At 42.8% G+C, this 70958-nt stretch overlaps 5 protein-coding genes across 6 annotated transcripts in view; 1 reads left to right on the forward strand and 4 right to left on the reverse strand.

The window, feature by feature from the left end:
• Positions 1-5599: 5599 nt before the first annotated feature.
• LOC306894364 (zona pellucida sperm-binding protein 4-like) lies at positions 5600-25021 on the reverse strand. Of its 2 annotated transcripts, XM_079456854.1 has the most exons (9): positions 25010-25021; positions 7541-7900; positions 7281-7468; positions 7115-7212; positions 6887-7044; positions 6604-6796; positions 6385-6532; positions 6237-6312; positions 5600-6170 (listed from the first exon to the last, which is right to left on the reverse strand). In XM_079456854.1, the coding sequence occupies exons 2-9, from the start codon at positions 7872-7874 to the stop codon at positions 6100-6102; spliced, it is 1266 nt and encodes a 421-aa protein (XP_079312980.1). In that variant the 5' UTR covers positions 7875-7900; positions 25010-25021; the 3' UTR covers positions 5600-6099. The 2 variants fall into 2 exon arrangements, with proteins under 2 accessions (XP_079312980.1, XP_079312979.1); XM_079456853.1 differs by lacking the exon at positions 25010-25021 and having other exon boundaries at positions 7541-7999.
• On the reverse strand, positions 23020-25067 carry LOC306894368 (zona pellucida sperm-binding protein 4-like). The gene is made up of 8 exons (XM_079456858.1): positions 24656-25067; positions 24396-24583; positions 24239-24336; positions 24014-24171; positions 23752-23944; positions 23533-23680; positions 23383-23458; positions 23020-23314 (listed from the first exon to the last, which is right to left on the reverse strand). Exons 1-8 carry the CDS (start codon positions 24984-24986, stop codon positions 23247-23249), a joined length of 1260 nt encoding a protein of 419 aa, XP_079312984.1. The 5' UTR covers positions 24987-25067; the 3' UTR covers positions 23020-23246.
• A 9909-nt stretch (positions 25068-34976) lies between these two features.
• Positions 34977-37215, reverse strand: LOC306894365 (zona pellucida sperm-binding protein 4-like). The gene is made up of 8 exons (XM_079456855.1): positions 36833-37215; positions 36573-36760; positions 36408-36505; positions 36184-36341; positions 35924-36116; positions 35709-35856; positions 35551-35626; positions 34977-35485 (listed from the first exon to the last, which is right to left on the reverse strand). Exons 1-8 carry the CDS (start codon positions 37164-37166, stop codon positions 35415-35417), a joined length of 1266 nt encoding a protein of 421 aa, XP_079312981.1. The 5' UTR covers positions 37167-37215; the 3' UTR covers positions 34977-35414.
• Positions 37216-53872: 16657 nt separating this feature from the next.
• On the reverse strand, positions 53873-56057 carry LOC306894366 (zona pellucida sperm-binding protein 4-like). Its single transcript, XM_079456856.1, has 8 exons — positions 55681-56057; positions 55422-55609; positions 55259-55356; positions 55033-55190; positions 54738-54930; positions 54523-54670; positions 54375-54450; positions 53873-54304 (listed from the first exon to the last, which is right to left on the reverse strand). The coding sequence occupies exons 1-8, from the start codon at positions 56012-56014 to the stop codon at positions 54234-54236; spliced, it is 1266 nt and encodes a 421-aa protein (XP_079312982.1). The 5' UTR covers positions 56015-56057; the 3' UTR covers positions 53873-54233.
• A 13351-nt stretch (positions 56058-69408) lies between these two features.
• The window catches only part of LOC306894169 (zona pellucida sperm-binding protein 4-like), a 2208-nt gene continuing 658 nt past the window's right edge, over positions 69409-70958 (forward strand). The window contains exons 1-6 of the mRNA XM_079456468.1: positions 69409-69820; positions 69895-70082; positions 70150-70247; positions 70316-70473; positions 70578-70770; positions 70838-70958. The exon at positions 70838-70958 is cut by the window's right edge and continues 27 nt beyond it. Of these exons, the coding sequence (XP_079312594.1) occupies positions 69487-69820; positions 69895-70082; positions 70150-70247; positions 70316-70473; positions 70578-70770; positions 70838-70958 (1092 nt within the window). The 5' untranslated portion in view covers positions 69409-69486. The remainder of the gene's footprint in view (positions 69821-69894; positions 70083-70149; positions 70248-70315; positions 70474-70577; positions 70771-70837) is intronic.

The raw sequence follows: 70958 nt of genomic DNA on the forward strand, positions 1-70958 counted from the left end.
GGTACGTTTGGTGCTCGTGGCTGTACTGCGGCATTAACTGCTTGCAAATCTTGTACGAACCGCCATTCAACGGGTGCTCCCTTTTCTCTGATCTTTTTAACTGGAAACAAAGGTGTGTGCACAGGTGAATTTGGGCATGGCACAACTATGCCTTTATTTTTTTAATCTTTTTAAACTCATTAAATATTGGCCTTATGCCATTGAGGGCTTCTGGTTTGAGGCTTCTGTTTTGAGGGGGAATTGCTGTTTGCGTGGACGAAAATTACCCTTGGGCGTTATCACACAACAGGTTCACAGTTCCTAATCAACCAAACATAATATTTTCCTGTTATCAACAGTTGTACGGGCACCTTTCCCAAAATTTCTGGTATGTAAATACTCTTCATTAATCTTTTTGTGTGTGAAAACACTTCAAGTCCCCTTGTTGCTGACAGACAGGCATGATTCTCACGATGGGCGTGCAACAAATTTGAATATTGCACGTCATCCCTTTTAACCCATTCTATGGCGTGCGCACATTTGTCAGCAAAACACCCACAGCTCCCCACACCATTGTAATCAACGTCATGAGGCTCTGTGAGGCAATACATTCTACATCGTACTTACGTAATTCAATATTACATCGTACAGCTTTACGAGCGCTGCACTCGGGTCGTGTTGGTATCATGCTCAATCTGTCATCATACACTTTATGACTCTGCCCAGCAAATGAATCGGGCAGCAGTCAGACATGAGAAACCTGTGTTGAAATTTGTCACTCCCCAACTCACATTGCACCCTTTTGACATCAATTATTTTACATTAGAGCCACTAGCATTTAGGGAAAACACAGCTAGTTTAGACTCTGGTAAATTTAAACACTTCTTGTGAATCACAGTAGGCTATTTGTTGCCCCTGAATCTATCAAAAATTCGAGCAGTTTGTTGCACACGAGCATTGTGCATTTTAGCAGAGTTCAGAAAGCGTTTTCATTCATCATGGAATGTGAGCTAAGCAGATCTTCATTGCATACAGTAGGAAAAAGCATTTCTTCATTGCATATTCTAAGGGAAATCATACTCACCACCCTCGGAATGATGCCTCACCTCCTCACTTCCATCTACCTTTTCTTTGACCCCATTGGTCTCAGAGGCTTCGGACAGTCGTTCCGCCAGTGCCCCGTTCTTCCACAATTGAAACATTTCTCTGGATCATAGGTGCTAGAGGGTTTAAAACCTCCTCTCCCTCGCCATCTTCCTATTCTTCCGTGTTCTCCTCCGATATTCATTAGAGCCATGTGGAGTTCTTTATCTTGGGTGTTTTTCTTCTGAAGCTCTTTCTTGCCTGTTTGTCTTTCGGCGTGTACAGCATGACGGATGATCTCACGATCTGGCTCGATGCACGATTTTTCCACTTCTCGTCTCAGCTCTCCCCTTAGGTTTCGCAGAAAAGCGGATCTGAAATGTCCTTCGAAGGGACCAATGTCTGGTCCGTCTGCATCAGGTTGAAGTTCAGAATGTTCTTTAAATACTTCCTCCACAGGCCATTTACACTGTAGCTTTCTCAGGTCAGATGGTTTCAGTTTGACTTTCAACAGTCTCTCTAATTCTTTCATTGAGGGTGAGAATTCTTTGCAAAATGTCAAAAGTTCTTTATCTGTCGGTGCTGGTTGCGCTCTTTCTTGCTTTTGACGCACCACGGGCTGTGGTGGAGACGGCACTTGTGCTGGTGGAGACACTGGTGGGGGCACTGGAGCTGCCTCGATCGGGTTCAGATGTCGGTGAGGAGGGACACAATCATCCTCCGGTTGGTGTTTGTACTCAATCATAGATGGGGGTAAAGAAGACAGAGGGGTTAAATCATTATATTCAAGCAAAACAGGGTACAGTGGAGTTTTCGGTGGTGGCAGTTCTTCAAATGCCATTTCTTTAAAAACATAGTCACGTCTATTTGCTTCCTTTTCCCATAATTCTAAACATTTACACGCTTCGTCATATTTTTTCCCTTTCTTTTGTAGACATTTTAAATATGTCCTTTTTCCCCATGTGTTCTCTTATTTTCTCTAATTTTGTGGTACTAAATGTACCGTTTTCTGGAAAGTTAGCTTTTTCTATTAAATAGGGTACACCTTGTAAACTTCCCGTTCCCCACCTTTTCCTCATTTCTCTGTATGTTGGTTTATCCATATCATTTCTTAATAGTCCCCCAGACTGTTTAGAATCTCTCTCGATTCTGAGTAGTCTCCCCTCTTTAACCAGACTGTTTTAAGCAGTCCCCCATACTGTTTAGAATCTCTCGATTCTGAGTAGTATCCCCTCTTTAACCAGACTGTTTTAAGCAGTCCCCCAGACTGTTTAGCGCTAAGTAGTCTCCCCTTTTGTTCCAGACTGTTCAGAAATCTATCTGACTCACCACTTTTCCTTTTTGTGCCTTGCACTGAGTTCTTTTGGGATCACGTCAGCTTGGAGTCCGGAGTAGAGTTCTCTCGTCCCTGTATGGGGTTAGAGCTGGATTTGCTATGTCCAGGATGATCAGTCAACTCTAGTCCGTTCTCCGTCAGCCTTGTGATCCCATACCTCGTCGCCAAATTGTTGTGGAATTTTCTTATTCCTTAATCAAGGTGAGTCAATTTTGACAAACGCAACATACAGAGACATCAGGTACTTTGCAAAGTATTTTATTGTCGTTTAATCTGCATCATAAGCAATGAGCATGGTGCAGAGCAAAGGCACCCTTTCCTTCTGCACCCAGAGTTTATATATTAAAACGTGAAAACCCCCTCCCTTTGCCCCCTAGCCAGAATCCCGAGCTGGTTTCCGAGAAGTGATGCCCGTTATTCCAAACAGAACATCTTGGCCTCTGCTCGAGGGCAAAGGCAGAGTGGTATGACGCGTATAGAGAAAAACATGATAACATAGAGAAGAAAACATAGATAAAAACTTCATAAACATATAGATAGACACATCAAGAAGCTAGACTAGAAAATTTCCATTACAGCTTCATAGTCGGGTTCCCTGGAGAGCGTGGTACACCGGCACAAGGCATGTTCCCATCATGTGGGTGGTGTCCCTGTGGGCCATTCATATCCCGGATAATCTCGATCAGACAGACGACTTGTTCTATCGACAGGTTGCTCCGCAGAAGTTGGCGACTCCATCGCCGTGGTCCAGCTCATTGGGAGCAGTGCGGGCAGGCACAGGTGTTCCTGTTTGCCCCACTGCACACCTCCCATTACCCACTTGGACACTCCCTCACCAAGATCTCCTCGGTATAGATGCCTCTGTGCACAGCTGGCTGCGGGACAAGCAGGAATACATCTTCCCCCCAGTGAGCCTCCCTGCACAGGCACTGTGCGGAGCCAGGGTAGAAGAGCATCCAAGTCTGCTAGTTGCGCCAGATTGGCCCAACCAGACTAGGCTCTCAGAGCACACACTCTGAAGGCCACTCCTCCCTGGCGAGAAGGGCACAGTCTGGCACCCGAAATGGGACGAGGAGATCCGAAGTGACCTGTCTTCAGCTCTCGTGAACATGGTCACCCGGGCAAGAGCACCACCACTAGGCGAATGCCTCCTCGTGGGCACTGGCTCAGGGCGCCTCTCTGGCAGACATCTGCAGAGCAGCCTTGTCAGACCGGGTCTTGAGTGAGTCCGACGGCAGCTGGGCGTACGCCTGCGAAGCGCCCTCTCCCCTCTTCAGGCAAGTAGGCATGCTATTCCAGCCTTCCTATTTCCTCCACTGGACGAAGTATAGGCATTCCATCCATCACTAAGCAATTGGGGGGTACGAGCCTGGCGGAGCAGCTTGTTATCACACCCAGTATATGTGAGTTTCCCTCACGAGGTGAACCCTTGCTAGTGCTCCACACGAAGTGACTCCCCTCCTTGGGTAGTCCCGTCTGACGCCTTCCCACTCTTGGTTCCCCTGTCGGCTAACCTGTGACCTCCCCTCGGTGGACTCCACCCGCTTCTGTGCATCCCTGGTTTGGGCCCCGCACTACTACTCCCATGAGTTCTCCCCACTGGTGAGACCATGTAGGTATTCCACATATTATCTCCCTTCGGCAGATCTGGTCTCCGTAGCGTCCCCCCCTCACTCAATGGCTGAATCTGAAATCGAATACTCAATGAGTAGGTACTTGATTTCATTAAGTATGTACCTAACGGGGCTAAATGGGTACATACTGTTTTCCCTGAATGGGTGTAGTATTAATGCGATCTGTAGGTCAGCTGTGGCCTAATGGTTAGAGCGTTGGGCTTGTGATCAGAAGGTTGCCGGTTCTAATCTCAGTGCCAGCAGGTCATGACTGAAGGGCCCTTGAGCAAGGCACCTTACCCCTGCTTGCTCTGCAGTAATGTGCCACTGTATAAAACTACTTGTAAGTCGCTTTGGATAAAAGCGTCTGCCAAATGAATAAATGTAAATGTAAATGTAAATACGCTATATTGACGTGAACACGAGACGTAATTATTCTTCTGTTCCTTTTCAACCTTGCCTTGCCACCTACTGTACTGGAGTGTGGGCCAGAGATTAGCCATGTGATGTAATGACAAGTGCAACAACTGAAGTTATGAAAGACAGGTTGCATTAACACAGTAACATGGGTTTTTTACAGGTAAACAACTCAAGTACAGCAGATTCAGAGCTTTTCATTTTTATGTATTTTCATTTTTATTTTGTAGGGCTATATACTTTTGATAAAAGTAAACAAAGCAATACAGGAGCTTAGTGATATTGTGTTGCAATAACACTTCCTATTGTGAAGAATGATTATGCCAATGGAATGTTATTTTTGCAACAGAAAAATGCACATTGACTATAAACTGCTGCTAATTATTATTTTGTGTGTATGGTTGATATCTCACACATAGATACGTTGTTCTAATATGCATCTATTGGAGTATTAAAAACAACCTGAGAAAATCTCTTCTGTGGCGTTTTTTATGTGCCAACCATGCGCTCGTTTATCTTTTCCTTCCTTGTCCATAAAACACATTTTTTACACGTCTCTTAATTTTTCTATTGGATAATTTAATTTTGGCAATTATTTGTTTATGAAAGGTTATCAGAAAGTTGAATTGCGCCAAAGTGTATCAGTTAAAGCACCTGATTAAAATGTTTTGTAAACAATATCATGTTATGTCTGTGAGTTAAAAACCATTTAAGCAACATAATATTGTAAGGGCAAATATAAAAATAAAAATCAAATAAAATGCTAAAAATAATATCAATGCTTTGTATATATATTCTATGAATTATATCTATGCACCATATAAATCAGTCAATTTAAGAACAAAGCAAGGTCAATGTTAATGGTACACTAGTTTTACAATAATTGACATGTTTCATTGTACATGAAAGTCGGCTGAGACTGTTTTGCGGGCTGTGTGTGGTGTTCTGTCCCGTTGACTCATGTGAAACAGAAGCATCTCACATACATCACTGAGTATTTCGGAATCTGGGCGTAACCAGTACACTATCTGCAAATCTCACCAGTTCTATGAATACTGATGATTAGGACATAATATTTGTTCACCTACTATATAGTATGCAATTTCGGATTCAGCCAATGGCCTTGCTCCTCCCTCTCTGTATGGGCTCTCCAGTTCTGACCTTCTGTGTGCATAGGTTCAGTTTGTTTTCAATGGGCAGCCGGTCATGGCACCAACATTGAAAGTCACTCACCTTAGCACTCAGAAAAAATTACAACTTACTGAATTTAAACCAAAGCACTTGTTCACGCAATTATGTCCATTTCTCCTTTGGCAGCCTTTCTAACCTGTATATTACTTGGACACTAGCAGTTACATTTTGTAATTGTCCGACCTCTTACGTCGCCTATATTTTCAGTTTGTGATTTCTCGATTATGTCCATTTCCCAAATGGCAATTTACTTATTTTGCAGTGATTGTTTAATTGGTGTCCCTTGTAGGCTGGGAGAGGCGCCATACATTAAACTTACGACACAAGCAGTTTGAAAGTACAGTTCTTATTTAACCTTACACCACTTTTAGTTGCAGTTTATACCATAACAACCCCCCCCCCCCAAAGACTCATTGTGGAGAAAGCTAAGCATTTGTGATGCTGCATTTCTAACGACTTTATTAAAAAGGACAATTCAGATTACATTGTAAAGACAATCCCATCACTGGAAACCACGGTTTCTTCACGCCCCTTGTCAGCAACTTCTCTCCCTGGAACACAAGAACGTGTCAGAACGACAAAACTAAAAGCAAATCAAACCAAAGTGAAACACGTACGGCTTTTCCTGACACAGCTCGGATCACAGGAGCCAGAAGCAGGGTAGCACACCGCTGTACTACAGTGAATGTAGATCTGACAAACAAAGATCAGCTTTAGCAACAAATACAAAAAGTAAAGACTCAGAAGGCTGTAAGGAAATCATACGGTCTCCTGCAGAGGTGCCAGTGACGCTGGATCCACAAACGTGAACATCTTCACAACAAAGCGCTTGTAGTGGGTTGGGAACTGAAGACCAGACGAGCCAACTGTAGGAACCAATGCGGTCAGGTAACGATCATCCTGGTAAGGGCATCTAAAACAGAAGTGACAGTCAGGACTATTTTACAGTGCACAATCTGGACAAATGCTTTAGATTCTACTCACCCATCAACTAAAAGATCCCACTGAGGTAGACTGAGAGGACTAGGGGTTGATGTCGCCCAACAGTGCTCCAACATCAGGACAAGATTGGGGTCAGTTCTCTCCAAAATGCGCACCTCAACATACACAGGCTCTCGCAGGACTTTTGTGACTGGATACTCATCCTCACTGTAGTAAGACATGTATGCCTCATCTCCTGAGAATTAACACTTGCGTTACGGTCTCAATCTAGAGTGTGACATGCATGTCTGCTTTGGAGGCATTTTGAAGACTAGCAAGTCACTACCTTCTGCACAGCCTTTAGTGACACATTGGCCATTCGCCAGTCTAAGTTCCACCCTGATGGGTCCAGGAGCAGCTACAGGTGGAGGTGGAGGAACAGTGTTGACCTCCACAACCAGAGCTTCCACAGCAGTGGCAGAATATCTACACTGGAAGAGAAGTCTACACAAACAAATAGTGAGCTTCTGACATCGGCTCAAGACTCACTCATGAGAAAGTGCAGATAACCTACTCAAAATGACTGTCCCTTGTGATGGAGCCAAGAGGTCCAATCCCCACTTCATAGGATGATGTCATTCTGTTCTCATACACCACATAACCATTTTCCTCCTGCAAGCAGAAACACGATTGAAAAAAATGTCTGTTCTAGACAGCCAAATCACAAACAGTACACTCACAATCATGCTGGTGCCACAGGCAGTGACTGGAAACTGGTATATGGCAAACGAAGGTGTGGAACCAACAGGACCACAAGAGGCTTCATTTCCACCCAGCAGACGGACAGTGTCCAGACTCAGACGAGGCAGCGTGACATCTCTAGCCACCACTAACACAAACTGACCATCTCTTATACACTGGACGGTCACTGTAATGAGAAACAGGAAGTTATCAGAGGATCAGCTTGGCAAGAAACATTTAACTGGTCAAACAGCCTTACCTGACATCCCATAATAACACTGCTGTCCATTGAAGCAGCAGTTGATAGCTTCACACTCAGCACCACTGATACCAGGTTCTCCACACAGGATCTGCTCATAATCAGCTACAGCACAATTGTCAAGAGGTTCTGACTGCACCACCGGCTTCTGAAGTGGGAACTTTTGAGAAAACTGTTGTTCAGTTTGCTGATCGAGTCCAAATCTCTGTTCATTTTGCTGGAACCCAAGAGCTTGTGGACTATTAACTGGAATCCCTCTCTGTGGAACCGCTCTGCAAACAGAGCTCAGGAAAAGAAAAAGTAAGTGACTCAGTAAATTTCTGTTTCCAGCCATTTCTCTTCAACAGAATAATACACTCACTGATAATCTGAGATACTGTTTCTTGTCTTTTTTGTATTCTGTAGATTCATTAGTGATAACGAGAACCCCTCCTCTGTAATTAACATCTATCACAGTCCAGCTCTGCACAATCAATAAGTTAAACAATATCTTCTTTTGGATTGGCTCTTTCCAAACAAAAAACAGGAAATGCAGTGGACATATTTAAATATTTTCCAACACTGGAGCTTCTCCACAGACTAATTCCCGCACATAAAATCTAAATGCAGGGCGGCGTCTGAAATATAATACTGTGGTAGTACATACTGAATTACATGACGAACACACCTATTAACTAATATGTTCCATGTAGTTTGTGTGGGTGCGGTATGAATATATACAACATCTGTTATGTTTTTATTGTCATTTGACCTAAATTCTCTTTGACCTGTGATGTATTAACAATAATAATCTACTTAGCCATTGTTAAACAAGCATTCTTCAAAAGTTATTTAAAAGTCAATTTAGATAGCAGACACACTTAAATGTGAATGTTATCCTGCATGTTCATGATATGTGGAAGATGAGTGCAATCAGAAAGAATGTGAAATATGTGTGATGGTTAACATTTCAGTGTTTAAGTTACCTATATACAAAACTATAGAAAGACAAACAGACCATTCCAAATGTTCATGTAATCACTATTTCTAGATGTATTGTGATCATTTCAGTCCAGTGCATCAAACCTTAGGAGTGACATAAAGTCATCCAATAGAAATGTGAAATACTGACAGCACGACACGACACATGAAAAATCGAGGTTATCACATAAAAAATATTTTTGAACTTTGCACAAATAAATGTAGAAATATGACTGTTGTTACTTAAAAGGGAAAATTAACTCGATTCCTTGGCAATATTTCAGTTATGAAAGATTACAGAGCATCTCTTCTGTTATTTTGGCCTGTTTCTCCAGTTCACATTTTCTGCAAATAAATGCAAATAAATATAATTGGATTTGAAATTTGGAAGAATTATTGTTAGTAGTCCAAAGTAGATAACAAAAATTATCATTGTGTCTAAACACAAACCTATTAATACCAAAAAACTGAACATTAATTTGAAATGGTCGCTTCATTGTTTCTGGAGTTAAATATGTAAAGCCAAGTTTAGCTGTTACATGTTTGCCAATGGTAGATAGCAAAGTTTGCTTTTTTCTAATACTTAAATACAAGACACAAGGTTTTACTATTTCTTCTATTTTCCACCTTTTTTGTACAGTCATTACTAATAGGTGAGTCAATGGATTTTTATTTTACATGCCAGTCTATTATTATGACATAATATAATCTTAACCAGCCCTAAAAATACATGAATTAAAACAATTTATCAATTTGTTTACGAGAAAGCAAAAAGCATCAGACCTACAATATGAGACATGTAAAACACTCACATGACACATAATAGTTTTTTTTTGACCAGGTAGATGTACGTATGTAACCTTGGTTTCCTGATGGAGGGAACGAGACGTTGTGTTTAGACTGACAGAATGGGGTTTGACTTGAGAACCAATCATCTCAGAGTCTTTGAAAAGGCCAATGAACTTGGGAAAAGGGGGCGGCACAACAGACTATGCCCCATACATACGGGTATAAAAGGGAAAAATTGCCCATTAATTCACCTTTTTGGGCTCAGGAACTTGAACAGCACTCTTGTTCGCAGCAGCGTGCCGGCACAGCGCTCGTGGCATGATGGACACAACGTCTCGTTCCCTCCATCAGGGAACCGAGGTTACATACATAACCAAGACGTTCCCTTTCTGCCGGTCTCTCAACGTTGTGTCGAGACTGACAGAATGGGGTTCCTTTCGAAAACGTGTCACTATTTCCAGCGGAATGACACTGACCGGCCTGGGTGAGTCACGAATGAGCGTCCTTGCGAATCATAACCATCCAGTGGTGTAGTAAGACATCAATTCGTGTGACCACGACGAGAGGTTCTTACTTGCTACCTTGCTTCTCTAGACTCGAGTAGGCCGCCTGATACCGTAAGGAGCACTGGGAACGCGCTACCCCCTCGCCTGCGGTGGGGCGTTATGGAGACCACATCTCTAGGAGGTCTCGGTTAGGAGTACCCAAGCGGCCAATGGGAGGTGTGCAGGGGGGGCGAACAGGACTCCCTGTGCCTGCCCGCACTGCTCCCAATGCGCTGAACCGCAGGGATGGAGTCACCAACTTCCTCGGAGCGACCTGCTAAGAGCACATCGGCTGTCTGATCCTGGTCGTCCGGGATATGAATGGCCGGCAGGAACACCACCCACTGCTGACTCCAGAGGAGGCATCGGGCGAGTTGCGACATCTCCCATGAACGAACGCCACCTGACGGTTGAGGCAGCTATGCTGTCTGCAGCATGTGCTTGCGCCAAATGAGAGGCAGGGGCCTCTACATCGCAAGGAAAGCTGTCAGCAACTCCAGGAAATTGGATTGCCACTGCAGGCGGGGGACGCTATATGCCCTAGGAGCCTCTGAGTGTTTCAGGGCGACCACTGACTGTTGCCTGACCAGTGCCAGGCAGCACTGCATTGACTGGGCACGCTCTCATGAGGCATGCTGTATGGTAACAGAGTCTAGTACCATACCGGGATTGGAGGTGCTCATGAGGCATGCTGTATGGTAACAGAGGCTAGTACCATACCGGGATAAGAGGTGCTCCGACAGGGGAGAGCATGCTCTTGTCCAGGTTGACCCGTAAGCTCAATCGGTCGAGTTGATGTCAGACAGACTGCTGACTTACCTGCCTTAAGTTTTCGCTGGGAGAGTGCAAAGGGCTGCGGAAGTGGCATGTCACAACGTCAAATTGAGTATGTTGCATGCTGTGGGCACCCAGGGAGAAGGACGCTCTCCTGGAGACCAAGAGGGCACCAGGCCCTGAGAAGGGCCCGGCTTGATGTGGGACGTGGCAAGGACCAGTCGTTTCCTGGCAGGATGGGTGCATCAAGAAAGCGGACTCTCTCGACGCCTCCCATCTGCGCAGAATTGAGCCAGAGGTGTCTCTCTTGGACCACAAGAGTGTACATTGTCAGACCCAGTGTGCGCGCTGTCACTTCGGTCGCCCGGAGAGCGAGGTCTGTGGTGGTGCGCAGGCCCTGCATAACCACTGGGTCCTGCTTTCCCTCATCTAACCACCCCAACACCTTAGCCTGCCTCCAGGTATCACCTCTGTGGACACAAGTGCACTTGTGCCACGAGAGCATGCTCTTCCTGGGATATCGACGTAGCCCTCAGCTGCTCCCGAGTCGAGGGAAGCCGAAAGGGGCATTCCCGGTTTTCGTGAGCTTGTCGTGCACTGCCGGGAAACTGGCACCGGGGCGGAACGTGGCTCACCTGTGTTCCGCGTCCAGGTACCAGGATTCCGGCCGCGAACTGCGGGGAAGGCAGTGCAGTGAGAGTCGAGAGACCGACAGAAAGGGAACTGATTTGATGATGAGGTGTATTGGGAGGAGAGTTCCTTGATGTCGCCACCAGGTGGCACCTAAGAGCACCAATGCGAAATAATGAGAAATTAACCAATGTGTGAATGACACATCAATACAAGTTTGGGGTAAGAGCACTAGAAACTTCCAGGCAGGTGTGTTAAGGCATTGTCACCACACAGACTCACGAGTGACTGGGCCATCAGTTGGCCCAGTTCATCCTAAACAGCCTTTGAGGTGATCAGATTTGAGCACTTCAATTGTGAACAGCCCTTCAGTTTCGTAGATGTGGTGGTTTCCACTTTAACAAGCACCTCTGATGTGGTTTTACTCCATTTGGAACACACCCCTTGACCTGTTCACTATAGAACTGCTGTTTAAAGGTCCAGTCTGTAATTTTTGGAATGATCTATTGATAGAAATGCAATATAAAATAAATAGCTATGTCTTCAAAGGTGTACAAAGAGCTTTCACAATGAAGCGTTACGTTTTTATTACCTTAGAATAAGCTGGAGTGGAGTGAGTGGTTCCCTTTCGAGGGAACTCTACACTGCGTCAATGTTGACACTTTGGGGAACGCCAGCAGCGTGACGCATCTGAATACATTGTGTGAAACTAATCTCACTATGACGTCACGAGTGACGCGCGGCACCGGAAGGTATAAATAGGAAGCGGACGCAATGCAAATCAGCTTCTGCCATTTCAGCAAAGCGCTCTGTGTGTGTGAAGTTTATTGTCTGTTTGTTTACGAAGTTGTCTAGATTGTTTATTGTAAACATTATTAGAAATGAGTAGACAAAAGACCTTTAAGCCATGTGTTTCCCCTTGTTCTCGTTTTATTACGGGTGGGGATACACACGAACTCTGTGTTGAGTGTTTGGGATTTGAGCATGCTAAGGCTGCTCTTAAGGGGGATCCCTGTGAACATTGTTTGTGGCTATCACTGAGAACACTCAACTCTCGTGCTGCTTTGTTTGATGAGTCAGGCAAAATTCGCCAGCCTCACGGATCGGGACCCGCTACTGCCGAGGCAGCACGGCGTCTCCGTTCGTGGGGCTCGCAGATGGATGTAAATGAGGGTGCTGAGACGGCTTCGGCCTTTTCTCAACCCCCCCAGTTCCATTGCCTCTGGAAGGGATACGGGAGCCCGCATGGCGGCTTCTCCCGCCCCATCCAGAAGCCCAATGCACTGCTCTAGCTCTGAGGAGTTAGAGAGTGTTGGTTTTCATACACGAGATATAGATGAGCCCAATGAAACTCCCCTTTCCCCTGGGTATGAGGAGCTGTTAGAGGTTGTTGACCGAGCGGTAGCCAGACTTGGCATTGACTGGCCCACAGAGCAACAAGAAGTTTTGTCTGTCAGTAAATTGGATGAAAGATTCTTGAAAAAACGGGTACAACCTCAGCGTCGGGGGTTGCCATTTTTCCCCGATTTACATTCAGAGGTGTCCAAATCATGGAAAAAGCCATACTCATCTCGCATATCTTCCACATCCACAAATTTCTCGAATGTGTTAGGGGCTAGAGATAAGGGGTATGGCATGATGCCAAAGGTAGAAGATACGCTGGCCGTTTATCTTTCACCAGATTCGGCATCATCTTTGAAATCCCCGACATTGCCCTCCAAACCATGTAGAGTGACGTCTAATTTGGTAGGCAAGGCGTATATGGCTTCAGGTCGGGCTGGATCATGCCTGCACACCATGGGTCTCTTGCAGGCATACCAGGCTGACTTGCTGGGGGATATTAAAGAGGGCGAGGTAGTAGATCCAAGTCTGCTCAACGAGTTGAGAACAGCAGCAGATCTTACTCTTCGGGCCACTAAGGAGACAGCCCAAGCTGTTGGGCGCTCCATGTCAGCGCTGGTAGCCACAGAGAGACACCTGTGGGTAAATCTATCAGGCATTAAAGAGAAGGATAAAACCGTGCTGCTTGATGCACCTCTCTCCTCCGAAGGCCTCTTTGGTGGTGCGGTTGAGATAGTCGTTGACCGTTTCCAGGAGTCAAAACGACAGGCAGCGGCTTTTCACAAATATTTACCTCGCCGCTCTTACCCCCAAGGGGCTGCAGTCCAAGGACACCCCCAGCCATCTACAAGCTCCTCATATAGGCAGCAGCAGAAGCAGAGTGTAGCTACTCGAACCCCCCCTCAGAGAGCTTGGGGGTCGAGGCAGCAACCTCCTAAACCTGCTAGGCAGGCAAAGCCGGATTTGAGGACAGTCATCGTCTCAAACCGGAAGGCTGCTGCAAAGAGGTCCTGACGGTTTGTCAGCGCATCAGAGGGTGCCCCCTCCTGGAGGACTGGAAAGTTCGGTCCTGCCAAGAAGTCCTCAAGAAATCTGCACGTTAACCCCGCCGTCTATGACGCTTCGGGGCACGTTAGATTTTGTAGCACCGAATCAACAGAGTCTACCCGAAGACACTGTAGACCTAGTAAAGGTGCCAATAAAGTCAACAGTTCGACCATCCCCTGCCGGTCAGCCCCTTCAGGGCATCGGGCTTCACACAACCGACATCAATGTCGAGAAGTTGAGCCCCTTAGAACACTTTCTCCACGAGTGGAGAAAGCTTCCAAATCTCACTCCATGGCTCCTCTCGGTGATAGAAAAGGGTTACAGGATTCAGTTCGCTGTCCGCCCTCCAAAATTCAAGGGGGTGCTCTCCACCGAGGTGGACACCGAAAAGGAGGGGGTGTTAGGGGAAGGAAGTTTTGTCTCTCTTGGAGAAAGGGGCCATAGAGTATGTTCCCCCCACGAGAGCCAGTCAGGCTTTTACAGCCGGTACTTCATAGTTCCGAAGAAGGATGGAGGGCTGAGGCCCATTTTAGATCTGAGACATCTCAACAAATCTCTAAGGAGATACAAGTTCAAGATGCTCACTCTTCCTATTATTGTGGCCGGAATCAGATCAGAAGACTGGTTCACCACAATAGATCTGAAAGATGCATACTTCCACATCTCTATCCTTTCTCAACATCGGAAGTTTCTCAGGTTCGCTTTCGGGGGCAAGGCTTACCAATATCGAGTTCTTCCATTCGGCCTTGCTCTTTCCCCACGCACCTTCACGAAATGCATGGATTCAGCCCTTGCCCCATTGAGGCTTCAAGGGATCCGCATACTAAATTACATAGACGACTGGTTAATATTAGCCCAGTCTCACGAGATGGCGATTCGACATCGAGATATCGTTCTCGACCATATGAAGCGTCTGGGGTTACGGCTCAATACCAAAAAGAGCAACTTAATTCCTTACCAGAGAATTACATTTCTTGGGGTAGTGTGGGATTCGGTCACGATGCAGGCGCGGTTGTCCCCTGCACGTGTCGAATCGATCCTGACAGCGGTGTTCAGGATCAAGTTAGGTCATGCCTACACTGTAAAACATTTTCAAAAAGTATTGGGTCTAATGGCAGCAGCGTCCAACGTGATTCCTTTTGGCCTCCTGCATATGAGACCTTTACAGTGGTGGCTAAAAGGCAAAGGGTTTTCCCCGAGAGGCAACCCGTTCCGTCTAATCAGGGTTACGCGCAGATGCCTTCGTTCCCTGGTTATATGGAGGAAGCCTTGGTTTCTCAATCAAGGACTGAAATTGGGGGTACAATGTCACAGGAGGATAGTGACGACGGATGCGTCCCTTACAGGCTGGGGGGCAATAGTGGAAGGTCGCTCAGCCAGTGGACTTTGGAGAGAGCAGCATCACCAATTGCACATAAATTGCCTGGAGATGCTAGCTGTACTAAAAGCACTGAGGTACTTTCTCCCAGTCCTCAGAGGTCATCATGTTCTGATCAGAACAGACAATACGACAGTGGTCTCTTATATAAATCATCAAGGAGGCCTGAGATCACGCCCTCTCTGCAGACTGACTCACCAGGTTCTCCTATGGGCCCAGGAGAAGTTTACATCGCTGAGGGCAATGTACATCCCTGGAGTCCAGAATGTGGGAGCAGACTTGCTGTCAAGACAGGGGCTGAGGCCCGGGGAATGGAGACTCCACCCCGAAGTGGTGGAGCAGATCTGGGAAAGGTTTGGTCGAGCCGAAATCAATCTATTTGCGTCCCAAGAGACGTCTCATTGCCCTCTGTGGTTTTCCCTTACTCGTCCAGCTCCATTGGGACTGGACGCCATGGTACAGACATGGCCACGACGGCGTCTGTATGCCTTTCCCCCGATCGCTCTGCTCCCAGGAGTTCTAGAGAGAGTTCGCCAAGAAGAGATCAGTCTCTTACTAATAGCCCCTTTGTGGCCAGCTCGGGTATGGTTTTCAGACGTTCTAACTCTCCTGGCAGGCCAGCCATGGGAGATTCCCTTCAGACGGGACCTTCTGACTCAAGCGGGGGGCACTATATATCATCCCCGCCCAGAACTTTGGAAACTGTGGGCTTGGCCACTGAGGGGGGTGAGCTGTTAACTCGGGGTCTCTCAACTGAGGTTGTTGAGACGATCCTTAATTCTAGAGCTCCCTCTACAAGGAAACTTTATGCCCTTAAGTGGAGATTGTTCACCTTGTGGTGTAATTAAAGGCATCTAGATTCAGTTAACTGCCCGGTGGCTTCAGTACTGGACTTTTTGCAGGACCGGTTTTCTACAGGTCTTGCATCATCTACCATTAAGGTATATGTGGCTGCTATCTCTGCCTTTCACTCCCCTCTGCCCGAGGGGTCTCTAGGGAGACATCCCTTAGTTGTTCGGTTCCTGCGTGGAACCTTGAGGATGAGGCCTCCATCTCAGGTGAGAGTTCCTGCATGGGACCTGACTGTGGTTCTGGAAGGGCTTTCCCAGATGCCTTTTGAGCCCATTGAGTCTAGCTCGGACAAACTTTTATCCATCAAGCTAGCCTTCTTGGTAGCCATTACCTCTCTTAGAAGGGTAGGCGACCTTCAAGCTTTATCAGCTTCTCCATCTTGTCTGGAGTTCGCTCCAGGCAGAATTAAGGCTATCCTTCACCCTAGACCAGGATATGTCCCTAAGGTACCTACGAATGTGGCCAGGACCTTAGTTCTGCAGGCTTTTCATCCTCCACCTCACGAGACAGCGGATCACCGAAGGTTACATTTGTCATGCCCTGTTAGGGCGTTGGAAGAATATGTACATAGATCTTCTTTATGGCGAAAATCTGATCAATTTTTGGTCTGTTTTGGACCTCGTAACAGAGGTCAACCAGCCTCTAAGCAGACAATCAGTAAATGGATTGTAGAAGCAATTTCTTTGGCTTACGAGGTGCGTGGAATACCTTCACCTCTGCTGGTTAGGGCACATTCGACTCGGAGTATGGCCTCCTCGCGGGCCCTTCTGTCGGGGGCGTCTATGCAGGATGTTTGTGATGCTGCGGGATGGTCTTCCCCACATACATTTATACGGTACTACAAACTGGACCTCTCTTCTTTGCCTGGAACCCAGGCTCTTTTGTCCTGAGATGTGCGTGGACACCTTCACACTTGGACAGACACAATTTATTATGGCGTAGTGGGCATTTCGTTCCCCAAAGTGTCAACATTGACGCAGTGTAGAGTTCCCTCGAAAGGGAACGTCTCAGGTTACGACTGTAACCGTAGTTCCCTGAGACAGGGAACGAGACACTGCGTCGTTGTGCCATAACTCCCTGTGCCTGGAGCATTTGCTTCAATAATTTTTGCAGAAGCTGATTTGCATTGCGTCCGCTTCCTATTTATACCTTCCGGTGCCGCGCGTCACTCGTGACGTCATCACGGCGCGCCGATAAGTCGCGAGATTAGTTTCACACAACGTATTCAGATGCGTCACGCTGCTGGCGTTCCCCAAAGTGTCAACATTGACGCAGTGTCTCGTTCCCTGTCTCAGGGAACTACGGTTACAGTCGTAACCTGAGACGTTGGTTGCAATTCATAACCTTGCCGCTAAGTATTACTGACTGGACCTTTAAATGTGTACTCGCCGACATGGTTTAAATTACCACTGTTATGCGGATGAAATCCAGATATAGATTTGCTTAAGAGGACTAGGTGTTATAATTCCACTATTTCAGCAAAGTTGAATTGCCAAATAGGACATTTCCCATGCCTTATGCATGACAGAGGGAGCAGTCAAGAATATTAATATAGGAAAAGGAGGTCTGAGGTTTTACTGGTTTCGTCGGGTAGACATCTTCTGTGTTTGGGGATTTATGATTATAGAAATACATACTTACCTTTCCTTGCCATTATCAGATAAACACCACATGAGTTGTGATCCCACTTTCATCACATCCATTATCCTGAAAGATGCGTTTGGTGAGGTGCTGCTGATAATGCCCTTTGTATAGGCCCGCCGCAGGTTGATCACACCTGGATGTGTGTTGCATTGTTGCAAGGTCATCTGGCAGACGTTGCTTTGTCCATCCGCCTGAACCAATCAAACCGGCAGTCTTCTGGTCATGAGTCGGTCTCTCCAGCCATTTGGCCAGACTGCCTACATCAAAATGCATGCTCAGTGCCCCGGTCCCGTATGGCATAACATTACAACTCATTACCAAACTCAAAACAACCATATGCGCCAACCTGTTGGCTAAGGCTGTTATAGCCCCTCTGGCACCGTTAATGCATGCTCAGTGTCCAACACCATTTCATTACATGGTAATTTGGCAGCACATATTGAGTCTGTTTCAACCACAGCCAGTGGCTGCTTCTGTCAGCAACAGTCAAGTTCTTTGACTACCGTCGGTTGAGCCTGATCGCCACTTCCTTAAGCAGTCTTGTAGTGGAATTAGAAATAAAGCCCCTGCAGCCCACTTCCACCGGGAACACTTTCGCTGTCCATCCCTGCTCTTTAGCCTCCGTTGCCAAGTTGGCACACCAGATATTATTTCTTACAAATGTTTTGTTTATAGCCTCTTCCCGAGGTATAGTCAACTCAACTGTGAGGACTATCCTAATGGAGCAGGACCACAGAACCATGTCTGGCCGTAGGTTGTTTGCTGCGAAAGTAAGTCTATGGTTTAAATCAACTTGAATTTCCCAATCCCTGGGCTATACTAACCAGGCCCGAATCTAGGGGTTAAGGGCTTGTTTTCTGCCCCTCCCGAATAAAGGGTTGCCTTTTTAGCGAGCTAGTCTTGTGGTGGATTTAAGTTGTTATTTTATTCGTTTAAATGTTTTGGAGCAGTATGAATGTGTTTATGATCAGCATGGCCTTGGCGCTGGTTGGATTGGTGCTGGCGGACGAAGCCTTTGAAGATCTACTGGCTTCTACGGTGTCGAGCCAGATTTTTTCAAGAGACTTCTTGCTATCTTTACGATATGATAATCACGCCGTCGATTGAAAGATTCCAATAAGTGGATTTTTGCACAACTGAAGGAGATCAAAAATTAAGAAGAAGGGTCGAGAGGAGGAATTTGCAACAGATCGCGGAGGCGAGGAAGCCGTCACCCCCTTCCAGTGATCACGCTGTCTAACGTGAGATCTCTTAACAACAAGATGGTTGTGCTTCGGGTGTCAAACAAGAGGAGGAATTTAGAAGCAGTAATCTCATCTGTTTCACGGAAACATGGTTAAATGAAGACCACAGTGTGAACATCGAGGGATTTACCACTATACGAGCCGACAGAGACAAATTGCTGTTCAGAGAAAAGCTTTGATTATAACTAGAGACACAACACACCCCTTGAATCATGTTTTTGAATTATTACCATCACGTCGTCGTTAAAGAACACCAAAAGCAATTAAAGCCATTTATAAACAAACTTTCGTACAATATGCAATAAGTCTTTTGAATAAGAGGTAGGAAATGTGAATATTTCAATTTTGTTATTATGGATGTTGTGTATTGTTAATTGTTCTGTGTTTGTATGACGAGACCAAAGATACATTTTCAGCTTAGGCAAAACAATAAAGTACTACTACTACTACTACTACTAGTCTGGCCGTTTTTGGCTAGCTCTTTGTAAATCTTAGCCTGTTTGTTTCCATACTCCTCAGAGCACTCCAAGTGATTTTGCACCATTCAATGCCTTTCCACCTCATCCAACGTCCTTGATGGGCTTGAGAGCCCGCTCTGGCACTTCTGCATCCTTCCTCTTGATGCCGAACCTTCTCAACTACCAGGTGACGTTTTTTACTTTGGTGTCGCTTTTCACCATGTGGGTTTGGTTGATGCCAAACCAAGTCCCCCTCTTCATGTTGAACTTGTCCTATGATGTCCTTATGTCTGAGGGCTGCCTTTGCTGTTGATAGGTTCCATTTCCTCCCTGTCGCTACTGTTTGAACAGCATCTCTTACACAGGGATCACAGGATTCTTTAAGCATCATCTCTAACCTTGTCTTGGTCCATTCCCATACAGCCCTATGTTGCCATTTCCTCACTTGTGTACTCGCCAATCTCTCCAGGTTCTTGGTGTGAGACACTGTGAGCTCATACATTGAAATTGGCCACATCAGGCATGGCAAAAAGCCAAATTGGGAGCACCAGAGTTTCTCATTCCCCTCCACCCCATGTGGGCTGGAACCCATAAGAAGGATACTTTTAATCCCTCCTTTTGCAATCCACTCGCTAACTGTAACACCTCAAGAAGAATGTCTTTCCTGGACCCTGAGTATGAATTCTGGATACTTATAATAGCAGAACTAGAGTCAGAAGTTATGACCGAATTTCTATCACTCCCATTGCTTTCTACCCATATCAGGGCAAACCATATAGCTACAAGCTCTGCCATATAAACTGCCAAATCATAATTTAGCCTCTTACCTACAGCCAACCCCATCTGGCACCACATAAGCCACTCCCATCCTTTTATCAGTGTTTTTAGATGCCTCTGTAAAAATAATCCTGTCATGTCTGTAGTTTTCTATTATATATCTATTAACTCTTCCCTTATCCACTTCACTATCCTGCTTTTCTTCCAGCAGCCCTGGATCCACTTTTAATTCCTCAAAAGACCAAGGGGGAATTGTAGAATATGGTACTGTGTATAGTACATATTAAGAGCACTTAACCCCATATCCTCAACTTTTTGTTTAATATTCCACCCAAAGCTTTTTACTCCCTTATTTAATCGCTCTTGACAATTTTTTAAGATTGGTTGTGCAATATGATGCCCAAAACACTATAGCCACCTGATCTCTTCTCAAATGCAAGGCACTCTCCCCCACCTCCACTTAGATCGCTTCTTTTGGAGAGGATTTAACAGCTCCACGACAAATTCTCAGGGCTTGGTTTTTCATTACATCAAGTTTATTTAATAATAACTTAGAGGCTGATCCATATGCCACACTCCCATAATCGAATACTGACCTCATTATGCCAATGTAAATTGTTCTCAACGCTGCATCAGACGCACCCCACTCAACCATACACAAGCACCTCGTCACATTTAGACTTTTTTTTACATTTATAAACCATCTTCTGGACACTGAAGGCACATGTCAACTTCTTGTCAAACCCTATACCCAAGTACTTAAAAAACCTCTACTCTTTCCAGCTCTCTACCTGACAGGTGAATTTTATATTCAGGATTTATACTCCCCCTAGAAATGACTTTAGTTTTTTCTACTGAAATCCTAAATCCCCATTGAACTGCCCATTTCTGGACTTCATTTACCGCCTTCTGCATTTTCCTTTCTATGAAGTCCACAGTCCTCCCTTTCTTCCACATTGCTCAATCATCAGCAAACAAAGCTACTCCATCAGGCCCCTGCTATTTTTTGAGAATTGATCTATCATTATATCAAACAATATAGGGCTAACAATGCTCCCCTGCGGAGTACCATTCTCAGCTATTTATTCAGTACTTTATTCCCCGTTAATTTTAATCCTTAGACTTCTTTCAGACAAAAAAGCTTTTATCCACTGTGACATTCTACCACCAATCCCCATCTGCTGCAACCTGATCAACAAGCAATTCGTCCACAACATATCGTACGATTTTTGAATATCAAAAAATACTGCCACCACCAATTCTCTATTTACTTGAGCTCTTCTTATAACATCCTCCATGCATACTTTGGGGTCCATAGTACCCCTACCTCTTCTAGAACCTGTTGTGGAATTTTCTTATTCCTTAATCAAGGTGAGTTTGATACACTTTAGACAAATGCAACACACAGAGAGCATGAGTTACCTTGCAAGGTATTTTATATTTATTGACATTCAGGCTGCATCACAAGCATGGTGCAGAGAGAATGTGCCCTCCTTCTCACTTACAGGGCTTTTATATTATTTCAACTTGACACCCCTTCCCCTCCCCTCCCTTGAGCAAGAACGCATCTTTGGTAACAAAAATGTGTCACCACCTCTTATCTTCACCAGAACCTCTTGGTCTTTGCTCAAGGGCAAAGGAGCTGAGTGGTCTGCCACATAGCAAAACTTTTCTAAGGAATTTAAGAACAACAAGATAGACAGTCTTGAATCAATTTTCACAGAGATTAGCGTGAAGAAACCCACGTCATGAAAATTTCCACCACAAACCTCTCTGTTAGCTCTGCAATAGTCCCTTAAACTCAACCCAATAATTTAACCTATCATTTACCATTTTCTCCATAGTCTTACCCACCTGAGAAGTTAAGGCTATAGGCCTGTAACTACTTGGATTATGAGGATCTTTACCAGTTTTGCTAATTGGAATAATTATGGGCTCTTTCCATTCCTTAGGAATCCTTCCTTCCCTCCTTCCATATCTTTTTAAATAGCAGCAACAGCTTATCTTTCCCTATATCACTCAAATTGTTCAACATATCATAACAGATTGAGTCCCTCCATGGCGCAGATTTTCGTAATTTTCTCAGGGCGATCTTTAGTTCTACTTTAGTGAAAATTGCATTTATTCTACCTCCTTCCCCATTCACACTCTTATTTAATTAACACTGCATATAGGAATTTATGGTCTGTCTGATATTTGACCTGTGTGTTGACTTGAATAACCTTTTATGTTTTTCTTATAGTCAATGTTTTCTTGTACAGCTGCGTTGTAACAATGAAAATTGTAAAAAGCACTATATAAATAAAGCTGACTTGACACTCATCCACATTTTACATAGGTATGTGCAATCCCCTGGGATCGAACCCACAACCTTGCGTTGTTAACGCAATGCTCTTACCTCTGAGCATTCAAGAGGCTAATTTGGCAAAACTGGTCAATAGTTGAGTTTTTCTCTTTGGGCATCAGCATGTCTCCTGCCCTTCTTTAGATCTTTGGTATCACCTGCTATTTCCACATCACAGTGATTTATCTGCAAAGGTCCCTCAACCCCCCAGGGGCTTTTTTATAGCCTGTATAGCATACAGCTGGGTCCAGGAGCTGCAGATGATCCTGCCTGTTTTACTGCACTCAACTTCCCTCCATTTAAGGGGCCTGGTTAATTTAGTCCCCTGGGAAGTTGGCTCATGCCGCTGTCAGTGTAGGTGTTAAAAATCTGTTATAGGTACTTTAAGGGTCTCAGTTTTCTCCTTGCTAAAGATGGTGATGAAAGCAAAGCGATGTCCGTTTCTTTACAGCAAACCTGCATATCAGAACCATATGTAAACAAATGTGTCTTACTGGGAAAAGTGTTCTTTTGGTCGCAAACAAAAAAACATCTTTGCTCTGTATACTGTGGCAAGCTTTATGAGACCAGTTATTGCACTTATGCTTTTTGTCCTTATGTTGCAATTGCTTTCATTGTTTACCCCATCTGCAAGACCCTTTGGAGAAGTGTCTGCACAAATATTCATCTTCACTTGCGTCTTACTTCTTGAGTGGGCAAATATCCAAATACCAATTTTTTAATTTTGCAGTGATTGTTGCAGCAGTGTCCCTTGTAAAGCATCCATGAGCCTTGGAAAAGCACATAATTGCAATGCTGTTTGCAAGTTCTCAGGTCTTATTTAACCGTACAGCACTTGGTGAACAACCCCAAGTCTCAGTTGCAAGAAAATACAGCTACACAAATGCTTAGTCCAATGCCTTTATTAAACAGGGCAATTCAGTTTACATTGTAAAGATGATCCCGTCACTGGATACCACGGTTTCGTCACGCTTTTCAGAAACAGCTCTCCCTGGAACAAAAGAAAGTGTCAGCACGACCAAACTAAAAGAGCAAATCAAACCAAAGTGAAACACATACGGCTTTTCCTGGCACAGCTCGGTTCACAAGAGCCAGAAGCAGGGTGGCACACCGCTGTACTACAGTGAATGTAGATCTGAAAAACAGATCAGCTTTAGCAACAAATACAAAAAGGCAACATGGATGATAAAGGCTGCAAGGAAATCATACGGTCTCCTGCAGAGGGGCCAGTGATGCTGGATCCACAAACGTGAACATCTTCACAACAAAGCGCATGTAGTGGGTTGGGAACTGAAGACCAGGCGAGCCAACTGTAGGAACCAGTGTAGTCAGGTAACGATCATCCTGGTAAGGGCATCTAAAACAGAATAGACAGTCAGGACTCGTTTACAGTGAACGATCTGGACAAATGCTTTAGATTATACTCACCCATCAACTAGAAGATCCCACTGGGGTAGACTGAGAGGACTAGGGGTTGATGTCGCCCAACAGTGCTCCAACATCAGGACAAGATTGGGGTCAGTTCTCTCCAAAATGCGTACCTCAACATACACAGGCTCTCGCAGGACTTTTGTGACTGGATACTCATCCTCACCGTAGTAGGACGTGTACACCTCATCTCCTGAGTAGTAACACCTGTGTTTTAGACCAGTGCTAAAAGTACAACTCCTTTGGAGTAGCAAATCACTACCTTCTGCACAGCCTTTAGTGACACATTGGCCATTCGCCAGTCTAAGTTCCACCCGGAGGGGTCCAGGAGCAGCTACAGGTGGAGGTGGTGGAACAGTGTTGACCTCCACAACCAGAGCTTCCACAGCAGTGGCAGAATATCTACACTGGAAGAGAAGTCTACACAAACAATGAGCTTGACATCGTTTCAAGAGTCACTCATGAAAAAAAAGTGCAGATAACCTACTCAAAATGACTGTCCCTTGTGATGGAGCCAAGAGGTCCAATCCCCACTTCATAGGATGAAGTCATTCTGTTCTCATACACCACATTACCATTTTCCTCCTGCAAGCAGAAACACGATTGACATCAAGTCTGTTCAAGACAGCAAACAGCAAACTCACCATCATGCTTGTGCCACAGGCAGTGACTGGAAACTGGTATATGGCAAAGGAAGGTGTGGAACCAACAGGACCACAAGGTGCTTCATTTCCACCCAGCAGACGGACCGTGTCCAGACTCAGACGAGGCAGCGTGACATCTCTAGCCACCACCAACACAAACTGACCATCTCTTATACACTGGACAGTCACTGTAATGAGAAACATGAAGTTATCAGAGGATCAGCTTGGCAAGAAATATTTAACTAGTCAAACAGCCTTACCTGACATCCCATAATAACACTGCTGTCCATTGAAGCAACAGTTGATAGCTTCACACTCCGCACCACTGATACCAGGTTCTCCACACTGGATCTGCTCATAATCAGCTACAGCACACTTGTCAAGAGGTTCTGACTGCACCACCGGCTTCTGAAGTGGAAACCTCTGAGAAAACTGTTGTTCAGTTTGCTGATCGAGTCCAAATCTCTGTTCATTTTGCTGGAACCCAAGAGCTTGTGGACTATTAACTGGAATCCCTCTCTGTGGAACAGCTCTGCAAACAGAGCTCAGGAAAAGAAAAAGTAAGTGACGTAAATTTCTGTTCCCAGCCATTTCTCTTCAACAGAAGAATACACTCACTGATAGTCTGAGACACTGTTTCTTGTCTTTTTTGTACTCTGTAGATTCATTAGCGATAACGAGAACCCCTCCTCTGTAGTTAACATCTATCACAGTCCAGCTCTGCACAATCAATAAGTTAAACAATTTCTTCTTTTGGATTGGCTCTTTCCAAACAAAAACACGAAATATAGTGAACATCTGTAAATATTTTCCAACACTGGGGCTTCTCCACAGACTAATTCCTGCACATAAAAGAAAAATGCAGGGCGGCGTCTGAAATATAATACTTTGATAGTACATACTGAATTTGCTGAACACTCCTTTCAACTAATATTCCATGTAGTTTGTGTGGGTGCGGTATGAACATATACAACATCTGTCATGTTTCCATTGTCATGTGACCTTAATTTCTTTGACCTGTGATGTATTAACAGCCATAAAAATAATCAGTGTCAGGGAGGAGCTAACTACAACTACCGACGTTACAAGCTTAACTACATGTTTCAGTAGATTGATGGTAGCTCAACTACTTTTAACACAGTTTAGTTTATCCAGTTTATCTTGTTTTTTAGGTAGTGGTCTAGCGCGACCAAAAGCGAACTACTTTTTCGGATGGGTAGCTAAGCTGTAACTTAACTACTTTTATCGATAAGTAGCTTGTAGCTTATCTAACTACAATTTCAAAGTAGCTTCCCCAACACTGAAAATAATCTACTTAGCCATTGTTAAACAAGCATACTTCAACAGGTCATTTAAAAGTTGATTGAGATAGCAGATACACTTAAATATGAATGTTATCCTGCATGTGCATGAAATACAAATATTTTTATTTGAAATTTGAAAGAAGTATTGTTAGTAGTTCACAGAAGAAAATAAAAAATATTATTGTATCTAAACACATACCTATAAATAGTCAATTCCAAGAAACATGAAAATGAATTATAAATGGTCTCTTTATTCTTTCTGCAGTTATGTAGTTAAATATGTAAAGCCAAGTTTAGCTGTTACATGTTTGCCAATGGTAGATAGCAAAGTTAGCTTTTTTCTAATACTTAAATACAAGACTCTTTTTTACTCTTACTCTAAAGGTTTTACTCTTTCTTTTATTTTCCACCTTTTTTTGTACAGTCATTGCTATTAGGTGAGGCAATGGATTTTTATTTTACATGCCAGTCTATTATTGTCACATAATATAAAAAAAATCTTTAATAAACTAGCTCTAAAAATATATCAAATTAAAACAACTTATCAATTTGTCCACGAGACCATCAGACCTACAGTATGAGACCTGTAAAACACTCACATGACAATAATAGTTTATTTTGACCAGTCAGATAATAACTGATTTGATGATGAGGTGTGTTGGGAGGTGAGTTTCATGATGTCGCCACCAGGTGGCACCTTAGAGCACAAATGTGAAATAATGAGAAATGAACCAATGTGTGAATGACACATCAGGACAAGATTGGGGTAAGACCCCTACAAACTTCCAGGCAGGTGTGTTTAAGGCACTGCCACCACACAGACTCATGAGTGAATGGTCCATCAGTTGTACACTTCAAAATCCATCATCCTAAACAGCCTTTGAGGTTATGTGAACAGTTATTTGCTTTTCGCAACCTTGCTGCTAGGTATCACTGACTGGACCTTTAAATGTGTCCTCCCCGACAGGGATTTAATTTCACTGTTATACGGATGACATCCAGATATATAATGATGGTCAGCCAGATTCTATCCTCTTGATGATCCTCATTATCTTCATGTGTCAGTGAGTTAAAAGTCTAGCTACAGTCTCATCTTTTTAGCACCAATCACTGCCCCAAACACTCAAACAAGCTCACCCACGAACATACAGCGATTGTCTAAATCGTTGTTATACAAGAGTCTTAGAGCAATACTCGCAGATGACCACTGGGTGTCACCGTGGAAACTGGTGTCAGAATCTTTCGAAGCCTTGACACTTTACGGCACATTTGATTCAAATGTTTAATTGTTTCAGGAAGCCTCCTCTGCCCCTCACAAGCAGCCAGAATGCTAACTTTCACAAAACAGAAGTTTGTGTTAACGCATTAAGAGCTTATATTTTTTAAACGATGTGAAGCGGAAGCCACAAAATTCACGAGTGAATGATAAGGAGAATAATGATTAGGGGGAAAAAATTCAAAACTTGTCCTCCATGTTGTTACGATTAAACACGTTAAACACAAGGCAGGTCGCACCGGTCCATAATTATGACGCGGGTCGATGTAGAATGACGAAAAAGTTGCATGCATTTTGATTTGACCGTTCAGACTGATGTCGCATTGCGAAACATCGACCTGTATCTGATTTAGAACCACATATGGAAGTGGCTCAGATCTCAAATATGAGCAAATTTTGGTGGCAGTCTGAACGTAGTCTTAATGGTTGAATCTGAAATCGAATACTCAATGAGTAGTTGCTTGATTTCAGTAAGTATGTACCTGAAGGGGGTAAATGACAACGTACTGTTTTCCTTGAATGGGTGTAGTATTAATACGATCCGGTCGTCATACACCATATTGACTTGATCATGCTACATAATTCTTCTTCTGTTCCTTTTCAATGGCTGGTGGCAACTTACGTTTGAGGTGCATATCCGCCACCTACTGTACTGGAGTGTGGGCCAGAGATTAGCCTTGTGATGTAATGACAAGCGCAACAACTGCAGTTATGAGAAACAGGTTCCATTAACACAGTTACATGGGCTTTGTACAAGTAAACAACACAAGTACAGCACATTCAGAGCTTTTTATTTTAATGTATTTTCATTTTTATTTTGTAGGGCTATATGCTTTTGATAAAAGTAAACAAAAGGAATACAGGAGCTTAGTGATATTGCAATGCAATAACAGGCACATTAACACTTCCTATTGTGAAGAATGATTATGCCAATGAAATGTTCTTTTTGTAACAGAAAAATGCGCTTTGACTGTAAACTGCTGCTAATTATTATTTTGACTGTATTTGATATCTCACACGTAGATACGTTGCTCTAATATGCATTCTATTGTCATATTAAAAACAACCTGAGAAAATCTCAGAAAATCTGTTTTTTTATGTGTCAAGCATGTTTTAACATGGACGTTATGCAAAGCATGCGCTCGTTTAACTTTCACTTCCTCGTCTTTTCTTTTCTTTCCTTGTCCGTAAAACAACACCATTTTTACGCGTCTCTTCATTTTTCTTTTGGATAATTTTATTTAGGTAATTAAATGGTTTAGGACTCATTTGTGTTTTGTAATTATTTGTTTATTACAATTAAATGATTGAAAGGATCTTGTGAACAATTATCATGTATTTTGTTATGTCTGTGAGTTAAAACCATTTAAGCAATATATAATATTGTTAAAGGCAAATATAAATATAAAACACAATCGTAAATAAACTAGTGAAAATAAGTTCAATATTGATGTCTCGTATTTAAATTCTATGAATTAAATCTATGCACAATTTAAAGCATGGCCAATTTAAGAACAAAGCAAGGTCAATGTAAATGGTACATTCGTTTTACAATAATTTCATTCTACATGAAAGTCGGTTGAGACTGTTTTGAGGGCTGTATGTGGTGTTCTGGTCTGTTGGCTCATGGAAAATAGAAGCATCTCAAGATCACCTTCAGAATCTCGGTGTAACCAATATGCCATCCGGGAATTTCTCGCCTACTCTTAATACTGACGATTCAGACATACTAGTGTTTTCTCTTACTACACAAAAAGTGGTGTAGTAGGCTTATTCGGATGCAACATCAGTATATGCATGTTCAAATCTTGCTAGAAATAGTCCACCAGTCAGGTAGGTCTCGTCTACGGTTTTATGAAGACTGAGGGGCTGTTTACACAAGACCATTTTCAAGTGAAAGCGCAAAACAATTTATGCGATTTGGCTGTCCGTTTACACGGAAACAGCGTTTTAGGGGGCTGATAACACAAACTTTTTAAAACGGGTTTCAAAGTGCAAGCTTTTGAAAACCACGGCGTTCTCATTTCAGTGTAAACCCTGAGGTACGCAAGAATGACAAAAACGAAATTGTGCGCATGTGTATTAGGTGTGGGGGTGTGGTATACGCGCGTACATCCAAACACAAAGAAGGAGAAATAAATGCATCAATGGCGGATTACATGAGTTTTTTTGCGCTTCTCCAGCAAAGTGCAGATTTACTACACCAGTGCTATAACCACCAGCGGAGACCTACAGCAAAATCTTAACACTCATTTACGGCGACAAAGGGTTTTTAAACGGTGCTTTTGGATCAGACCCGGGAGGACGAGTAGATGGTGGTACAACTTTGTGATGGGGTTGTTGACGAGCTTCAATGGAAGGAAACCTTTTGAACCTTTTCGCCATCTTGTTTGTTTATGTGCGCACGCTTCTCTTCACTATGAATGAGGAGAAATGCAGCACTCTGTATTGTATTGTCTCTTTAGCGATGGAGGTCAGCCTTCCAATAAACCGTCAAACTATCGTCAGGGACTCAGTTATTTTTCTTTACAAAGTGATGTCGTAATACAGCGTTTTAGTGATTTTTGTGGATCTGTGTAAACGTGGATTGTTTTAATAACGGTGTTGTTTGTACGTGAAACTTTTCAAAATCGCAAAAGGCACTTTTCCGTTTTTCATCGTGTAAACGTGGCCTGAGGTTTCGGACATACTATTCATTTGCCTACTGCATTTTGCCTACGATATAGTATGAAAGTATGCGATTTCAGATTGAGCCAATGGCCTTGCTACTTCCTATCTTTCAGACCTACATATATAGCTCCGGTCTTCCAGTTCTGGGGTCTCATTTATAAAACTGTGCGTAGGATCCTTACTAAAAGTCACTTACAAAAAAAAGTGTTTAATGGCAGCATGTGACTGCAGCTGTAAATAAAAAAGATGTGGTCCGACTTAAAAGTGGGGACCAGAAAAAGGCTCGCCAGTCACCGACAGAGTGTGTCTGGGACTGGTGGGGGTCCTGGAACGTCTTTCCCCCTTGGAGACCCGGCTGGCTTCTATAATTGGAGAAACCAGTGTGTGCAGTATTCTGCCTGACACGGAGGGAGACATAGACATGGTGGAAACAAGGTAAATCATTTTATTGCATTTGCACAATTAAATATGAGCATTGCGTTAACAACGCAAGGTTGTGGGTTCGATCCCAGGGGATTGTAGATACCTATGTAATGCATTGTAAGTCGCTTTGGATAAAAGCGTCTGCCAAATGCCTAAATGTAAATTAATATAGCACAATAGGTCCAGAGGAAATGGAAGCACTGGGTGGCGAAGAAACTCCCACCGCTGAGTCTGCAGCAACTGTGGCGTGTCCGGAGTCGGAGGTCCCCAGCAGGAGCACACGGTTGGAAGTGGCCGGGTGTTAACGGCGGCTGTCCTTCAGACACAGAGGGACACTATCGAAGAATTACAGTTATAGCAGATGAGCTAAAACAAATAAGTGTTGTTTTGGGCGACATTGCGTCTAAATTAAAATATCTTGTTCAAAAATGAACCTTTGTGTTGTTCCTTCAGAAATTCTGCATTATTTTCTCGCGGATCCTTGCTCCCTGATGATGCCGTTCATGTTGGGGAGGGGGGTGTGGGTCATTCTCCTCATGCTGGAGGTAAGGGAGGTCAGGGGGGAGAGCAACACCATTCCTCTGTGCCATGTTGTGTAGAATGGCGCATGCCATGATGATCTGGCAGACTTTTTTTGGTTGAAATAAGAGTCTACCACCCGAAACATCAAGGCAACGCCATCTACACTTGAGGAGGCCAATGGCTCTTTCAACTATCGAGCGTGCACGAGCATGGGCATCATTGTAACGCATTTGCTCGGTACTCTGAGGCTTTGGAAATGGGGTGAGGAGCCAACGTCTCAGGGGGTAACCACTGTCACCTACCAGTATAACAGATTCATTTTGCATTAGGCTTGAACTGTTAGAAAACAGACCATTATTTAATTTTCACTTACCAAGAAGCCACCCATCGCGCACAGCACCTGCCTCAAGTCTATTCCCTACACTGCTGTGCACTACAATAAACGAGTCATGTGTTGAACCAGGCCATCGCGCCACAACGTTTGTAAATATCATGTTGGCCTCACAAACAACTTGCACATTTTTGAAATGCACGTGTTTACGATTCATATAAATGAACTCGTTCTCATGTGGAGCCGTAATAGCAATATGAGTGCAGTCAATTGCGCCGATTACATTTGGGAACATTGCTGCAAATTGCCTTTTGATAATGGCCTGTTCCCCAATAGTGTAGGAAACTTTATGTAGCAGGCATTAAGGAGCTCAGTGATGGCTGTGAAATCCCAGACCTATGTCAAATTAACAGAATTATAAGTTTCCATATCAAGCTTTGGGCAGGAAAAAAATTGCATCATATTGTTAACTTGCAATCGGCTAACGCCCGCTGGTAACTCCCAGTTACCAAAAATCCTAAAACTGACTTGCCTTTGTAATGTTGGCCACAATTCAGCACACAGATCCAAAAGAATGGCTCTAGGGAACCTAAATCGGCTTATTAGCCAGTCATCTTCGTGGGCTAGGAAATCTTTCCAGTCTCAAAATACTCCCTCCTGAGTCTGCCATTGGCATAGTCCTCCAGCAATGCCAGCCCATCCATCATGCCATAGATGCAGGTGTGTCACCATAGTAGGTTATATGGACAGGTCTATATGCGCAACTTTAAATTCAATGCGTTTAATTTCATTAATCTCCAGTCCATCCCTCAGCTCAACATCGGTTGTCGCCAAAACTGCTCCGTCTCCAAAATGTTCGTACGCATAGGACACAGTTTGCAGGCAGGTACGCAAATATTCCTGTCAAGTTTGTTTTTATAAATCTCAACTTATGCTCAAATAACCAAGATGCTTATGCTTTTAGACCAAGATGGTGGCGCGTGAACATCGCGAGGCTCAGCGTCTCTCCAGTTTTAGCTTTTATATAGTGTATTTCTTGCTTATCTCGGGTCTGTTCGTCCAGAACAGTCGTGCATTTACATCGTACACCCGGCAGGAGCTTTTGGATATCAGTTTACGCATGTCCGGAAGTTGCATCAGCAACATTCAACTCGTCCCTGAGATTGTCAGAACATCCGATGCTACACACCTCACACGGCCGGGCGGAAGTGCTCGTCGGCGGCGTCGAGATCGTAAACAAAGGCGGGGGAAGCGCGGAGGGCTAAGAGCTAGGCTAAAGCTAACACCACACCGGCTCTCTTTACCCAGCATTTTCCTTGCTTATGTTCGATCATTAGTGAACAAAATGGACGAGATTAGACTCCGCATCATCAACAGCAAAAGACTTTTGAACTGCAATGTCATAATCTTCACGGAAACATGGCTACACAGCGGTATACCGGACAACGCTATTGAGTTAGCGGGCTACAACACAAACCGGGCGGATAGAACGGCAGAGGAATCCGGTAAGACAAGAGGAGGTGGATTGTGCATCTACATCAACAAAACTTGGTGCACGAACTCTGTTATTGTCGGGAGACACTGCTCGGCTAACCTTGAGTTTCTCATGGTTAAATGTAGACCGTTTTATCTGCCACGGGAATTCACTTCCACCATTATAACGGCAGCTTAAATTCCACCGGATGCTGATGCCAAGCTTGCTATGAAAGAACTTCATGCAGCCATCAGTAAACAACAGACTGCTCACCCGGAGGCTGCATTTATTGTTGCGGGAGATTTTAATCACTCAAACTTAAAGACAGTGCTCCCTAAATTTCATCAGCATGTTTCCTGCCACACAAGAGGAAACAAAACTTTGGATCATGTCTACACAAACATGGCTAAAGCTTACGCCGCGACACCCCTCCCCCACCTGGGTCAATCTGATCACCTTTCTTTGTTCCTCACCCCCAAATACATTAATCTCATCAATCGTGTGAAGCCATCAGTGAAGACCATCAAGGTGTGGCCACATCTGGACAATAAGGACACTTATGCACGTATGCTGTTTGTAGACTTCAGCTCTGCTTTCAATACCGTCATCCCTTCCAAGCTAATCATCAAACTTGGAAACCTAGGCATCAACAACCCTACCTGCAATTGGATTATGGATTTCCTGACGAACAGGCCTCAGCTTGTTAGGTTAGGCCCCATCTGCTCCACCACCACCACCCTCAACACTGGTGTACCACAGGGCTGCGTACTGAGCCCCTTTCTCTACTCCCTTTTCACACTCGACTGCAGGCCTGTGAACGGATCTAACTCCTTCAATCACCGTTGTATCGTCTGCAAACTTGATGGTCTCATCAGCAACAACGATGAGACTGCATACAGGGAGGAGGTCCGGCACCTGGCCACATGGTGCACAGACAACAACCTGCTCCTTAACACCTCCAAGACAAAGGAGATCATCGTGGACTTCAGGAAGGCGAAAGGAGACACACACGACCCCATCCACATTAATGGAATGGCTGTTGAACGTGTTTCCAGTTTTAAGTTCCTGGGGACTCACATTTCGGAGGACCTGTCCTGGACCACCAACACCTCATGCCTGGTCAAGAAGGCTCACCAGCGTCTCTTCTTTCTGAGGACACTGAAGAAGAACCAACTGTCTTCAACTATCCTGGTGAACTTCTATCGCTGCACGATAGAGAGCATCCTGACCAACTGTGTCACAGTCTGGTACGGGAACTGTTCTGTTGCTGAGCGCAAGGCACTGCAGCGGGTGGTGAAAACAGCCCAGCGCATCACAGGGACTACACTTTCTGCCATTGAGGATATCCAGAAGAAACGCTGTCTGCGTCGAGCTCGCAGCATTCTAAAGGATTCCTCTCACCCCGCTCATAGACGGTTTACTCTCCTGCCTTCTGGTAGGCGCTTCCGGTGCCTTCGGACAAGAACCAGCAGACTAAGAAACAGCTTTTTTCCCAGAGCTGTTTCATTATTGAACTCTGCCCCCCACTGATTCCACTACCTCTCATACCCTTAACTCCAATGCTGCTACAACATTGTTTACACTGCACTACAGGGCTGCATGCATGACTGAACTGTACACACCAGTACTTTATGTTATCTGCTCTACCGGACTGTTTACACACACACAGCATCATTTGCACTCTATACTGCTCACTTGCACACCAGGAATATTTAACTGAATGCTCATTTGCACTAATGGACCACTTCCATAACTGCATTAACCCATCTACTGCACTGTAATTCTATTGACTGCATCTACTCATCTATTGCACTGTAACTTCAATAACTTCATTAACTAATCAACTGCACTGTAACTCTATTAACTGCATCTACTCATCAATTGCACTATAACTTCAATAACTGCATTAACTAATCAACTGCACTGTAACTCTATTAACTGCATCTACTCAATTGCACTATAACTTCAATAACTGCAATAACTAATCAACTGCACTGTAACTATTAACTGCATCTACTCATCAATTGCACTGTAACTTCAGTAACTGCATTAACTAATCTACTGCTCTGTAACCTTATTAACTGCATTAACTCATCTTCTGGACTGCAACCTATCAACTGCATTAACTCATACTGCACCGTAACTTTAATAACTGCATTAACTCATATACTGCACCGTAACTTTAATAACTGCAACTTCAACAACTGCATTAACTCACCTATTGCACTGCAACTTTAATAGCCAATGTCAATAATTTATGCATACCTAAGTCACTTGCACTATTTTAGTCTAAATTATTATCTGTTCATATCCACCTGTACATTAATGTTCATAGTATATAGCCATCTGTATATATTGTTCAGAGTATATACCTTCTGTCATATTTTCATAGAACATTCCTACTGCAAAATATTTTTATAATCCATGCCCACTGTATTATATTCTCACTATTTCATTCTGTATTTATTCTAACTGTACATCCTGCACTTGCTAATTGCACTTCTGGTTAGACCTAAACTACATTTCGTTACACTGTACTTGTATATGTGTAATGACAATAAAGTTGAATCTAATCTAATAACCACAAAGTGAATTTAAACCAAATAAAAACATTGTAATGCCCAGTCATCCTTTCCAACCTGGATATCACTTGAACGTATTAAACTATCATATGCATGGTGACATTCTTATTTTGTATGACCTCTTAATGTATCGTTTACGTGGCCTATATTTGTACATTGCATGTACATGTCATGAAGAAATTATTTTTGACTTCCTGATTGGGCAAATGTCCAAATTAAAATGTAATTTAGCAGTGTGTGATTGTCACTTTTAAAGAGTCTTTAAGACTAGGAAAGGTGCTATACGTGAATTATTTAAAAACAAGCAGTTTGCAAAGTCGCAGTTCTTATTTAACCTTACACCAATATAGGTTGCGGTTTATAATATCCTCATTGGAGAGAAAACAGCTATACAAATGCTTAGAGTCCAATGACTTTATTAAAAAGAACAAGTCGGTTTACATTGTAAAGACGATTCCTTCACTGGAAACCACAGTTTCTACCCGCCTCTGGTCAACAACATCTCTCCCTGGAAAACAAGAAAGTGTCAGGATGACACTAAAACAGCAAATCAAACCAAAGTGAAACACATACGGCTTTTCCTGGCACAGCTCGGTTCACAGGAGCCAGAAGCAGGGTGGCACACCGCTGTACTACAGTGAATGTAGATCTGACAAACAAATAGCAGCTTTGGCAACAAATACAAAAGGCAATATATATATATGACACAGAAGGCTGTAAGGAAATCATACGGTCTCCTGCAGAGGGGCCAGTGACGCTGGATCCACAAACGTGAACATCTTCACAACAAAGCGCTTGTAGTGGGTTGGGAACTGAAGACCAGGCGAGCCAACTGTAGGAACCAGTGCAGTCAGGTAACGATCATCCTGGTAAGGGCATCTAAAAGAGAAGTGACAGTCAGGACTCGTTCACAGTGCACGATCTGGACAAATTAGCTTCTACTCACCCATCAACTAGAAGATCCCACTGGGGTAGACTGAGAGGACTAGGGGTTGATGTTGCCCAACAGCGCCCCAACATCAGGACAAGATTGGGGTCAGTTCTCTCCAAAATGCGCACGTCAACATACACAGGCTCTCGCAGGACTTTTGTGACTGGATACTCATCCTCACCGTAGTAGGACGTGTACGCCTCATCTCCTGAGGATTAACTTGCGTTTTAGACCAGTGCTAAAAGTACAACTCCTTTGGACAAGCAAATCACTACCTTCTGCACAGCCTTTAGTGACACATTGGCCATTTGCCAATCTAAGTTCCACCCTGAGGGGTCCAGGAGCAGCTACAGGCAGAGGTGGTGGAACGGTGTTGACCTCCACAACCAGAGCTTCCACAGCAGTGGCAGAATATCTACACTGGAAGAGAAGTCTACACAAACAAACAGTGAGCTTCTGACATCGGTTCAAGTCACTCATGAGAACACAGATAACCTACTCAAAATGACTGTCCCTTGTGATGGAGCCAAGAGGTCCAATCCCTACTTCATAGGATGAAGTCATTCTGTTCTCATACACCACATAACCATTTTCCTCCTGCAAGCAGAAACACGATTGACATCAAATCTGTTCTAGACAGCCAAATCACAAACAGTAAACTCACAATCATGCTGGTGCCACAGGCAGTGACTGGAAACTGGTATACAGCAAAGGTAGGTGTGGAACCAACAGGACCACAAGGTGCTTCATTTCCACCCAGCAGACGGACAGTGTCCAGACTCAGACGAGGCAGCGTGACATCTCTAGCCACCACTAACACAAACTGACCATCTCTCATACACTGGACAGTCACTGTAATGAGAAACAGGATGTTATCATAGGATCAGCTTGGCAAGAAACATTTAACTGGTTAAACATCCTTACCTGACATCCCATAATAACACTGCTGTCCATTGAAGCAGCAGTTTATAGCGTCACACTCAGCACCACTGATACCAGGTTGTCCACACTGGATCTGCTCATAATCAGCTACAGCACACTTGTCAAGAGGTTCTGACTGCACCACCGGCTTCTGAAGTGGAAACTTCTGAGAAAACTGTTGTTCAGTTTGCTGATCGAGTCCAAATCTCTGTTCATTTTGCTGGAACCCAAGAGCTTGTGGACTATTAACTGGAATCCCTCTCTGTGGAACAGCTCTGCAAACAGAACTCAGGAAAAGAAAAAGTAAGTGACTCAGTAAATTTCTGTTCCAAGCCATTTCTCTACCACAGAAGAATACACTCACTGATAGTCTGAGACACTGTTTCTTGTCTTTTTTGTACTCTGTAGATTCATTAGTGATAACGAGAACCCCTCCTCTGTAATTAACATCTATCACAGTCCAGCTCTGCACAATTAATAAGTTAAACAATATCTTCTTTTGGATTGGCTCTTTCCAAACTAAAAACAGGAAATGTAGTGAACATCTGTAAATATTTTCCAACACTGGAGCTTCTCCACAGACTAATTCCGGCACATAAAATCTATATGCAGGGCGGCGTCTGAAATATAATACTGTGATAGTACATACTGAATTACAGTGGTATGCAAAAGTTTGGGCAATCCTCTGAGATTTCATGATAATTTACTCTACCTTTATAAGAGAAGATCATAGCAACAAGATTTGGTTTCCTACAGAGATGTAGACATTTGAGTGTTTTCAAGACCAAAATTCTTAGCATCACAAGAGTTTTATTATAATAAAATAAATTAAAATGTAATAATGGGATGTACAAAAGTTTGGGCACCCTTTTAATCGCATTCATTTCAAGACCTGTAGGGATTTATAGCTGAAACGATGCAGCACAAAATTACTGGCTGTGCTTGTCCTCGTGTGTGGCAACATGGGGGCCTCTAAACAACTCTCCACTGACCTAAAAACTAAGATCATTCATTATGATGAATTAGGAGAAGTGTACAAGAAGTAGTGGTGGGCAGATCGAGGCTTCGTGAAGCAATGAAACAGTTGAAGCAAATGTGCTATATTGGGTCGAGGCTTGGAATCAATCCGACTAGGTCACCTGCAAGTGACCTAGTGGTCACTTGCAGGTGCTGATCTGAAACAACCTTGACAACGAGCCATTAAAAATGATTTTTTTATTATTGTATGTTTCTAATATGTGAAGCTTGTTACCTCTAGGCTTCTCGCTGTGCATAATGTTTCTTTTTGGTCATGAAAAATGAATATCAATAAAAGAAATCAAGCCACAATGTCTCACTTTTGTAGAGTTTTCTTTTCAAAAATATAAATTTCTCTGCTGTGGGACTTGGCCTTCTACTTTTTTTACATATAATTTCTCCAGCCTCTGAAAAAATCCTCTCACAAGGGACACTTGTTGCTGGCATGCAAAGATATTTTTTTAGCAAGGACATACAAACGAGGACAGATTACTGCTCTCTCTTTCCAGTAAATTAGGGGATCATGAGTTCTGGGCAAAAACGCATCATGGAGGTATTTTTTCCACTGTGGCATCAGCTGTAGCTGAAGTGCAGACCTTCTTGCAGATGTTAGCCTATGAGCCAAAACAGGAGAAAAATCATATTATTTATAATAATGACAATTATTATAAATGACAATATGACAGTTATGGCCAATTACACAGGTAGTACACACCTACCTAATTGTACAGTTGATTCTTGCGTTGCATTTCCTTTTTTCTGTGCAAGCTTTTGCTGCAACATCCTGTACAGTGGTATAAGCTTTAAGCAGACACTCTCTGTTCCTCTGACATCTCTGTTGTTGCTAGTTTGAATGGTTGCAGTAGTGACAATGATTGTTGAATAATGTCATACTTAAGACTTGTCAGGGGAACAGTATCATTGTTTAAATTGGAAAGTGCAGCACCAACTGGCTGATGTTGGTCATACAAGCGTTGTAGCATGTGGAATGTGCTGTTCCATCTCGTCTCCTGTATCAGTTTCAGAGTTGGTCTGCCCATCAAGCCCTGCATCTCCACAAGGTTGTCCTTTGCTTTGCAGCTGGACCTGAACAACCCCACTATCTTTCTGGCCTTCTGGCGTATTTCATTGATGACTGGGGTTTGATCTAGGGCGTTTTTCACAATAAATTTTTAATTATGAGCAAAACATGGGACATGGCGAAGGTGTAGTAGCTGGGCGCTTAGGATCCTGTTGGATGCATTGTCAGTCACCATGCACTGAACTTTGGAGGTAATTCCCCACTCAGCCAATAGCAAGGCTTTAGCCTCCATGAGATGCTGGGCTGTGTGGGTTTGGTAAAATCTCCTTTGGTAAAAAAAAACTGTTGCCATTTTTGCCTCTGGTGTTATGTAATGGCAAGTTACACCAAGATATCCGTTCATATTAATGGAGGACCACATGTCAGCCGTAAGGCTAACACATTCTGCCTTTTGTAGGTCCTCCATTGTCTTCTCCTTGGTTGTGTTGTACCTTTCGCTGATGATTGTTTTAAGCACCTTCCGGGATGGGAGGACATAGCTTGATTTAAGTTTGTTCACAAAGGCCCTGAAACCCTCATTCTTCACGATGGTGAAGGGCTGCAGATCCTTCACCACCATGTTTAGAAGAGGCTCATCCAATTCCCTCTGTCTGCCTTTTAAAAAAGAAGATAAAACATATTTTCAGACAAATACATTGAAAAAATACAGCTTCAAATAGTGCACAGCTATTAAAAGTAGCCTACTGGTTCATTATTTGGAAACCTTCATAAACAAAGTTATGTTATGAATGTTTATGCTCAGTGTACAGAGAAAAATCAAATGGAATTTAGAACTACAACAATTAGGAAAACAAAAATGATGTCTTCACTGGCTGTAGATTGGGTAATCATATGTAGACCTATAAAATGTATATTCACACAATAGTATATTATATTGACAACATATTATATTATATTCACATTGAAGCTGTTTTTAACACAATTGGCAGTTGTGATTGGGACATTAGGTTGTAGGGCTTAGGTTGACTCAGGGCTATGGACTAGTGTCCCAACAGTTTGTTATTTTATTAAAATTATAATTATATTTCAAACAATGCATACCTTGCTTAGATGCCCCAGCAGTGTCAGTAGTAGGCCTAGGTACAGGCGGAATGCTACCATTGTCTGCACCCTGCAAAATGGCAGGATGAGTGCTCCTCAAATGGCGCATTATGGATGATGTATTGTTGCAGAAGGCTAGCTGCCGATCACAATACATACATCTCACTTTATTTGGGGTTTCCAAATGGAAATGCTCCCACACCACAGATGTACGACTGGATGATGCGTCCTCCGCATATGGGTATGTAGAGCTCACTTTTAATGTGTTGATCGCCTAAGAAAGGTACGTGACCTTTTTGTTCTTGTAGCTTTCTGATGCGCAGCAGGGCTTTAGCACATTTTGTGGTGTGTTGCTACTGCCTGTTGTGATGCTCCAACGCTGCTGTTTTGTCTTGCTTTGTTTTGTTTTGTTTTGTTTGTTTTGCTGTGTTTGTTTTGATTTCTTTGTTACATTTTGGGGTGTATTCCAGAAAGCTGGGTTAATTTACCATCAGATTAACCCTGAACTGTGGGTTTATTAACCCAAAACCTGCTTACTCTGGGTATGTCGGTTCCAAAACACCTGTGTCGAGTTAGTTTAATCAACCTACTGCTAATAACCTTGAGTTAATGCGCGCGCACGGAGAACATATCAAGGCATTTTCAATGGAACGCCGAATTCAGGAGTCACCATGGAAACTAAGGGTTTGCTTATGAGGAGTTCAAGCCCATTATAATGAAAAAAAGTAATACAGCTGCATATGCGAGGGAGAGACAATTGGCTTGGCAAAAAATAACTGGCAGAGTCAATGCGTAAGATTGTTTTTATAACATTGTAAATATGCTTGCATTTTGTTAATTTGCAAAGTTGAACAATTATCTTTTTGAGCATGTGGCATTTACTTTTCTCTACATCAGTTTCTTAAGAATACAGTGCAATGTATATTGACAAGAAATATTTAGGCCTCTTGTTTTATAAGGTGTAATCCTTCTGGAGCCAAAAGAACTCTTTCCCAAGTCAAAGTGAAACGCAAAAACATTCTGTAAAAAGGTAATATTTTATTTTAACTGTTGTAAGATCAATGTCTTAAGTTACTTTTACAGTATTCTTCCTATATAGCTAATAGAAAGAAGGCTGAGGCCCGTCTAACTGGTGGGGGTCCACCTCCACCTCCTCTCACCCCATCTGAGGAGTTGGCTCTTTCGATTAATAAAGGTCGCCCTGTGGTCGATGGGATTCCAGAGGGCACTTCGTCAGACTTTGCTACCTCCCACAACAACTCAAGTGACTTGGTACAATGTAGGTATACCATATTAGTACTTATGATTATTTAGTCATACGTTTGGACAAAACGATCATTAACTCTCGTCATTAGGAAGAAGGCTAAATGATGTATACAGTAATCTGTATTTTTTATTCTTGCATGTTCCTAATGCCTTTATTCAGTGTCTGTCATACTTTAGTAATTTACACATTGGGTATATTTTTTTCTTGCAGTTGGTGATGGACGCATTGTATTATTGGATCCTCCTGAAACCACACAGTCTGTCACAATTGTTAGTGATGCATTTTAAGAACCAGTTGCTTTTAGATCTTTCAGTTTGTCTGCCAGACAAAGTAACCTTGCATATTTCCACTCTAGGATGATGATGATGAAGAAACCATATCTGCTGTGACGGAATTAGAAAGTGCTAGGAGACCCACAGAGGTATGATGCATATACTGGACAATGCATAGCTTTTTAGATGGAGTGACAAATGTGTAATTTGTCATGTGACAGAATCTAGCTGGGGATGTACATGCAGATGAGGGTCCATCTACCTCTACACATAATCTAAGCAGTGTAAGAACTTGTCCCTGGTTGTCCATATTTACATAATGTTACTATGTGGCAGATTTTCTCCTTCAACCATCTTATTTACTTTGCCTTCCTAGTTGTCTGCAAAGGAGCTGTATAAGGTCCATCTATTAAGCCAAATTAAAAAAACGGACATGGACATGGACCTTATGCAGCTTCAGCTAGAGGAGAAAAGGCTGGCCATTAAAAAGGCCAACCTTGAAATAGAACTACTGGAGCATCGCCTTAAGGTGAGAATCATATGTGAACATTAATCTGTTATTTTTTGTGTGTGTGTATAAAGTAATAAATACAAATCTGTCATGTCTCTTTTATTTCAGGATATAAAGAAATAGAACACATTAAATAAAGTGATTTTGACAAATCATGTCTCTAAGCATTCTGCCATCTCTGTGGTCTGCTAGATTCAATGGGTGTTGTTCTAGGTCATCTTCATCAGGACATCTCCTCTTATTGTGGCAATGTTGTGAAGTACCACACAAGCAACTGTGATGTCACATGCCCTATTTGGAGTGACCCTGAGCCCACACAGACACTGAAACCTTGCCTTCAGAATGCCTATTGTCATCTCCACCTTGGCCCGTGTTCTGCTGTGAGACCGGTTGAAGCGTGTCTGTGGTCCGGGCTCAGTATCAGGGTAGGGTGTCATCATATAGGGCAGGCAAGGGTATCCTCTGTCTCCCAGCAAATAACCATAGAAGTGTCCTGTAATGTTTGAGGTGCTTTGTAAATGTAATAAAGACTACAAGCATTTGTCTAACAAAATGTACCCTGTTGAAATTTGTTGCACAGAGATGACTCTCTAAATATTCTGGCATCATGTACAGAGCCAGGCCATTTTGCCTCAACATTAATGATGAGGTAAGTTGCATCACATATTACCTGTGAAGAACAATAAGTTTATTATTTGTAACACCAATATTAAGGAGCCAACATAAAGCCATTACCTGCACATTGATGCTATGCACAGACTTCCTATTAACATAGTCTCCCTCATGGATTGATGGAGCTTTAATAGGAATGTGGGTGCCATCAATGCACCCAATCACGTTTGGGAACCCTGATATTAAGATTAAGAACAAGTTTAAAAAGTCTGTGTAGCCTTTATGTTTATGTGTGTGCACTCAAAATAAACCTATTAAGAAATGTCATTTAATTGAAGTAGATGACAGAATTTCTGAGAGCAAACCTGCCACCCTGTGGAATTCTTCTTTAATAAAGCGCACAGGTTTATGGCCAGGGAACTGTACAAAAGTGTGTAGAAACCGTTTCAGTGCCATGCATACTGTACGAACTGCTCTACACACTGTTGCCTTTCCCACATGCTCTGCATCGCCCACATTGTAGAGAAAACTCCCTGTAGCAAAAAAGCGCAGAGCAATACAAAGAATTTGTTCGGCGCCAAGCGCTGACCCGCGGTTTGTCACGTCTGAGATGTGTGGTTTTAGTAGGTTTGTTAAATAAATTAACGACTGCCTAGAAAAACGATAGCGCTCCTGCAAATATTCGTTAGGATAAGTAAATACATCGATACGTGGTCTTATCACCCTCTCACGGCGAAAAAAACCCTGTATAATCTGTGCCTCTACGTCCACAGGATCCTCATCGAAAGGGCACGCCATGCTCGGAAACCTCTCTGAAACAAACCCTGCAACATAACCTGCTCCGGAGCAGGTTATCCTCAGAGAGTCAGTTGCAATGGTTACTTACACAACCCGAAAGTTACCTCCGTTTTTGGAACCGAAAGCAGAGGTTATCCGCTTACTTACTCCTAAACTTACCCGGGTAAGTCACATAACCTGCTTTCTGGAATACACCCTTGGTTACGTTACTATACGTCCTATTATTATTTTGTCTTAATTTGTTTCGTTTATGTTGCTAGACCGCTGTGTTGCTTACGTTGCAAGCTTGCTCTGCTTGGCTAGCTGCCTGCTTACTTCTAAGCGCATGTAAACCTGTTGGTGTCGGGTTTCCCATTTGTTTTGCTGGAAATATTAATTATATTTCCCGTGTGCATACCCTTTTGGACTTCTGTTATTTTCCTTTCTTTATGTTTACTATATTTGTTAATTTTTGATTATTTGTGTTGCCCCCGCTTTGAGTAATCACAACTGGTTTAGTACTAAGGGTTTTACAATTTTGTTGCTTTAGAAATATTAATTGTATTTTCAATTTTTCTCCTGTCTATTTCGTTATAAGTAATTGTTCTTTTTTTGGTTTGTTTGCTTCTAGGAGTTGGGGAGGACCAGGGGGGTTGCAGGCTGGTGCGGCCATATACTGGAGTTCCTTGATTGCTTTGTGTGGTTTTCCTTTATTTGTGGTTTAGGTTTTGTCCTTGCTGTGAATTTTACATTTGTATTTGGTTTAGTTGTAGCACGTGTGGCTCCGTTGGAAGCCGGACACCTAGCCTGCCTTCCTGCTGGCGATCCCCAGACTCGGGTCGGCAGATCTATATTAAACTCTGCTATTTTACTGTTTTCTGACCCATGTTGCCATTTGCATTATTAAAATTATTACAGTTTTAAATGAGCATTGGGTTTTCCCAATTTATTGACTTAAATAAATTACACTTTGATATTCACGCCTCATTGTCTTTAAAGTTGAATCTGTGTGTCTGAATCTATATTACCCAGATATGTATTGTCATGAAACTGCTCCGAGACAGGCAGGTCAGATCCAAATGCAGCTTTATTTCAAAGAATGGTCAAACAGGCAGTGATCAACAACAGCGTCAGGTATGTCAGGGTATATCCAAAATCAGAAACTGTAACAGGCAGAGGTCGGGGCAGGCAGCAGAGAATCAGATAACAAACAGTCCAAGATAAAACACGGCAGGAACAAACACAGGGAAATCGGAAATGTCAGACAGGCTAAACAAGACTTCGCAGTGTGTGAATAAGTGCACATGGTATATATAGAGTGAGATTAACAGGGTGATGAGATACAGGTGAATGTAATCAGTGATGAGTCCGGTTTTGATCATCAAGTTTGATGTGGAGTGCCCTCTGGTGGTTTTCAAGGGCACTCCAGCTGGTGATTGTTACAGGTATACTGGGTGGCGTAGTCGGGTACATCAATTCCCTTTTTCTTGTTTCCTTGTTCCTTCCTCCCCCTCCCCTGAGCTTCGGTCACATATATATGTATCTATCTATAACCTGTCTATATATATTTCTATCTATGCATCTATTTATGTGTCACTATATGTATACTCTGTCTCTCTCTATCAGTCAATGTGTACATTTAAATGTAAGCCTAAATATAATTAAACAAATCGCACTATAAATGTCACTATATCACCAAATATCTGCTATCTCAAAATCAAACTCCTCCCACAAAAACGCACAAGGTCAAGATGCGTTGACTTCACTTTTATACAATGTGCGATTGTGTGGTCCGTACCCGACCGTGTAAATCAAATGCTGATTTGGCGGACCATGCCACCTGTCGAAACACTTTGAGGCTTCATTTAGCCGTAGTCACGTGACATTGAGGTATCCAAAAACACATCTGGACAAGCCAGAAGCATTTTGGAAAAAAATACTGTGGTCAGATGAGACTAAGAGTTATTTGGTCAGAACAAGTAGAGGTATACATGGCGATAAAAGCACTTTGAATTCCATGAGAAGAACTTATTGCATGATGTGAAATTTGGTGGAGGGTCCATTATGTTATTGGGCTGCATGGCTAGCACAGGTACTGGAAACCTTGTTGAGGGCCACATGAATGCCTCTCCGTATCAGCAGATTCTTGACAAGAATGTTCAAGAGTCTGTCACAAAGTTGAAACTACGCCGGGGTTGGATTTTTCAGCACAACAATGATCCTAAGAACTGTTCAAAATCCACCGAGGAATTCATACAGAAGCACAAGTACAATGTTCTGGAATGGCCATCCCAGTCCCCAGACCTTAACATCGTTGAAAATGTATGGATTGATTTGAAGCAAGCTGTCTACGCACGGAAGCCAGGAAACCTGACTGAACTGGAGGAATTTTGTATGGAGGAATAGGCCAAAATACCACCTGCCAGACTTCATGGACTTGTCTGTGGCTATAGGAGGCGTCTACAGGTTATTGCAGCACAAGGAGGCTCTACTAAATATGAATGGAATTATTTCTGTGGGGTGCACAAATTTACGCACATGCCTATTTTTGTTTAAATGCACATAAAAATGTTTCTGTTGGGCCAGTAAAAATTATTTCACTACTGATATGTTTCTGTATCCATAAGGTATAACATATGTTAAAATGAAGTTGCGGCTTCAACTGATGCAGTGATTTTCCTAAGGGGTGCCCAAACTTTTGCATACCCCTGTAGATGAAGAACACACCTATCAAATAATATGTTCCATGTAGTATGTGTATGAATATATACAACATCTGCCATGTTTTTATTTTCATGTGACCTAAATTCTCTTTGACCTGTGATGTATTAACCATAATAATCTACTTAGCCATTGTTAAACAAGCATTCTTCAAAAGGTGATTTAAAACTTGATGTAGATAGCAGACACACTTAAATGTGAACGTTATCCATCAAACCTCAGGAGTGACATAAAGTCATCCAACAGAAATGTGAAAGACTGACAGCATGATAAGACTCATGAAAATTGAGGTTATCACATAAAAATCATTTTTGAACTTTTCCCAAATACATGTAGAAATATTACTGTTGTTACATAAAAGTGAATATGAACTTGTTTCCTTTGCAGTATTTGAGGTCTGAAAAATACAGAGCATCTTTTCTGTTATTTTGACCTGTTCCTCCAGTTCTCATTTTCTGCAAATAAAAATATTTTGTTTGAAATTTGGCAGAAGAAATGTTAGTAGTTCACAGTACAAAACAAAAATGATCATTGTATCTAAACACATATCTATAAATACCAAGAAACAGAAAATGAATTATAAATGGTCTCTTCATTGTTTCTGCAGTTATGTAGTTAAATATGTAAAACCAAGTTTAGCTGTTACATGTTTGCCAATGGTAGATAGCAAAGTTAGCTTTTTTCTAATACTTAAATACAAGACTCAAGCTTTTACTATTTCTTCTATTTTCCACCTTTTTTGTACAGTCATTGCTAATAGGTGAGGCAATGGATTTTTATTTTACATGCCAGTCTATTATTGTGACATAATATAAAAAATCTTTAATAAACCAGCTCTAAAAATACATCAAATTAAAACAACTTATCCACGAGACCATCAGACCTACAGTATGAGACCTGTAAAACACAAAATAGTTTATTTTGACCAGTCAGATGATAACTGATTTGATGATGAGGTGTATTGGGAGGTGAGTTTCATGATGTCGAAATAAACCAATGTGTGAATGACACATCAGTACAACATTGGGGTCAGACCACTTGAAACTTCCAAGCAGGTGTGTTTAAGGCACTGTCACTACACAGACTCATGAGTGAATGGGCCATCAGTTTTACACATCAAAATCCATCATCCTAAACACATTTGAGGTGATCAGATTTGAGCACTTCAGTTTGGAACAGCCAAGGAACAGTTGACGTGTTGGTTTCCACTTTAACAAACACATCTGATGTGGTTTTACTCCATTGGGAACACACCCCTTGACCTGTTCAGTATAGCACTGCTGTTTAAAGGTCCAATGTTTAATTTTTAGGATGATCTATTGATAGAAATGCAAAATAATATACATAGCTATGTCTTCAGATGTGTATTAAGAACTTACACAATGAAGCATTATGTTTTTATTACCTTAGAATAAGCTATTTCTATCTAATTACAATGCAGGTCCCCTTGCATGTTACTCGCCATGTTCTGTCAGCCGTTGTAGTGTTTGGAAGGGGGGGTGGAGTGAGCGGTTGGTGGCAATTCGCAACCTTGCTGCTAGGTATTACTGACTGGACCTTTAAATGTGTCATCACCATGGATATAGTTTCCACTGTTATGCGGATGAAATCCAGATATATAATGATTGTTAGCCAGATTCTATCCTCTTGATGATCCTCATTATCTTCATGTGTCAGTGACTTAGAAATCTAGCTACAGTCTCATTTTCTTAGCCTGAACATAAAATAACTGGTATGCCATATTTAATAAAAAATATAACTAAGGTTTATCCTTGACACTACCTCTATTTTTCCATCAACCACTATTAGGAGTTTTGGTATCAAACTAGCACTTTCATTGACAGTGGACACCTACATTCACAAAATCTTCAAAGCTGCTTTTTTCCAACTACGTCGAATTGTGCAACTTCACGCATTTAATAGTAGAAAAGATGCAGAATCATTAGCTCATGCACTGATTACATTGCCTCTACTATTGTATCGCTATTTTCTGGTTTACCAGCTCGCTCTATCTCCCGTTTGCAGTACATTCAAATTTCTGCTGCAAGAATGCGAACTCTCACAAAAACATGTGCTCATATCTCTCCTATTTTGTTTAATCTCCACTGGTTACCGGCATCTTCTCGTGTGAAATACAAAACAATAGGTTACTATCGTAACCCAGGTTCTCTAAAACATCAATTGGAGAGATCCACCGATGGGAAGGGCATCCGTATCTGACTTCTGCAGAAGCATCAGGTTGCAACAAGTCTGGCTTTTTGACAGACAGGAACGTGTGCCCTATGCCAGGTGACGGCATGTGGTTGACCGGACCAAGTTAGGAAGAATGTTCCACCAGGATTTGTGAAGGAGAATAAGCGGGAAAGTGATTTATTGGCCTTATGAGAATGCAATACAAGGCGCCACTCGTTTGCTGAATGCAGGGTTCTTCATGGGGTGTAGGCAGGGGCGGACTGGCCATCTGTGTGATCTGGAGAATCACAGAATGGCCGGTACTCCAGGACGGCCGGTGGGCCCGCAGGCCACGCACGCAGTCATCACCTGTTTTTTTCCACCCACTTATCTTTTTCACACTCCAGTACTGTAGGTGGCAGCAATGCACCTTTAAGTTGGATGCCAGCTGCACTGGCAGGGGCCGCATTGCTTGGCCGCCTATACAGTCTATGTTGGCCGCCAAGTAAGGAGAAGAAGAAGAAGAGGAGGAAGCGGGAGGAAGAAACTAACAGCAAAGACGTTAGAGGCTAGAAACAAATAAACATTATGCATAACGCGGCCGCGGGTAAAAAACGGAAAGAAAAGGGTGGGGCTGAGAAAGCGAGAGAGAAATAATTGCGAAATTTAGATGCTGAAGCCACTAAATGTCGCAAACTAACAGAAATATTTAGCAGCACAGCCAGCAGCAGCACCTCGCAGTTTATCAGCAGTCAAGAAGTGAGCCAGACAGCTACGCAGCAACATGCCACCAGTGATGAGGGACAGAAAGATGTGCTGGTCTCACAGGCAGATACAGGGCAAGTAAGTATGGAACATGAGAGGAGAAAGAGAGTTACTTGCTAGGGATGATGTTAGGAAGTTATATTCAGGTTGCTACACTTTTAATGATTACAGTAGTTAAAACAGCTAAACTTCAAAATTGTAGCTGTAAAATGCCACATGCAGTAGCTAATATTAAGAAATATGTTTTGCTTTTACTTTTGAACATGTTGGTAACTTTACAGTTAATGCTTACAAACTTTGAAGATTTTCAATACAGAAGTTACATTTGTAATGGTGTATTTTCATTTAGATGTGGTATTATTTGTGCAGTAAGATTAATTACTGCATAAATTAAGATTATTAATAAATTCATTTTAAAACAGCATGGAATAGATTGTATAATATGCTTTTATAACAGCATATTATATGACTTTTTATTTAACAAAGTTTGGGAGGAGCAGGTTCAAATAATTAACCCAATTAGCACAAGTGGAGATCAATCAGTAATCAACTCAATGACCAGGTATAGATACACAGCAGACCTACCTCTGTTCATTGACAGTTTATCAGCATCTCTCCTCCACCCCATCTTCTACTCTTACCACTACCGGGGAGTACTCTGGGTTCAGGCCTACTCTGAACTCGGAGCCCTCCTCCCGGACAGCACGCCAAATAAGCATAACCTTTTATTGTATTAATTTTATGTAGATGTGAACTCGTGAAATAATCTATTCCATGCTAAATAAAACCTGTTTTTTTTAAATCCATTCCATCATGTTTATTCAGGATGATCTTAGACCAAGAGCAGAGAAAGACACCCACTCCAGCTAAACTTTGAATAACTTTTAATGGCCCCAAGTTAGACAGTCACAGCCTAGAGGTTTTTTTTCATACCACCCTCAGAAGAAGACAAAACACCTGACAGTACAGAGAGTGTTTAAACACAAAGATGGCACAGACAGAAAATGGCTTACATACTGTGAAGAGAACCATACCCTGTATTGTGCAGTATGTTTAGCATTTGCCAAACCAACCGAAACCAGTCCCTTCATAAGTGGAGTGCAGGACTGGAACCATATCAGTCAAAGAGTTGAGGAACATGAAAGGAGCAACATGCACAGAGGTTGTGCTGAGGCATATTTTTTGAGGGCATCTAAATCAGATATAGCCAGCCTGCTACATGGTCCTCAAATTGAGGCTCACAGAGATCAAGTGAGGAAGAGACGGCAGGTGTTAGAAAGAGTAGTAGATGTGGTGAAGTTCATAGGAAAGAGAGGACTGAGCTACAGAGGACAGCAGTCTGAGGCAGCGTACACTCTAGATGACCACAACATTGACCACCGCAACTTCCTAGAGCTCATCATTCTTCTAGGGAAATATGATGTATGTTTGAAGGAACATCTCACTGAGTGCATAGAAAAAAGTAAAAAGATGCACCAGTCACAGGCTAGGGGTCGCGGTGCTGCTGTAACATTTTTATCCAAAACCACTGTGAACACTGTAATTTCTACAGTGAAGTGTCTAATTCAGGAGACCATTGCAAAAGATGTTGCTGAAAGTGTGATATTCTCAGTTTACGTCCCATGACATTACGTCCCATGAGCAATGCTCTGTAATTCTGAGATATGTTACAGATGCAATTCAGGAAAGGCTTCTTGCAGTGGTTAAGTGTGAGGCATCCACTGGTCAATATTTTGTCCAGATGCTGACAGATGTGATGGAACGTTTTAATTGGACAACAGTTACTGTGTCAGTAATGTTAGAGATGGGGCATCAAACATGCAAGGCAAGTACAGAGGCTTCTCCACACTCCTGTCATCCAAAGCCCCAAACCAGGTACATGTTTGGTGCTATGCACATGTGCTGAACCTAGTTCTGGCTGACACAACTGAAATGGCCATATCCAGTGGGTCCCTCTTCTCCCTCATGAATGACATTGCTGTGTTCATTCGTGAATCGTATCAAAGAATGAATGTGTGGGAACAAAGAAGCCAGGATACTCGACACAAACGTCTCTCTACCATCGGAGAGACAAGGTGATGGGCAAAAGATGTAGCCTTGAAGAGGATCTTTGGGTCATTTGGAAAACCAGACCAGGCTTTATACATTGATGTCCTCATGACACTCAGCGTCTTTCAAGGTCAGGCCAATTTAAAAACTGCAGTGCGTGTCAAAGCTAGAGGATTCTTGGAGGCTCTGATGAGGTATGACACAGTGTTAACTGCTCAGCTTTTCTTGCGGATATTTGAGGTCACAACACCGCTGTCGAAATACCTACAGTCAAGTGGACTAGACATCTTAACGGCACACAGGATGGTAATGGCAACTCAAGATACCATGAAGAACATGGCAAGAGGTTTTGAATCGTTTAAGCAAGCTGCTGATATCTTTGTCCAGTGGGCAAATGCACAACTAATAGTGGAAGAGGACTGTGAGTTTGAATTGGAGGCAGAACTTCCACACAAAAGGAAGAGGAAAATGAAGATGATGGCTGGAGAAATGACAACAAGTGATGAGACTCTCACAGATGCAAACAGAGCCTATGAAGTTGAGGTCCATAACTCTATGCCGACTTGGCTCTTCTTGATCCAAAAAAAAAACTTTGCTGAAGTGTCATCAGGTACTCATGCATTTCAAGAACTTAGCAATCGCTTGCTCAGGTTTGACAGCAGAGCAACAGCTGTCAATTTGCAGTATGAGTTAAAGTGTCTGGCAGCTCAGTGGCCACGGCTTAAAATGTCTGCACTTGAAGAGTACAAAGTCAGGATGGTAGGGGGTGGCTGTGACGTAGAAGACACAGATGTACTAACCAATCCGTGCAAGTCTTGTAAGGAATGCCCAGTCTGTTGCTATCAAATTCTGAAACGCTACAACCTCTTCACAGATGCCTATCATATCCTTGGCTGGGGATACAGGAACCTCCTTACTCTGCCTGTGACACAGGTAGCCAGTGAGAGAAGTTTCTCTGTTCTCAAACACATCAAAAGTCAAATAAGAAGCACACAGTCACAAGAACACCTGGAAGCATTCATGCTTATGACCACAGAGAAAGACATCCTCATGTCCCTTGATAATGACTTGGTCATAGACAGAGTTGCAGAAAAAAGTGACTTGTTGACGAAAATCCTTATCCCCCAACATTGAGTAAAATGCCATTGCTGGAGTGTTTTTTTTAGGTGAGTATTCAACCTCCATTTCTATGTGAGTAACTATATATTTTAAAATCCCTTTACTTTGTGATCATATAACTCATATAGTACTATGTGTTGTGTGTTTCAGATACCTGTTTTGTATTGGTTCAGCAAGTGGGACTGCAATGTGTTGAGACCTCCATTTCTATGTGAGAATTCAAGTTAATCTAAAAGAATATGCCTTTAACACAACATCTAGTCAACATCAGTGCTATTGCTGTAATTTGGATGGTTTGGTATCATGAGCCACAATTAAAGTCTTGAGACACTCATGCCAGGCGTTGTTGTTGTTGTCGAGTTTCCACGCGCCGTTTGCTTTGGGCCAGGCCTAGTCAAAGTCCAGGGCCGTTTTTTAGACCCAGTCCGTCCCTGGGTGTAGGAGAGTGTGAAAGTATACCGGTGCAGATCCAGTGATAGTCCTGTAGGCAAGCATCAGTGACTTGAATCTGATACGGACTTAAACCAGTAGCAAGTGGAGAGAGATGAAAAGGGGTGTCACATGAGCCCTTTTGGGCTGTTGGAAGACGAGATGAGCTGCTGCGTTTTGAACCAGCTGAAGTGGTTTGATAGCCTTTGCAGGAAGACCAGCAAGTAGAGCATTGCAGTAGTCCAGCCTTGAGATTTCCAGGGCCTGGACAAGGAGTTGTGCCGCACGCTCAGTGAGACAGGGTCTAACCTTTTGAATGTTGAATAAGGCATATCGGCAGGATTGTGTTGTCTTTGCAAAGTGATCATTGAATGACAACTGTTCATCAAATATGACTCCAAGGTTCCTGGCTGATTCAAGTTGGACGTTGAGATCGTGTTGCACCGTGGGGTGTGCTGGAAACACGAGTAATTCCGTCTTGGTCGGGTTCAGCTGGAGGTGATGATCTTTCGTCCAAGCTGTCTGGGTGAAATGAGATGTAGATGTGGGTGTTGTCAGCATATGTAAAAGGAATACAACTGCTTAGTGATATTGCGATGCATTCTCAGTATAATTTCGGTAATGAGAGGCGCATTAACACTTCCCATTGTGAGGAATGATTATACCAATGGAATGCTCTTTTTGTAACAGAAAAATTAGCATTCACTAAACTGCTGCAAATTATTATTTTGTCTGTATTCTGTCTACTGGTTGAGGTGCTCTAAAAGCATTCTACTGTATTAAAAACCTGAGATCATCATTTGAATTGTGTATCCGTTAAACCAAATTATTAAAATGTTCTTGTGAACAATTATCATGATTTTTATGTCTGCGAGTTAAAAACCATTTAAACAAATATACTGTAAAGGACAAATTTAAACAAGATGCTGAAAAGGAGCTCAATATTAATGCTTCATATCTAAAGTCTATCTAGGGTTAGAATATCAATTTATGAACAATATGAAGCAATGTCAATGTTAATAGTAGGCTTCATTAACTTGACAACATTTAACATGTTTCATTGTACATGAAAGTCAGCTGAGACGGTACGCAGGCTGTGTGTGGTGTTCTGTCCTATGGGAAATAGTAGCATCTCAAGAGCCATCGCTGAGTGCTTCAGAATCTGGGCGTAACCGTATGCCATCCAGACATTTCTCACCTATTGTTTTATGAATACGGAGGATTCAGACATACTACAGTGTTCTCTCTTACTACATATGCATAGTTGGTCACATTAGTATACAGTCAAAGCTCGAGAAATTGTGCACCAGCCATGCATTTCTTGCCTACTGTTTTATGAAGACTGAGGTTTCAGACATACCATTTGTTCACAGCAAATATTGAATTAGTGTAGCTTGAGCCTGGGAAAGGCGCTATACGTTAAACTATTTAAAATCAAGCAGTTTGCAGTTCTTATTTAACCGCACACCACTTTTAGTGGCAGTTTATACCAGAACCCCCAATTCTCATTGGGGAACAAACCACCGAAACTGCAGTTACCCAAATTAATTTATTAAAAAGGGCAAATCAGTTTACATTGTAAAGACGATTCCTTCACTGGAAACCAGAGTTTCTTCATGCCTCTTGTCAGCAACATCTCTCCCTGGAACGCAAGAAAGTGTCAGGACAACAACACCGTAAAAAAGCAAACCAAACCAAAGTGAAACACATACGGCTTTTCCTGGCACAGCTCTGTTCACAGGAGCCAGAAGCAGGGTGGCACACCGATGTACTACAGTGAATGTAGATCTGAAACAAAGATTAGCTTTAGCAACAAATACAAAGGAAATATAGATACAGAAGGCGGCAAGGAACTCATACGATTTCCTGCAGAGGGGCCAGTGACGCTGGATCCACAAACGTGAACATCTTCACAACAAAGCGCTTGTAGTGGGTTGGGAACTGAAGACCAGACGAGCCAACTGTAGGAACCAGTGCAGTCAGGTAACGATCATCCTGGTAAGGGCATCTAAAAGAGAAGTGACAGTCAGGACTCGTTCACAGTGCACGATCTGGACAAATTAGATTCTACTCACCCATCAACTAGAAGATCCCACTGGGGTAGACTGAGAGGACTAGGGGTTGATGTCGCCCAACAGCGCCCCAACATCAGGACAAGATTGGGGTCAGTTCTCTCCAAAATGTGCACCTCAACATACACAGGATCGCGCAGGACTTTTGTGACTGGATACTCATCCTCACCGTAGTAGGACGTGTACGCCTCATCTCCTGAGGAATACCCTTGCATTACTGTCTCAAGCTAGAGATTTAGACCAGTCCTACATGTACAACTCCTGGAGAGGCATTTTTTGAAGACTAGCAAATCACTACCTTCTGCACAGCCTTTAGTAACACATTGGCCATTTGCCAGTCTAAGTTCCACCCCGAGTGGTCCAGGAGCAGCTACAGGTGGGGGTGGTGGAACAGTGTTGACCTCCACAACCAGAGCTTCCACAGCAGTGGCAGAATATCTACACTGGAAGAGAAGTCTACACAAACAAACAGTGAGCTTTTGACATTGGATCAAGAGTCACTCATGAGAACACAGATAACCTACTCAAAATGACTGTCCCTTGTGATGGAGCCAAGAGGTCCAATCCCAACTTCATAGGATGAAGTCATTCTGTTCTCATACACCACATAACCATTTTCCTCCTGCAAGCAGAAACACGATTGACAAAGTCTGTTCTAGATAGCCAAATCACAAACAGCACACTCACCATCATGCTGGTGCCACAGGCAGTGACTGGAAACTGGTATATGGCAAAGGAAGGTGTGGAACCAACAGGACCACAAGGTGCTTCATTTCCACCCAGCAGACGGACCGTGTCCAGATTCAGACGAGGCAGCGTGACATCTCTAGCCACCACTAACACAAACTGACCATCTCTCATACACTGGACAGTCACTGTAATGAGAAACAGAGGAAGTTAGAGGATCAGCTTGGCAAGAAACATTTAACTGGTCAAACACACTTACCTGACATCCCATAATAACACTGCTGTCCATTGAAGCAGCAGTTTATAGCTTCACACTCAGCACCACTGATACCAGGTTCTCCACACTGGATCTGCTCATAATCAGCTACAGCACACTTGTCAAGAGGTTCTGACTGCACCACCGGCTTCTGAAGTGGAAACTTCTGAGAAAACTGTTGTTCAGTTTGCTGATCGAGTCCAAATCTCTGTTCATTTTGCTGGAACCCAAGAGCTTGTGGACTATTAACTGGAATCCCTCTCTGTGGAACCGCTCTGCAAACAGAGCTCAGGAAAAGAAAAAGTAAGTGACTCAGTAAATTTCTGTTCCCAGCCATTTCTCTTCAACAGAAGAATACACTCACTGATAGTCTGAGACACTGTTTCTTGTCTTTTTTGTACTCTTTAGATTCATTAGCGATAACGAGAACCCCTCCTCTGTAATTAACATCTATCACAGTCCAGCTCTGCACAATCAATAAGTTAAACAATATCTTCTTTTGGATTGGCTCTTTCCAAACAAAAACCACAAAATCTAGTGAACGTCTGTAAATATTTTCCAACACTGGGGCTTCTCCACAGACTAATTCCGGCACATAAAATCTAAATGCAAGGCGGCGTCTGAAATACACTACTGTGATAGTATGAATATATACAACATCTTTCTCTTTGACCTGTGATGTATTAACAATAATAATCTACTTAGCCATTGTTAAACAAGCATTCTTCAAAAGTTTTTTTTAAAGTCCATTAATATAGCAGACACACTTAAATGTGAATGTTATCCTGCATGTTCATGATATGTGGAAGATGAGTGCAAACAGATACAATGTGAAACGTGTGTTGGTTAACCGTGGAAAAACTAACAGACCATTCCAAATGTTCATTTATTCACAATTTCTAGATGTATTGTGGTCATTTCAGTCCAGTGTCTGTTAAATTTTAACTATATCAAACCCCAGGAGTGACATTAAGTCATCCAACAGCAATGTGAAAGACTGACAGCACAAGACACATGAAAAATCGAGGTTAACACAAATAAGTACTCCCAAATACAAATATGACTGTTGTTACTTGAAAGTGAATATGACCTTGTTTCCTTTGCAGTATTTGAGGTCTGAAAAATACAGAGCATCTATTTTGAACCATTTTTTGTACCTTTTGTTGCTAATAGCTGAGGTAATGGATTTTTATTTTGACATCCCAGTCTATTATTGACAGTCTACATTTGTTGCTGTGTAGTTATGAGTTATGTGTCATTCGTTATACTATGGTTAAACACCTGTACAGTAATGTTTATGTAAATGTGTACAAGAACATCTCTATTGTAGTATTGTTATTCTTTGTCACATCTGTCATACTTCCTTAGGTCGGAACTGCACCCAACCCGGTAATTTATGGCTTCTCTTATTATTGTTACATGCACCTCATGTGAAATGTTTAGCTTAGCCTTCTCTATCAACGTCGAGGGCTTTACATGCGATAAATCCAGCTGGGAAACTTTGTGACTGTGAGACGGCATAGTCACAGATCAAAACATCACTCAACCGTTCCGATTACAGGTTTGCCCCTCTCAGTGATGCACCGAATGAGAAACCTGCTAAAAGAAATTCTGTGTCAAGTTTGAATCATAAATAAACTGTGTGGGCAGAAGAGTAAAGGGCCTTCACTCTGCACCGTGCTCATTGCTCATAATGCAGATTGAAAGACAATAAAATTCTTTGCAAAGAACCTCATGCCTCTGTGCGTTGCGTTTGTCTGGGCTGACTCGCCTAGTTTAAGGAATAGGAAAATTCCACGACAAGAGCAAAGACATTTCGGATCATTATCTGGTATCATGCTTGCTTCATTACCCTATGGCTGCAAATCAAACTATTGGTAGAACAATAACTTTGTTTACAAAATGTGCTTTTCTTGATAATTTGCCTGAATTGTCTCAAAGCTCTAGCATGAGTAATAACGTCGAAGATCTTGACTTTACCATTGAAAATGTTAACACCACCTTCTCGGAAACACTAGACACAGTTGCTCCTCTTCGCTTAGAGATTAAAAATGACAGCCCGACACCGTGGTATAAGGAACAATCTCAGGCTCTAAAGGAACCCAAAGAAAAACGGAGCACAACTATAAGAAAACTAAATTGGAGGTATTTCCTACAGCATGGAAGGATAGTACTCAAATACAGGAAAGCCCTAAAAACATCTAGATCCGCCTATCTTTCATCACTAATAGAAGAAAACCATCACAACCCTAGGTTTTTATTTAACACCGTGGCTAAATTTGTCAGGGATTGGGAAGGAAGAACCCAAGCGCAGGCAGCGGTGAAGGGGTTAACAAGATTTGAACAATACAAAACAAACACCCACAATGGGGGAAAACACTGACAAAATTAAATCCAAAATTGAAAACAAAGACTTCCCACGAGGGGGCGCAAGACAAGACAAAATACTTAAGATATAATGACTAACACACGACTTAATACAAAAACATCCACACAAGGGGCAAGGTAATCCACAAGTTCCTTCACAAGCAAACCAGGAGACGACTGAGCTACAAGGCATAGAAACAAATACAACGAACGAGCACAAGATAATAGACAGGTGTGGGTCATGAAACACTGAGGGGAAGCTAACAAGGAAAAGAGAGGGGCGGGGCCAGAGACGAGACTGGAGAGACCGTATATTATGTCATAACTGACAATAATATGTTTTTCTCCACACAAAACACGTGGACCTGTCACGATCCTGCCACTAGACTAGGAAATCAAGACATGAGAAGGCATAGCAGTGATGAATTTATGAACTATTTCACAAATAAAATCCTAGATATTAGAGAAAGAAATTATAACTATGCAACCAGAAGTGAAACCCACTGAACGAATGACTTACTACAGCGCCCCTAAGGAGAAATTGTGATTATTTTCTACCATAGATCACGATGAACTATCTAAAATCATGAGATCATCTAAATCAACTACATGCATGCTAGACCCTATACTTACAAAAATTATAGATCATCTTTTTAGCATTATTAACTCATCTCTGACACTAGGACATTTGCCTAAAGCATATAAGGTGGCTTTTAAAAGGCCCCTTGTAAAAAAAACATCTCGACCCTGGAGAACTAGTTAACTACAGACCTCTTTCATATCTAAAGTTCTGGAAAAAGTAGTCTCAACCGAATTATGTTCCTTCCTACAAAGGAATGAGATTAATGAGGATTTCCAGTCTGGATTTAGAGAACATCACAGTACAGAGACTGCTCTGATTAGAGTTACAAATGATCTGCTTATGGCGTCTGACCGAGGTTGTATCTCCTCATTGGTGCTGCTAGATCTTAGTACTGCATTCGACACCATTGACCACAGCATGCTCCTACATAGACTCGAAAATGATGTCGGTATTAAGGGAATAGCTTTGAAATGGTTTAGATCTTATTTATGCGACCGTTTTCAATATGTAGCAATAAACAATGAGGTGTCACGCAAATCGCAAGTCCAGTATGGTGTACCATAGGGCTCAGTCTTAGGGCCCATGCTCTTCGCATTAAACATGCTACCTCAAGGAGATATAATAAAGTGACACAGAGTTAGATTTCACTGTAATGCTGTAATGATGATACACAACTTTTTTTTCCTCGAAGCCTCATAAAACACAGCAATTTCATCAAATAGTTGAATGTATAGTATATAAAAAAACAATGAAAATTTTAAAAAGCGCTATATAAATAAAGCTGACTTGACATACGTAACCGAGACGTTCCCTTTCTGTCGGTCTCTTGACGTTATGTCCTGGCTGCACCGCGTAACGTTTTTCAGCAGAACGACACTGACTGGCCAAGGCGAGTCACAAATGAGCATCCTCACGAATCGTAACCATCCAGTGGTGTAGTAAGACATCAATTTGTGTGACCACGAGCGAGAGCTCTGTGTTTGGTCTGAGTAGAGGCGCAGGGCCTCTGTAACTTATAGTTACAGTCGCATAGTGGTGGTGCTCTTGCCCAGGTGACCATGCTCACGAGAGCGGGAGACAGGTCACTTCGGATCTCCATTTCCCGTTCAGGGTCCAGACATAGGGTTCCAAAGGTCTGGTCTCAGGTGCCAGACCGTGCCCTTCTGGCCAGGGGGGAGTGGCCTTCAGAGCGTGTGCAAATAGCAGATCTAGGTGCAATCTGGTGCAACTAGCAGACTTAGATTCTCTTCTACCCTGGCTCCGCACAGTGCCTGTGCGGGGAGTCTCACTGGGGGGAAAGATGTATTCCTGCTTGTCCCGCAGCCAGCTGTGCACAAAGTCATATGTACCAAGTAGATCTTGGTCAAGGAGTATCCAAACAGGCAATGGGAGGTGTGCAGGGGGGCGAAAAATGACATCCTGTGCCTGCCCGCACTGCTCCCAATGAGCTGGACCGCGGGGATGGAGTCGCCAACTTCTGCTGAGCGAACTGGCGATAGAGTACGTCAGCTGTCTGATCAAGATTATCCAGGATATGAATGGCCCGCAGGGACACTACCCACATGGGAACATGACTTGTGCCGGTATGCCACGCTCTCCAGGGAAGGCAGCACAGAATTGACTGGGCACGCTCTCGTGAGGCATGCTCTATGGTAACAGAGTCTGGTCCAATACCGGGAAAAGAGGTGCTCCAACAGGGGAAAGCAAGCTCATGTCCTGGTTGACCCTTAGGCCCAATCGGTTGAGTTGCCAGGCAGATGGTCGTAGGCATAGGCCAGAGATCCCACAAGTGCCAAGATAGGTCAGTCGTTAAGATACACACGCCCTGCTCCCGGGGGGAGTGAGGGCAGCCTCCGTGACCTTTGTGAAGGCACAGGGAGGCAGGGCCAGACCCAGAGGGAGGAGGCTGTACTGGTATGCTCGACCCTTGAGGGCAAAACCGAAGACGGTTGCCCGGCAAACCGGATCGCTGCGATGGATCATCCTCACTAGGCACAGTGACGTGCTGGGGAGCTGTGACCAGGCCCCCAGACATCGTGACGGAGGAACTAGATGGGAGATCTGCTTCATTGCCCCCGTGGGGGGGAGGTTCTGTGGTGGCAGCACGGCTGTGTGACCACTGCCTGCATCTGGGTTCTTCCTCTACCACGATGTGACATGGGGAGTGAGATATCCCAGTAGATTGATGGATGACATGTGGCAACATGCATACATAAACAAACCTGACGACGCACATAGATATGAACTTATGGTGCCAGGTAGGAAAAAATAACATTGTAGCGACATACATAAGCCAGGCTTGCGGCCATGACCAAAGGAGGAATATAGAGTAAGGCTATGAAGAGCCAATCTCCGCTACTGATTGAGCTTCCAGAGTGCTGGTAACATCCAGCAGGTAGTATCTGACAAATGAATGGGGATTAATTAAATTATATTCTAGAAGAAGCTCTTGTGTTCTGAACCGTGGCAATAACACTTTGGGGGGAGCCCCAATGTGTGTCAGATCACTCTCTCACAGGCCAGGCCCAGAGAGCCACCCTGAATGGGGGGTCTGTGCGTAATGGGGGGGCCACGGCTGAAAACACCTGAGGGTGGAGACGGCAGTCACCATGAAGTGGGATCCCCCTCGATATAACGTCTGCGCTCCTGTTCAGAATGCCCGGAACATGGGTGGCTCATAAAGACAGAAATGGCCGCCTGCTTCAGAATCAGAATCAGAACAAGCTTTATTGCCAGGTGTGCTTACACACACGAGGAATTTGTCTTGGTTACAGAAGCTTCCAGTACACAAGTAAGGTTACAAGACAAGTAACAATCAACAAAGGCAACGAAAGTACAGAATAAAAATTAAAGTTAAGCACACAAAGGTGAAAGTGCAGTGTGACATTAAAATATACAAGTTATGAGTTTATATATGTGAAATGTCTGAGGGAAAGTATTGCACACATTTATTGCACTGTAGGGTGTATGATATGTATATACAGATTATATGAGATATCTACAGGTGTTTAAAATATACACATTTTAAGGTGCTATATACGAAAAATCGGGGCACAAAAATATTGCACACATTTATTGCAAAATGTGAACATTTAACTGTTCATGAGGTAGATGGCCTGAGGAAAGAAGCTCTTCCTGTGTCTGGATGTTTTAGTGCTCGGTGCTCTGTAGCGTCGACCAGATGGTAAGAGTTCAAACAGAGAGTGTGCTGGGTGTGAGGGGTCCAGGGTAATTTTGTGAGCCCTTTTACCCACTCTGGATGAGTACAGTTCTTTAAGTGTAGGAAGAGTAGTGCAAATGATTCGCTCTGCAGTCCGGACTATCCGCTGTAGTCTTCCGAGGTCAGTTTTGGAGGCTGAGCCGAACCAGACGGTGATGGAGGTGCAGATGATGGATTCGATGACAGCTGAGTAGAACTGTACGAGCAGCTCCTGTGGCAGGTTGAACTTCCTCAGCTGCCGGAGGAAGTAAAGTCTCTGCTGGGCTTTTTTTACAATAGAGTCGATGTGAGCGCCCACTTCAGATCCTGAGAGATGGTGGTGCCCAGGAACCTGAATGACTCTACTGCAATCACAGTGCTGTTCATGATGGTGAGTGGGGGAAGTGCAGGGGGGTTTCTCCTAAAGTCCACTATCATCTCCACTGTTTTGAGCGTGTTCAGCTCCAGGTTGTTGTACCTGCACCATAGAGCCAGCTGCTCCACCTCCTGTCTGTATGCAGACTCGTCACCGTTCCGGATGAGACCGATAACAGTAGTGTCGTCTGCAAACTTCAGGAGCTTGACGGAGGGGTCTTTAGAGGTGCAGTCGTTGGTGTACAGGGAGAAGAGCAGTGGGGAGAGAACACATCCCTGTGGGGCACCAGTGCTGATGGCGCGGCTGTCTGACATGATTTTGCCCATTCTGACTAACTGTTGTCTGTCTGTCAGAAAGCTGGTGATCCATTGACAGACAGAGCTAGGGACAGAGAGCTGGGTCAGTTTGGTCTGGAGCAGTGATGGGATGATTGTATTGAGGGCAGAGCTGAAGTCCACGAACAAGATCCTCACATAAGTTCCTGGTTTGTCCAGATGTTGTAGGGTGTAATGCAGTCCCATGTTAACTGCATCATCCACAGACCGGTTTGCTCTGTAGGCAAACTGCAGGGGGTCCAGCAAAGGGTCAGTGATGACCTTCAAATAAGCCAACACCAGTCTTTCAAATGACTTCATGGCAACAGATGTTAAAGCCACAGGTCTGTAGTCATTGAGTCCAGTGATCTTTGGTTTCTTTGGGATTGGGATGATGATGGAGCGTTTAAAGCACGAAGGGACTTTGCACAGCTCCAGTGATCTGTTGAAGATCAATGAGAAGATGGAGGCCAGCTGGTCAGCGCAGGTCTTCAGACAGGCTGGTGAAACACCGTCTGGGCCTGGTGCTTTCCTTCTCTTTTGTTTTCTAAAGATCTGGCGTACGTTATCCTCACTGATCTGAAGTGCAGGGTAGGAGGAGAGGGCGATGGCTGGAGGTGTTGATGGCTGTGTATAGAGATGGTCAGGGTGGGTGTAAAGTGTCTGGTCTAGGGTCTCAAATCTACAATAGAAGTGATTTAAATCTTCAACAAGCTGTTTATTGCTCTCGATGCTAGGGGATGGTGTCTTGTAGTTGGTAATGTCTTTCAGGCCTTTCCACACTGATGCAGGGTCGTTGGCAGAAAACTGGTTTTCCAGCTTTTTGGCGTAGCTCTTTTTAGCCACCCCAATCTCCTTTGTCAGAGTGTTTCTGGCCTGATTATACCAGATCCTGTCCCCGCTCCTGTAGGCATCCTCTTTGGCCTGACGCAGCTGTCTGAGTTTTGGTGTGAACCATGGTTTATCATTGTTGAATGATAAATAAGTCTTTGTAGGGATGCATAAATCCTCACAGAAACTGATGTATGATGTAACAGTTTCTGTGAGCTCGTCCAGATCAGTGGCAGCAGCTTCAAAAACACTCCAGTCAGTGCATTCAAAACAGGCTTGTAAGGCCTGCTCTGTGTCGTTGGTCCATCTCTTTACAGTCCTTATTTCTGGCTTAGCAGTTTTAAGTTTTTGTCTGTAAATTGGTAGCAGATGAACCAGGCAGTGATCAGAGAGTCCTAGAGCTGCTCGGGCGACAGAGCGATATGCACCTTTTATAGTAGTGTAGCAGTGGTCTAAAATATTATTGTCTCTTGTGGGGCATGTGATATGTTGTTTAAATTTAGGCAGCTCACGTGTGAGTTTTGCCTGATTAAAGTCTCCTAGAATGATAAAGACAGAATCCGGGTGTTGTTGTTCTGTGTCTGTGATCAGATCAGCCAGCTGTTGCAGCGCAGTCCACACGTGTGCTTGTGGTGGAATGTAAACACTTACGAGGATGACTGATGAAAACTCCCGCGGCGAGTAGAACGGTTTACAGTTAATGAAAAGCGCTTCCACATCAGGACAGCACATCTTCTTTAACACAGTTACATCCGTATATCCGACTACGCCAGAATGTGGCGGGGCGCTGATGAGAACAGTTCACGAATGAACCAGTTAATTTATTACTTAAATATCCGACTACGCCACCTGGGAGGGTTAAACCCAGGAACTAGAAGTAAACCCCACAAGTTTAAGATCACAGATTCGTTCTCTTCATAAATTAAGGCAGCCGAGAACATGGGTATCTAGTATAAAAATAGTATTTATACACAACAATTGCATAAAAGACAAATATAAAAATATCTTGGAGCGGCTCAATTTGACAGTCCAAGCACGTCATAGCATACAAAAAGAAAAGTTAAACTCAAATGATTAAATAACCATAAACAAGAAAAATCATAGGATGAAAGTTAATGCACACGCACAGGGCTGGGGTTACCCACTACAGTGAAGGTCGTCCGTACTGGTTGTAGCACAGCACACACCACTGTTACCTCGGATCACACACACGTCAAGTGTCACACGACACAGCAAACTTAAAGTAGCACCACCACCACTAGAGACCTTTCACCCGTGGGACCCCAGCTCCTGAAAGAAAAAGATAAATAAAACAAACACGACACATTCCATAAATATATAACGAAATCAAAATCACGAAACAAACCAATACTCAATTTAAATAAGAAAAAGATGATCAGAAATGGTATAACACAAAACAAAAGAAAGAGAAGAAATAATCAATAAAATAAACTAACACAAACGTACGTAGACCAAGACGGCCTGGCTCCTAAAGGAAACGACTATTCAAAGCCTCCCTTGCCGCTCAACCAAACAAGGTGGGCACCGACAGCCTTCCACACCCAGAATACCCAACAGCGATAGCTTAAGCGACCGAGGGCGCAGAGTGCTCAATTGCAATAGCGTTAATGTAGCTCTAGCGGCAGAAACCGCAGCACACAATGTGCAGGAGTAGTAGCTTTAACAGCAGAAATCACGTAGTGTTCAATAGCAATAGCGTTAACGTAGCTTTAGCGGCAGAAACCGCAGCACACAATGTGCAGGAGTAGTAACTTTAACAGCAGAAATCACGGAGTGTTCAATAGCAATAGCGTTAACGTAGCTTTAGCGGCTGCGTTGCGACCAGGCAGTAGCAATAACCAGCAACGAGAGCAGGAGACAAACGAGAGGCGAAAAAGGGGAGGATCCTATAACAAGAATACACATCGTTATTAAAAATAACCATTACCCGCTAGAGTTTCCCCCAAAGCATCCCGTGGTAAACTTACCAAACCTCGGTGAATTAACTATACCCAGTTCAAGCCAGGACACACAGTCTTCACTCGACCCATTGCTAAACTGGAGTACAGGGACTACACATTATTTAACCCCCCCCGCCAACGGTAGCCTCAAGGAGTTAACCATAAAATATGCTTACATACCTGAATTTAAAACAGTCAATAAATCCACTATATCAACGTACGAGGACTCCCGACGAAAAGGACAGGCTGGGATGCAACACAGAAATGGTCAAGAAACTAGGAATGGTTATTAAAGAAAAGAAACGCTGCGACATGCTACATGCTTAACCGCACATACCTGTAACTACCGCGCACACACACCCACAGGGAAACTTCCGGATATGGCGCATACCAGGCTGGTACCAACCAACAACTAAATAGCCAGCACTGGTCGCTGATTGGCTATCCAAAATGTCAATCACCACACCTTCACTTGCCCGTACTGTCACACTTAGAAAAACACATAACCTTTGTTTCTCTATAGACAACCTAAAGCTCCATCTGTTAGTATTTAACAGCATTGTACTATACATTTTGTTTCTGACCACGCGCAATCGCCTGGGATCGAACCCATGACCTTGGCATTGCTTGCGCCATAATCTAACCACTGAGCCACAGGAAAGCTTACCTTTAAAATATCTGATTGTAAACATATAACTGAGTCCATAGTATTTCGTACTTGTCTGAAAGCGCTTTGATGAGGGCATAGAATGCTCTCCTTTTCCATTGTATAATTTAACCTGGCTACCACCATTCTTTCCATTAATTTACACAAGTTTGATGTTAATGCGATTGGCCTATAACTAGTGGCTAAAGAACGATTATAAATATCGTCTTTCCCTGGGGATGTTTGCCTAACCCCTTGCAGTGCCTGTTTCAACTCATAAATGGTGAAATCTTCATCCAATACGTCACCGTCAGGCATTCTTTGGATTAGGATTCTCGCTCATACTTTGGTCTCTCCGCATTCTCATATCTTCTGATATGTTACTGTTACTATGACTCTTCCTCTGCTAGCTCCTCTGCTTTTCTTCATTAGTTATGATACACTTATCTTCTTTACGTAAAGCTGGGACACCTTTATACGTTCGGATCCCTCCCATCTTTCTAATCATATTCCACAATTCACTAATGTAATACTCTCGCCAATTTCCACACAAAAATTCCTCCAGTATTTTATTTTATTAACTCTAATACTCACTACTGCCTGAGCTCTTTTATATGCTGTTAAATCATCAAATGAGTTAATTTCACTTTATTTAATGCTTTATTTTTATTTTAATTACTTAAAATACTGCCTTTTTTCTTCCCGATATTTTTATTTTTAGCTACAGTTTCATAAGCTGTGCCACAAGGAATCGTATTTATTTTATTATTCAGCTCATCTAAATCCCCTACTTTTACTTCCATGCCTGCCATTTTGATTGCACTTAACTCTTTGAACTCTTCCCAATTTGCCTTTTTAAATCTCCACCTATGCATGTATTCCCCATGACATTCATCCATCTCAATCCCAATACTACATTTGATAAGATAATGATCACTGCCCATACCACTCTGATCACACACAGACTTTAACCATGTCTCCTGCACACATATTGCATGTGCTTTTATCTCAAGATCATCCACACGTTTTTTAAATTCTTGCCAATTAGATATTAGGCTTCTTGTAGTCAAGATTATCACTACCATTATGATCCTCCAGTACATGTCTGCGTGTTGGTAATTCGCTCAATTAGTTTCTCATTGACCTGATCTATTGTCATTCCCTCAATTTTTTATATTTATCTGCTGCTCTTATTATAATCTTAATCTGAGCCGAACATTTCACTACCTCTGCAATGAAAGTGACAAATGCCAGTTTGTCTGAAATTATATCACATTCCTTCGGTTTGCCTCTTTCCATATTCTCTTTCCTGATCCATGGAATATTAACTTGCTTAATTGCCAATGCATATGATATTCCTTCTGATATATTCACATTTTGCACCATAGCAGCATTTTTGCTCACTTGACATCCTCCATACCCAGCACTATGCTCTCCCCCGCAATAGCAGCATTTAGGTTTTAAACCTTCCTCGCATTCTCCATATTTATGTTCCCCCCACATCTCGCACAACGCTGTTTTCCTCGGCACACTGCTGCCACATGCCCATTTCTTTGACATTTATAACATCTCAATGGAGGAGGAATACATACGGTCTCACTGCATAACTCATTGCTTCTATAAACACTCTCTCTGGCATTCTCTCCTCATCAAAGCGTAATAATACCGATAGGCTATCTAATCTTTCATTGTTTTGAGTTTATTCAGCCTTCTTGCTTCTATAATCGCTGGTCCCTTAATATTTGTCTTGATTACATCATCACAGATGTCAACAGGAATACCTGTAATTCCCCCTCTCAACCATTTCCTTCTCTCCTAATACTAGACGTCACTTTTTGTCCAAGGAAAGTTTTAATTCCTTCTGTTGCTTACTATCCTTACAAAAGACAATCAGTATACCTTCTCGTAGCATTTTTGCATTCTCAATGACTCCAACAATCCTCAATGCCTTTGTAAATTTTAACGGATTTAAGACATTACTTCCTTTGACATAAACTTTACCATTACCTTATACTCCTCCTTCTTACTTCTAGATTGACTATCTTCTCTCTCGCTTTCTGTTCCTGATGTTTGTCTCCAATCTTTCATTATTTTCCCTCTTTTCTAGAAGTCCATTTACAATTCTTATTTACTACATTTCCCCCGCCATCATACACATCCTCTACGTCTAGATCACTTCCGGACATTCCACTTCCTGCCATCCTCATTTTTCCCAGGTGCTCGCGCTGTATTCGCTCAATGTATTTCTACATGTTGATATCCAAACGCGCGAACTAAGAAGCACACTTCGCAACTTCGGATCCGAGTTGCAAGTGGCCTTACCCCAATCTTGGCCTAATGTGTCATTCACACATTGGTTATTTTCTCATTATTTCGTATTTGTGCTCTAAATACACCTCATCATCAAAGCAGTTATCTTCTGAGTGGTCAAAAAAATACTATACTGATAATACTGACTCATACTGTAGGTCTGGTGGTTTTTGCTGTCTCTTGGACAAATTGATAAGTTGTTTTAATTTGATGTATTTTTAGAGCTAGTTTATTAAAGATTTTTTATATTATGTCACAATAATAGATTGGCATGTAAAATAAAAATCCATCGCCTCACCTATTAGCAATGACTGTACAAAAAAAGGTGGAAAATAGAAGAAACAGTAAAAGCTTGAGTCTTGTATTTAAGTATTAGAAAAAAGCTAACTTTGCTATCTACCATTGGCAAACATGTAACAGCTAAACTTGGTTTTACATATTTAACTACATAACTGCAGAAGAAATGAAGAGACCATTTATAATTCATTTTCAGTTTTTTTGGAATTGACTATTTATAGGATTTTGTTTAGACACAATGATCATTTTTGTTACTACTAACATTACTTCTAACCAATTTCTAATTTCTAATATTTTTATTTGCGTTTATTTGCAGAAAAGGAGATCTGGAGAAACGAGTCAAAATAATAGATGCTCTGTATTTTTTCAGACCTCAAATACTGCAAACATTCACATTTAAGTGTGTCTGCTATATTAATGGACTTTTAAATAACTTTTGAAGAATGCTTGTTTAACAATGGCTAAGTAGATTATTATTGTTAATACATCACAGGTCAAAGAGAATTTAGGTCACATGACAATAAAAACATGGCAGATGTTGTATATGTTCATACCGCAACCACACAAACTACATGGAACAAATAAGTCGATAGGTGTGTTCTTCATCTAATTCAGTATGTACTTTCACAGTATTATATTTCAGACGCCGCCCTGCATTTAGATTTTATGTGCAGGAATTAGTCTGTGGAGAAGCCCCAGTGTCGGAAAATATTTACAGATGTTCACTAAATTTCGTGTTTTTGTTTGGAAAGAGCCAATCCAAAAGAAGATATTATTTAACTTATTGATTGTGCAGAGCTGGACTGTGATAGATGTTAATTACAGAGGAGGGGTTCTCGTTATCACTAATGAATCTACAGAGTACAAAAAAGACAAGAAACAGTGTCTCAGACTATCAGTGAGTGTATTCTTCTGTGGTAGAGAAATGGCTGGAAACAGAAATTTACTGAGTCACTTACTTTTTCTTTTCCTGAGCTCTGTTTGCAGAGCGGTTCCACAGAGAGGGATTCCAGTTAATAGTCCACAAGCTCTTGGGTTCCAGCAAAATGAACAGAGATTTGGACTCGATCAGCAAACTGAACAACAGTTTTCTCAGAAGTTTCCACTTCAGAAGCCGGTGGTGCAGTCAGAACCTCTTGACAAGTGTGCTGTAACTGATTATGAGCAGATCCAGTGTGGAGAACCTGGTATCAGTGGTGCTGAGTGTGAAGCTATAAACTGCTGCTTCAATGGACAGCAGTGTTATTATGGGATGTCAGGTAAGGCTGTTTGACCAGTTAAATGTTGCTTGCCAAGCTGATCCTATGATAACTTCCTCTGTTTCTCATTACAGTGACTGTCCAGTGTATAAGAGATGGTCAGTTTGTGTTAGTGGTGGCTAGAGATGTCACGCTGCCTCGTCTGAGTCTGGACACTGTCCGTCTGCTGGGTGGAAATGAAGCACCTTGTGGTCCTGTTGGTTCCACACCTTCCTTTGCCATATACCAGTTTCCAGTCACTGCCTGTGGCACCAGCATGATGGTGAGTTGGCTGTTTGTGATTTGGCTGTCTAGAACAGATTTGATGTCAATCGTGTTTCTGCTTGCAGGAGGAAAATGGTTATGTGGTGTACGAGAACAGAATGACATCATCCTATGAAGTGGGGATTGGACCTCTTGGCTCCATCACAAGGGACAGTCATTTTGAGTAGGTTATCTGCACTTTCTCATGAGTGTGACTCTTGAACTGATGTCAGAAGCTCATTGTTTGTGTAGACTTCTCTTCCAGTGTAGATATTCTGCCACTGCTGTGGAAGCTCTGGTTGTGGAGGTCAACACTGTTCTTCCACCTCCACCTGTAGCTGCCCCTGGACCCCTCAGGGTGGAACTTAGACTGGCGAATGGCCAATGTGTCACTAAAGGCTGTGCAGAAGGTAGTGATTTGCTAGTCTTCAAAAAGTGACTCTCCAAAAGAGTTGTACTTGTAGGACTGGTCTAAATCTCTAGATTGAGACAGTAATGCAAGGGTATTCCTCAGGAGATGAGGCGTACACGTCCTACTATGGTGAGGATGAGTATCCAGTCACAAAAGTCCTGCGAGAGCCTGTGTATGTTGAGGTGCACATTTTGGAGAGAACTGACCCCAATCTTGTCATGGTGTTGGGGCGCTGTTGGGCGACATCAACCCCTAGTCCTCTCAGTCTACCCCAGTGGGATCTTCTAGTTGATGGGTCAGTAGAAGCTAATTGGTCCAGATTGTGCACTGTGAACGAGTCCTGACTGTCACTTCTGTTTTAGATGCCCTTACCAGGATGATCGTTACCTGACCGCACTGGTTCCTACAGTTGGCTCGTCTGGTCTTCAGTTCCCAACCCACTACAAGCGCTTTGTTGTGAAGATGTTCACGTTTGTGGATCCA

Source organism: Barbatula barbatula (assembly GCF_947034865.1).
Source record: "Barbatula barbatula genome assembly, chromosome: 5".
Classification (NCBI taxonomy): Eukaryota; Metazoa; Chordata; class Actinopteri; order Cypriniformes; family Nemacheilidae; genus Barbatula; species Barbatula barbatula.

Excerpts from the sequence above, each read along its gene's own strand:
- LOC306894364 (XM_079456854.1), bottom strand. The coding sequence starts at position 7,874 with ATGGCTGGAAACAGAAATTTACTGAGTCACTTACTTTTTCTTTTCCTG. Across the intron at positions 7,213-7,280 it reads CCTGTGGCACCAGCATGATT|GAGGAAAATGGTTATGTGGT; the intron begins GTGAGTGTACTG and ends TTCTGCTTGCAG. Across the intron at positions 6,171-6,236 it reads GAGCTGTGTCAGGAAAAGCC|GGAGAGAAGTTGCTGACAAG; the intron begins GTACGTGTTTCA and ends CTTGTGTTCCAG.
- LOC306894368 (XM_079456858.1), bottom strand. The coding sequence starts at position 24,986 with ATGGCTGGGAACAGAAATTTACGTCACTTACTTTTTCTTTTCCTGAGC. Across the intron at positions 24,337-24,395 it reads CCTGTGGCACAAGCATGATG|GAGGAAAATGGTAATGTGGT; the intron begins GTGAGTTTGCTG and ends TTCTGCTTGCAG. Across the intron at positions 23,681-23,751 it reads TGGGATCTTCTAGTTGATGG|ATGCCCTTACCAGGATGATC; the intron begins GTGAGTATAATC and ends ATTCTGTTTTAG.
- LOC306894365 (XM_079456855.1), bottom strand. The coding sequence starts at position 37,166 with ATGGCTTGGAACAGAAATTTACTGAGTCACTTACTTTTTCTTTTCCTG. Across the intron at positions 36,342-36,407 it reads ACAAGGGACAGTCATTTTGA|ACTTCTCTTCCAGTGTAGAT; the intron begins GTAGGTTATCTG and ends TTGTTTGTGTAG. Across the intron at positions 35,486-35,550 it reads GAGCTGTGCCAGGAAAAGCC|GGAGAGATGTTGTTGACCAG; the intron begins GTATGTGTTTCA and ends CTTGTTTTCCAG.
- LOC306894366 (XM_079456856.1), bottom strand. The coding sequence starts at position 56,014 with ATGGCTGGGAACAGAAATTTACTGAGTCACTTACTTTTTCTTTTCCTG. Across the intron at positions 55,191-55,258 it reads ACAAGGGACAGTCATTTTGA|ACTTCTCTTCCAGTGTAGAT; the intron begins GTAGGTTATCTG and ends TTGTTTGTGTAG. Across the intron at positions 54,671-54,737 it reads TGGGATCTTCTAGTTGATGG|ATGCCCTTACCAGGATGATC; the intron begins GTGAGTAGAATC and ends CTTCTCTTTTAG.